At 37.3% G+C, this 55,690-nt stretch overlaps 5 protein-coding genes across 7 annotated transcripts; 3 read left to right on the forward strand and 2 right to left on the reverse strand.

Annotated features, from left to right (window-relative positions):
* Window positions 1-4,195: 4,195 nt before the first annotated feature.
* Window positions 4,196-7,489, reverse strand: LOC121775782. The gene is made up of 3 exons (XM_042172827.1): window positions 7,033-7,489; window positions 5,459-5,696; window positions 4,196-4,659 (listed from the first exon to the last, which is right to left on the reverse strand). Exons 1-3 carry the CDS (start codon window positions 7,288-7,290, stop codon window positions 4,508-4,510), a joined length of 648 nt encoding a protein of 215 aa, XP_042028761.1. The 5' UTR covers window positions 7,291-7,489; the 3' UTR covers window positions 4,196-4,507.
* A 3,528-nt stretch (window positions 7,490-11,017) lies between these two features.
* LOC121776669 lies at window positions 11,018-11,920 on the forward strand. Its single transcript, XM_042173852.1, has 2 exons — window positions 11,018-11,311; window positions 11,543-11,920. The coding sequence occupies exons 1-2, from the start codon at window positions 11,018-11,020 to the stop codon at window positions 11,918-11,920; spliced, it is 672 nt and encodes a 223-aa protein (XP_042029786.1).
* A 4,983-nt stretch (window positions 11,921-16,903) lies between these two features.
* Window positions 16,904-20,598, forward strand: LOC121777720 (cytochrome c oxidase assembly protein COX11, mitochondrial-like). Its single transcript, XM_042175065.1, has 8 exons — window positions 16,904-17,082; window positions 17,638-17,806; window positions 17,943-18,270; window positions 18,359-18,411; window positions 18,556-18,628; window positions 18,776-18,880; window positions 20,018-20,098; window positions 20,174-20,598. The coding sequence occupies exons 2-8, from the start codon at window positions 17,724-17,726 to the stop codon at window positions 20,276-20,278; spliced, it is 828 nt and encodes a 275-aa protein (XP_042030999.1). The 5' UTR covers window positions 16,904-17,082; window positions 17,638-17,723; the 3' UTR covers window positions 20,279-20,598.
* An 863-nt stretch (window positions 20,599-21,461) lies between these two features.
* LOC121777728 (transmembrane 9 superfamily member 3-like) lies at window positions 21,462-25,038 on the reverse strand. The gene is made up of 8 exons (XM_042175073.1): window positions 24,793-25,038; window positions 24,375-24,415; window positions 23,700-24,285; window positions 23,473-23,610; window positions 23,205-23,361; window positions 22,197-22,681; window positions 21,851-22,106; window positions 21,462-21,764 (listed from the first exon to the last, which is right to left on the reverse strand). Exons 1-7 carry the CDS (start codon window positions 24,942-24,944, stop codon window positions 21,887-21,889), a joined length of 1,779 nt encoding a protein of 592 aa, XP_042031007.1. The 5' UTR covers window positions 24,945-25,038; the 3' UTR covers window positions 21,462-21,764; window positions 21,851-21,886.
* Window positions 25,039-28,590: 3,552 nt separating this feature from the next.
* Window positions 28,591-32,853, forward strand: LOC121777301 (pre-mRNA splicing factor SR-like 1). Of its 3 annotated transcripts, none has more exons than XM_042174503.1 (5): window positions 28,591-28,687; window positions 29,515-29,821; window positions 29,939-30,019; window positions 31,547-31,618; window positions 31,733-32,853. In XM_042174503.1, exons 2-5 carry the CDS (start codon window positions 29,531-29,533, stop codon window positions 32,588-32,590), a joined length of 1,302 nt encoding a protein of 433 aa, XP_042030437.1. In that variant the 5' UTR covers window positions 28,591-28,687; window positions 29,515-29,530; the 3' UTR covers window positions 32,591-32,853. The 3 variants fall into 3 exon arrangements, with proteins under 3 accessions (XP_042030437.1, XP_042030436.1, XP_042030438.1); XM_042174502.1 differs by having other exon boundaries at window positions 28,608-28,779; XM_042174504.1 differs by having other exon boundaries at window positions 28,609-28,752.
* Window positions 32,854-55,690: the final 22,837 nt, after the last annotated feature.

Below are 55,690 nucleotides of genomic sequence, written 5' to 3' on the forward strand. Positions count from 1 at the left end.
TGATATTATTGAAAGTATGGCAGCAGATGAGTCGTCGTTGATGTGGGGGTGAAGCATTATTGAAATGTATTTTTTTAATTTGGTGAAATGTACTTTTCTTTTTTTATTAATGGAATATTTTTCCTTATTTGTGTCGACTATTTAATTCCGTAAATTTCTTACTTCCGGAAATTGTTTAATTTGTGAATTAGGGAACTCTGCCACTGTGCAGTGGGAATTCCTTATGACGTGGCAGTGCAGTGGGAATTCCTTATGACATGGCATGAGTTGTTTTTGGGAATTCCGCCGGGAATTCCGCACCACTGTGGATGCCCTTAAAGCTTTATATATTGAGGATCATAAAAGATAAATAAACAGATACTAGTATATTGAGAATAATAATACATTTGCGTAAAGTGTCTATAAATAAAAAGAGAGTAATTTTTATGAATGTGATAAAATAGTATAGTAACGAATTATACTCCTTTTGTCTAACGATACATTAAATGTCATGGAGTATTATTTTTTACTAGCTCTGAGTTTAAAGAAATTGTTTTAGAAATAATTTGAATATGTAAAATAAAGTGAATAAAAATAGTTAGTCGAATGTAAAATCTATTTATGTATATTGTTTTTATAATAAAATATTAGTGAAATGAGTTATTAGAATACGAAGTTTATTTATCAAAAATACGAAATACTCCATAAAAGGATAGAAGAAATGAAAATTGAGATATTTATTAGTGTACGAAAGGAGAGTAGTAATTTTTTTGGTACTAAAAAGCGGGAACAACCCGAAAATCTCAAAAAAACAAAAAATACCGATAATAGGAGACACCAAGTCTGTCATGCAGGAGCCAGATACTAAAGGCCAACGGAGAGGTATCTAGAACCCAGACTCCATGATGAAACCTTTACGTCTGTAGGCTGTATGTATAGTGTGATAAGTAGTCATCAACAAAGTTACCTTCTCGATGTACATAACATACCATAGTTAAATCTGAGCCCAAAAGCAAACCACAAATTCGCTTTATATTAATTGAGTGTTAATAGAGAGTTCAAACTGCAACTTTTTTTTTTAAGATATGAAAGGTAGAATATTAGTTGGTCGATGGAATAATGGGATCTTATATTTAGGGCAGAAAGTGTGAATGTAGTTAATGTTTGGTCACATTGAATAGTACAAATAAATGGTTTGTACCACAGCTGGCACAAAAGTGGTCTACCATAGCACATTCCTCGTAATTTCATTTAAATATTAATTAACACTTAACATTAAAACCCGACATGCTTAAACTTTTATACATCATCCTTTTTCTTTATGATCTTATAAACTTTATAATACTTTACTTTATTTAGGTTGTGCATTTTTCTATAAATGAGTTGCTTCAGCCTTGATGCTATACATCCCCGCAATTAAGCAATTAAAACTCTTTTTATAAATAGGAATATGGAGTTATGATATGTAACCCGATCATAGTTGTCACAGAAGATTATACGGGTGTGTCCTTCGATTTTATATTCCACTAATTTATTCAATTTACTTTTCTTTACATTGCTTAAAATTTGTGTCATAATCAAATAGGACTCTTATTAAGAGTTGGATGGAGTACATTTTTACATTTAGTTTCATGAATAAGTTACTAGAATAGGTACATGTAACCTATTTTTTGACCATTTGCAATAAAAGTGAAATGAATATTTCTATTAATGGACGAATGAAGTACTAATATTTATTATACAAAATAAGATTATTACTTTAATAATACATTATGATTTATATTTATAACAAGGATTAAAATTTCTAAAGCATATAGTATATTTTTAGAATTTGGCAAATTAACTAAAATAATCATTTTTTTATCAAATTATTCTGAAACTATGATATACTACTAAGTACATATTTATTTTTTAAAATTCTACTTTTGTTATAGGTATTAATTATGATGTATTAAGCAACAATAAATTTTTAATCTATAGAAAATATTTAATATAATACTAACACTAATATTAACGGGATGGTCATCTCATCCCATGTCACATGCCTTTAAATTCCCAAATTTGGACACTTTGTCCATTAAAATATACTCCTATTTCATATTTATCGTCATAAAGCACAACTTAGTTGCTTGAAGGAGAAGCGATTTACATACTCTCAATTTTAAGTTTGTAATTTCGAGACTAAGTTTCATATATTCTATTATGTGGATTGGAGCTTTTGCAATATACACATAATACTGAAAATTCGATAACTTTTTTTAAAACTTGTAGCGGCAAGCTCTTTCTCGACTTTTACTCATTCCAATAGTTATAAGACGCTTCTCCTTCACTTAATATATTAGATATTCTGAGTCATCCAAGTATAATGATAACTCATTATTAATCCTTTGATTCATTTATATCTTGTTTTGCCTCCTAAAATATCATTATTCCTTTCAAATTAAAATAATTATTGATATAAGATCGTTGAAGTCCAATTCCTAACTAAATTAAATACGGATACGTATGTAACTGGACGGTAGACATCTACCTAGACATACTAGTATTTATATTATTGTCTACAAACTATTGATGGGATCTGGTGTTGGTAGAAATGATGTTTTGGTGCACTAGAGAATTCTCGTAACACATCTATGCCATAAAACACATTTGACATTTTGTATTTCTTTTTCCTTTTTGGGGGAAAAAAGGGTGATGAAAATAATTTTAATCACATTTTAATTTTTCATCTAACTAAATTTGCGGCTAATTAGCACAAGTATTCCACAAATATGTTGATTTTCATTGAATAATGCACGAAATAGGAAGGTGGATAGAATTGACAACACAGCCTAAATGAAGACCACGAATCTCGAATTACCGACAAATCATAATAATGTTATTTTTATGACTTACCAAACTTCTTGTTTTGTATCGAGGTTTGACATGTCACATATTCCTTAATGAGATTAGTGTAATAAAAAAAACTTCTCTAAGTGATAAACCTATGGAGACTGTGGATTGAAATGGCTAAACGCAATAAAACAAACAAAACATAGATTAACTCTTACCATTACTCTAAAACCAAATGGGATAGAAATTATATGAATCAACATCTCAATTTAGCACAATTAAGCTAACGTAGAGATTCAATCTCCGTCATCGAACACAGAAACGGTGGTATTGTATTGAACAAAGTAATTGTTGGTGTTGATGATAATACTGGAATTACAAGAGATAAACAATATCGGGCGTAATACAACCCAAGAAAGAAGAACTAAAACTGAAAATTACAATGAAATCGAAACTGTAAACTGGAAATAAAACTTAGCCGAGTCGAGGAGGCCTCTTTCCGCAAGACGAGATACGTCCTGGTAGTGCTCTCAGTTTGGCGTGCCGTCCCCAAAGATAAAACGGCTACGTCTCTGGTGAAGCATCACCGCAATCAACAGAGCTCCAGCAAACTGGAAGAGGAGAGGGCAGAGCTTCGGGAAGAAAGACAATGCAGAGAGAGTATGATGCTTGTGAGTATGTTCGTATGTTGTTCTGTTGTACTAATGCAAGGAATGACTAGCCTATTTATAGGCTTGGTCCACTGCGGGAGTCAACTCAGCCTTGATGGTTGTCATCATGGCTCATCATGGCGGGGCAGTAACGGCCGGCCATTACGAGTTTGAAAGTTGGAGTGGTCGACTTTGAATCTAGACGATATACATGCCCTAGTTCAACCGTCACATGTGGACTTCGTGACTTGATCAAGACACTAATCAAGCCCTGCTGCCAAAAACAATAAGTCTGGGTCCAGGGACAAGTCCAAGTCCAAGGGCACGTGCACGGCTCGGCTCGGCGCGTGTGGGCTCTTTCACCCATCTTAGTCCACGATAATTACTAAGTGTAGTAAGTCACTTAATAAATACACATTTAAAGATGTGTCTCATCTCCTATGTGGGATAATTAACACTAGTTAATTACTCCCTACACTTTCAACTCATAGCTTTATCAGAAGCTACAATGTGACCAACTTTTATCCACTATTTCTCACTCACCGGGAATCGGATTTGAGAAAGTGAATATACTACGGTCATCTACGCGGAACGTAGATCAACGCTATATCATTTAATTTCCAAAAATTAAATGTCTCGTCACATTTATTATTGGTCAAACTTCGTTGACCGGACATCTTAAATTCAAGATTCCAACAGTAATTTCATTTGTCTCATCAAATCTCGCAACTTCATATCCACAAAATTCCATTTCATATCTCTAATGGGAGCGTGAGTTTGATCATAATATGGTACAAACTGCAAATCCTCTAAAAGGGAATATGAAATACCTCAAAAGAGAAATAGTACTAAGCTTTTAAAAAGATAAGACGTATAAAGAAGCTATGTACGGCAATCTACCAAGTTTCCTTAGATGCTAGCACGCTATACACAAGACAACCCGTCATCCTTATTGATACTTACATAATAGAGCAGCGCAACGTGGAGGTGGATAGAATAAAACTCACAGCATTTGGATATACACGCACATCATGATCCATGAGGCCTCAGTCCGATTTCATTGAGACCTGGCCACGTTTGTCGTGCCAAGCGGATGAGTAGGCTGAAACTGCCGACCCTGTGACGGAAATGGAATGTTTGGCCAGGCCTATGCTTTTCTGCGCTGCAATCCACAATGTACAAAAGAATCCAATCCAACCTGATTTTGACATCAGCGGTGAGCATTACACAAGATATACAAAGCAAGAAGAAAACTGCTGTCGAAGTTCAGAATGAGAAATCATGCTACATCTGCTACTAAGGTGATTATTTGGTATATCGGCGGGTATCAGAAACTCTATGAATTAAGACAACAATCCCAATCGTTTCCAGTTAGAGAAGATAATTTAGAAAAAATTTGTGAAATGATATTTTATCCTTCATTGAGATAATCAGTTAGCCACTTCCATTCTTTCAGTGAGTTTGTGACAATATTATGTGTAAAAGGTAGCTTCCCGAAGTCACATAGGAAGATTCATGCTCGTATTGAGGATCCTGACAATTTTCATTTAATACAACTGTCCTTAGTTGCTCTGACTATTTAGCTAGAGGTGCATTAGTTCCTACTACTTGTCTAGACTACCTTGAGAGTCTTTCATCGTAAAAACATTAAGAAACTAGAGCTCATGTTAAGTAGTATGCCATGGTATTGCTGTTTAACATTTGGAGCTAAATTTAAGGTATACTAATTTTAGTGTTCGCAAAAATGGTGACTAAAAATGGTCTAAGAAAAAAATTCCAATAAAACATAACCTTTCTGGTTGTTTAATTCTAATACCATATGAAATAGGGATGAACAAACTACTATTTAAACTAGTGAGGTGGCCTCTATCGTTTTAAAGTCTTGCTTCCTCAAACATTAAATTAATTCTAGATGCAACAGTGAATGATTAATCTCAGTCGTGTTCCAAAGAGCATCAAAGTCCAGAATCACTGCGTCATAAGAAAACAATGTTTACCTGCGGCAATAAGAACAGCAATGATACAAGAAATTGTTGCTGCAGAGATGACAAATATAGCTACGGATAATGCTCCAATATAAATGGCTGCAACACAGGCAAAGAAAATAGCCAAGAATCCTCCTGCTGCTGCTAATGACATCACAAGAGAAATGACAACAGCATTGACGGTTGCAGCAACAAAGAATAGCATGAAAACTAACAATCCCGCCAATGTTAGGAAAACAATTGTCCCTACCTGCAACAATTATAAGCATCATGAGAACATCATAAGAAAAGGCCAATCAAGAAACAAAATTACATGATTATTCCTAACATAAAATAATGAACTATAGGCCTTCTCTAGACCCACTTGCTTGATAAGGGTACAACTAATTGTTGCTTTGTCAAGACTTAGTTAAAATGAGCTGCTTAATCATATATAGAACTAGTTTCCATCAAGATTCTTCAAAATTTTTTCCAGAAAATCAGAATCTGTGGAAGACAGAACTCTGTAAAGCGAGACGTCAAAGATCCCAGACAATTATCTAAATACAAAACAAGTTACAAAGTTCTGTGCTATCCAATGCCAGGAGATGCATCTGATGACAGTTGAACGACAGGAGAAAACAGAATGTTAATAGTTTGTCTCCAAGAAAAGTATCGATGAGCAAAGTTCAGAGATCAGTTCTGAGAGAGATTATGGAAAAGCTAATAGCTTTACTATTAAACAAGATTGATTCTGAATAAGTAAGAAGAAATGTAACTTTAAATGCTTGTCACAACCACCATAATGATGTAGACTAGTGTCAAAAAAGTACTCCCTCCGTTCCACAGTAATAGAGGCATTTCATTTTGAGCACTCGTTTTGGAAAAATGATAATAAATGGTTAAAGTAGAGAAATAGTAAAGTAAGATAGAGATTATGGTAGATAATACTCTTCTCTACACTATTCTCTATCTTACTTTACTCTTGCTCTACTTTAACCATTTTTTCAAAAAGAGTGCTCAAAATGAAATGCCTATATTACTGTGGAACGGAGGGAGTACTACTTTAGTTACTTTATCTATTGACTATATCTGCTGTCTTATTTAACCATGGCACAAACACTCATGATATTTCTGGTGTAAGTAATTGATTTATACTAACTCAGATCTTATTAGAAAGGATAACCACATGCTACCGAAAGGGCTCACAATTTTTGGGATGCAAAGGCATCTTTAACAACATAGCAAGAAGCATTAACAATGTATTGCAGGTTTGAAACATGAACTTTTTTCCAATTTAAAGATAAAAACAACTAGTGATTTTCTCACTTCCAATGAGCTTAGACAAACCAACGAGGAAATTATGGCTTAACTTAAAGCCCTTTAATTACTGTAAAAGCCGTCGGCATTTAATGCTAATAGCGAATGGCGATAGTAAATTTAAACAACAAACTTTAAACATAAAATCAGATAGATCACGAATTGCAACAGTAATTTCTAAAACCAAAATAAATTCTCCCTAAAACATAAAATTATATCGGAAGAAATTTGAATTTCATTTCCAGCAGATCCAATCAAAAAGCAAGAGAATATATAAATGGACTCACGGATACAACGAGCAACGCGCGGAGAGGGCTTCCACGGCGAGTCCACTGCAGAACGCGAGCAGCAGTGTTCTTAGAAGCGTCGCGAAGAAGGGGAACATTCTCGGCGAGGGCGGTTTTGATCCTGTGGAGCAGAGGGGGGGAGGAATTAGGGCTGGGGAAGAAAATCGCAGCAATGAGGCGGTTGAGGAGGGTGAGGTCCTGCGGGTGGTCAGAATATTCGTCGCCGTTGGGCTGTTTGGGAGCAGTATCGTCCGCCATTGCTGAGTGAGAATAATTTTTGGGAGGTGATGTGGTGAGCAGTAATGGTGAATTGATCGGTGGCGTGAGTCGATTAGGCGATTAGCGTTGATTGAGTGAGGGAGGGAATGAGCGAGGTACAGAGAAGAGAGAGAAGTGGAGTCGATGAAGGTGACAGGAAGAGATGAGTGTTGGACGCGTGGAGAGAGGACCCTGCCATGTCAAGTGTCACATATTAAATTATTAATCATTCAAACTTTACTATCATTATTTGTTCATTTCAAGGGCATCCGTAGTGGTCCTGATGTTCCGGTGGACATCCCCGCGAATATCCCAAAAACACCTCTTGTCATGTCACACGGACTTCTCATTGTGGATGCCCCGTCATACGGACATCTCACTGTACAGTAGCAAACATCTCCAAGGACATCCTGACGGACTTCTCACATTAATAAAAATTCACAAATTAAACAATTTACAGATTTAAAAATTCGACGCAAATACGGAGATCTTACCACCATTTTATTAAAAAAAAGATACATAATTATAAAAAAAACATGCATAGTAATTAAAAAAAATTGCCGGCTCACTCCTCGGATTCCCCGCCGCCAGTATCCTCTTCGTCGTCGCCGCCGCCACCCCCTCGTCGTCAGGGACGGATCTAGGAATTCTCAGCAAGAGGGGCAAAAATATACATGGATAAATTTTAAAAATTAAAGAAGGGGCAATTAGTGGAAGATTAACACAAAAATCTCTATAATTAGTTATACATATATCTAAAGAATGGAATATGAGCAGGGGCATTTGCCCCATCTAGCTTAATGCTAGATCCGTCCCTGCTCGTCGTCACTCCCCGATATGTCTCCAAACCCCAAATCGCGCCACATACTGTTGATGAGGGGTTTAAGCGACCGCTTGTAATGGGGGTCGGTCGATTGGCATCATTCAATCATCACACGTAACAAGGTTTCATGTGTTGCGATGCGGGCGAAGGAGGGGTTCTTGGGATTGTTTTGGGTGGGCGCTGCCGATTGGGCCTCGGCGGATCCGCTAGTGCTTCCCCTCGCAGTCCGTGCCGCCGCCTTTTGCCCAACCGGGCGACGGCGGCGGTTCGACGATATTGGTGTCGGGAATTCTGCCTCGGGGGGGAGTTCGTGGGAACCAGCACTGCTACTGTACTCCCCGGAGGCACTGATCTTCGTCCGCTTCGGCCAGCCAGATTCAACGCCCGCAATGAACTTGGGCGAAAACTGCACCTCAAGACAGACCTCTCAATATTTGAATTCCCCTAACCCCTTTTCACTGTCGGGGAACTGCTGGTGCGCCAGAAGCTTCTCATCCTCGGAAGACATGCCGCTGGTTGCCGAGCGGAGGTTGTTTGTGTAAATGCCGGCAAATCGGCTGAGCTGCCTCCTCGGCCGCTCCCACTGTTTCCGACATTGCTCTCTGTTGTGAGGCTTCCCCCCTGGCGGTCTGAACTGGAGGTAGCTTTGGCTAATGTGCCACCACATCCTGTCGATGTGCTGGTTCGCCCCGACGTAGGGATCCTCCACTAGACTGATCCACGCCTTCGACAGCACAATGCACTCCCCCACCTCACCAGCGTACATCGGGACGGGCGAGGTTTGCCCCGTCCCCTGCCCCTCACTCTCCCTGTCCTCCCCCTCCTCCCTATCGCCGTTGGTGCGTCTGTGGGAGATTTCCGGATCGGAGATAGCCCCAACTCCTCCACCGAGAACGTGTTGATGCCAGTGAACTGAGTCTCGAGAGTAGTACTCGGGGGGTTGTCCGTCGACAGTAAATCCATATAGGGCCGGTAGACGTTGTCCACCGGTGATTGGGGGACCCCCTGCCTTCTCCCCCCGGCATTCCAGGCATCATTCCCGGCATTCCGGGCATCATCCCTGGCATTTGGGGCATTCCGGCACTCGCCCCGGGCATCTGGGACATTTGGGGCATCATACTATACCACTGCGGGTACATGTTGTAGTACCCGAGCATCATCCCCGCCGCCATTTGAGGTTGGGGCATCATCCCGGCATTTGGGGTATCGCGGCGGACACCAGCGTACTCCCACCGCCGGGAAAATAAAGCGACTGTGACTCGCTCGTAGCGGAGGAATCGCTATCGTGATGCTCCATTGTTCTTCGAAAGAAAAGTATTTTAGAGAGAGATACTCGTTAATACAAGTGGTGCGAATGAAATGAAGTGCAACGAGACGTATTTATAGAATTTTTTTAAAAAAAAATTAATGCAATAATCGAGACGTCTGTGCTGACTTCCGTGAGAGTCAACGCAATGGCGGACGTCAGCGGAAGGCGGCGGAACGGCGGTGTCCGCAGCGGATGTCCGTATCCGCGTCACATGCACACAATGGCGGACGTCCCGCGCGGACGTCTGGCACGCCGGTCTGACGTCTGCCGGAACGTCCGCCACTGCGGATGCTCTAAGCTCCTTAGAGCGTCCACGATATTCTTTCTGTATCAATTACTCTTTTTTTTTATCTTCATCAGCATTTTATTAGCGTAAATTAGTTATAAATTTATTATAACTATCAATTACTCATTTTTTTATTTATACAAACTAAAAACCTTTTTGTATTAGCGTAAATTAGTTATAAATTCATTATAATACATTTTGTATGAATTGTAATTATCCATTTTATCTTCATCAGCATTATAAAATCCATTTTTACTTCTAAAAATATTGTTATTTTACAAAGTTAGTCCAGGATAGTACACTTTCTTATCCCAATAAAATAAGCTAATTTTATCATTTTGGATTGTCTCCTAAAATTAGACAGTCAAATATTCCCTCTGTCCTTAAAAAATATGGACTTTGGGTTCGGCACATATTTAAATGAAAAATTGGTAAAGTAAAAGAGATGTAGAGAGAAAAGGTATTTAAAATATTATTAGTGGAAAATGGGCACACCTCATTAAAGAGAAAAGACTTTCCAAAATTAAAAAATGCATATTCTTGTGAGACGGACTAAAAAGGAAAGAGTGTACATTCTTGTAGGACGGAAGAAGTATGAAAAGTTTATAACCAATTCCACACTATTAATAAGAGCATCGACAGTGGGGCGGATGATAGTCCGCCCGATGCATCAGGCGTGCTATCGTCCGCCACTGTAGCTCCGCGGACGATGGCATTGGAACACACATCGTCCGCGGTATCGTCCGCCCATTGCGGGTCACACGGACGATACCGCTGACGATGCAATGCTTTTTCCTTTTTTAAAATTTCTTATCTATATATATCTCACATTTCTCATTCCATTTTCCACACTTTTCTCTCTCATCTCTCATCAATTCTCTTTTCCCCACACACCAATCTTTCTCTCACTAAAAATATGAGACTCGGCGACGACTGGAGTACCTCGGAGACCATTAATCGGGTCTTGACTCGGGCCTTATTCGATTGCGTTCATTAGGATGCGGCGGAATGCTTGACCTAAGTGGAGCGCGAGCGTGAAGCAGCGGAGCAGGTCCAAGCGAAGCAGATCCAGAGGCCGATTCGACGTAGGACGTTTGTCCGCCGCGAGCAGGACGTAGCTCACCAACGTTTGTTCGCAGACTATTTTGCGGAGGAACCACAGTGGGGCTCGACGGTTTTTCTTCGTCAATTTAGAATTGGGCGGGATCTTTTTCACCGCATTGTCCACATATTGGAGGCATGTGATCAATACTTCCAGTATCGGGAAGATGGCATCGGCAGACTCGCACTTACGCCGTTGCAAAAGTGCATGGTTGCGATCCGACAGTTGGCCTACGGCACCACAACGGACATGTTAGACGAGTACCTTCACGTCGAGGAGACAACTGGTCGCGAGTTCCTGAAGAAATTTTGTAGGGGAGTTATGGAGGCTTTCTACAACACATATTTGCGAAAGCCTACTACTGTCGATTGCCAGACCCTGATGAACATGCACGAGACGGTGCACGGCTTTCCTAGAATACTAGGGAGCATAAATTGTATGCACCGGGAGTGGAATAATTGTCCGACAGTGTGGAGAGGTCAATTTACTAGTGCATACAAGGTCAGCCATCCGACGATGATCCTCGAAGCCATCGCTAACCATCGGCTTTGGATCTGGCATGCTTACTTCGGTAAGGCGGGGTCGAACAACGACATTAACGTCCTGAACTCATCGTATCTCTTCACCGAGCAATGCAAGGGCAATGGCCCAACCATCGAATTCACTGCAAACTGCCGCAAGCATCATATGTGGTACTACTTGGTTGATGGCATATACCCTGTATTTTTGAAGACGATCAGCTGTACAATGGATAGTCGCCGAGCTTTATTTGCCCAACGGCAGGAGGCTGCGCGGAAGGATATGGAGCGGACATTTGGTGTGCTCCAAGCCTGTTGGGCAATAGTGAAAGGCCCGGCACGTTTCTGGTGCAAGGAAGACATCGCCGATGTCCTGTATGCGTGCATCATCTTGCATAACATGATAGTCGAACACGAAGGTGGAAGCGTCACCGATTGGGGCGATGATGAAGCGACTCCGCCCCACGTTCGAGGATTATTGATGGGCTACAATGAGGTTCTAGCGGCACAAGCCTCAATGTGCAACCAACAAGATCATGCTCGGCTCATGTCCGACATGGTTGAAGAAATTTGGGCACGTATCCGCAGCTGAAATTGTAGTTTTTTAAGTATTTTGTATTGTGCTCTTTCAACTTTCAATAAAATGAAGTGTTTTTAAAAATTTTGTTGTGTTACAATTTTATTATATATTCAAATACTAATACAAAGTAAAATAAATACAAAAGATAAATAAAATGCAATAAGGTGAAATATAGGGCAGGCTATAGGGCATCCCACTGCTGGTGGATGGGTAGGAGGATAAAATGCTGATGTGGCAGAGGATAGGGCGCCCCACCGTGGATGCTCTAATATGAATCCACAACCTACTACTTACACTATCTTTCCTTTCTCTTTCTTACTTTTTTTTCTCTCATTTATTTTACTAACTATAGAAGCCCATGTTATATATTACTATAATCTTATCTATTAATCTCAAACAAACAAAAACATTTCCAGTCATTCATTTTTTACGAAATCATCATAACTTGACTGTCAACACCAATTTAAGCTTCATATGACATGATTAGATTACTAATCCAAAATTTATTAGCCAATTTATCATCACTTAATTTTTTAACTAATTATTAGAAATAGAAATACTAACCCAATCTCGACTCGAAAACCATGGATAACGGGTAGTTCAGTACCTGGACCCGATTGAAACGGGTATGGGTGATTTTATTTTCTTTTTATTTGTATCATTAATTCTTATTTTCATTTTTTCCGCTTCAAAAATTCTACATTCATTTTGTCAGGCTGGATCCTCTGCAGTGGGGAGGAATCAGGGACGACGTCGTTTTTAGCGATTCTTAATTAACTAGATTTTTTCCTATGCATTTTCCTTCTTTACATTTAGTTCTGAAGTGTACTTGTCACAACCGCCTTTACTAAGGATAGTAAAGACGGAAAAATCGTGACTAGGGAAGGGACTAAGGAGCGGGGAAGAAGAAGGGGAAAACAATGAAAGACAACATCTTAAACAAAGCTTCAAAAGAAAAGTTTTAATCGATTAAACAATTAAGCAGCGGGTTAATATCTCAAGGTAATTAATGTCATAAAGTAGTGTGGAGCAAAACGAAAGACTTTATCAAGAACGATTCGAAACAAGGCAGCGGAATAAAGGTATCTAGAGAGTCATAGGGAGACGTCTATGTATGAAGACAAGACGCATCCGGAATTTCTTAAGGCTCAACTCAACATCCGCCGCAACATCACCGCTCAACCTGCACATAAAGAAAACATATGCAGGGCTGAGTACTTGACATACTTAGTGGACACACGCCAAAATATTTGATAAAAGTTATCATCCATACCATAGTGAACTCGAGTTTTAACATTTTAGAATAGAATATCATCGAGTAACACAAAACATTTTCGTAGACTGGCCAGTCAAAACAATCTCCTCACTTTCTCCACAATCAATCAATCACATCCTCTTACCATAGTGCGATGAAAGTGTGGCCACACTATTCGCCCACGAGACCGGCCGACTAGCAAGGACGGCTCCCGATCCCACCTGTGTACACAGCCTGATAGGGTTTGCGGCCCTACTCAGACCCGAATTCATTTCACACATAGCCCTATAGCCTAACGGAGCAAGCTCAAACGAACTAGGCATCGGGCAACAATCTCAACATCAAAACAATCATGGCATGACATAACACTTTAAACCACCCTTATATCTCCAATATCATAATTTTGAAACGTAAAAGAGTTTTAGTAAAGAAAGCCCACCTCAATTGCTTACAAACACGGTTCACAACTTTATTGAAATCCTTGCTCTTTGTACCCACGTACGCACAACAATCCTTACAACATCATAACCACATAATACAACACAATCAGTTTCTATCAACACATTACTCATACATGCCCTATCGTTCCTTTCATCATTTTCTCATATTGCCCATCCCAACGTTCACCATCATAAACGATACGAACCCTTTGGCACACATCAACGTGCAACGCATAATCACATCATAGGATAAGTTCTTACTCACACATGCATCATGTATTTCATTCAAAACTTGCCAACAAGACTATTTCAATCAAGACATGAATCTGGCAAAACAGCGCAGTCGTTTTGTAAAAATCATTAAAAATCCATCCGATATCATTTGAAGCTAAAATTTGGTCAATACACAGGAGACACATCAAGGTTCATCCAGTTAAAAATCCACACCAAAATAACATCTTTAGGTCGGTCAAAAACAAAAACGAAACTCACTAGACGAGAATACAAATTCTGACAGGACTGCGCAGTTCAATTGAAAAATTCGTTAAAAATTCATCTTTCGTCAAAAGAGGCTGAAATTTTGACACAACACAGAAGACACTTAAAATTTCACTTAGTTAAAAATTCGTACCAAAATAAGATCGTTTGATCAGTTAAAAACTCGTCGGAACCTACTGTCCGAACACAACAGTTTTCATGTTCAACATTCACAAACTAGGGTTTGTCTATCATTCATCCACACATACCTATTCATACTTTCAACACATATTCATGCTTCAAAAACGACAGCACGACCATGTTCTCCTATTTACACATAGCATTCACCAATGAATTACCCACAAACTCGCACACACATACATATTCATGCAAACATCCTTCCCAACCGATTAATTTTTTGATCTACGATTTCTACACTCACTATATGCATGAGGGGATCAAGAAACATGGATTCAATGGTAAGAAGGAGAAAGATGAATCAAAGTATACCTTTCTCTTGAAAAACAATATGTAGGAATGACGAATGATGCAATTCTTCGATGAATCTTGAATTTCCAACTCAACAATGATGCAAGAACAAGGAATTGGTGAAGGATTGGTGGAGAAGGAGAGGAAGAGAGAGACGTGTGGTATGGAGAGAAGAGGGAGGCAAAAATATGAGGGCTAGGGTTAGGGTTCTTTTAATTTATAGTCTAGGACACAATTAAATAAAGCAATTAAAATTGTGGAAGAATAAAATAGAGGTCAATGAATAAATCCCACTAATAAAAGGAAAATAGGAGTGTAGTATGTGGGGGAGTAATTTTCGAATATTGCTATTTAATTAGCATAGATATTTATTTGGTATTTACTTGGAGAGAAAGATACTCACAAAATAAGTAAAAAAGATATTGAGTATCTCATAAATAAGGTAATAAAATAATTCAAGCATCTCCAAGTGGGGAAATAAAAATGGGCGTGTATAATGAGAAAAATCAAGGAAAAATACTTAAATCCTCAAATCAAATAGGAATAGGATTTAAATTTGGTAATTTCTTGTAGGAAGAGACTCCCACAAAATAGGTAACAAATAAATTAATCTCACAAGTAATTGAAAGGCATATGGGCGAAAATTATGAGGTTGTAAGGAAAGAAAGAATCAAAACCTAATTAACATAGGATATGGAGAGAATTGGCAAGATGTGGTAAGATTTAATTGGACTTTAATTCAAGGAAAGAGATGAACAAGATACCAATTAAATCTACAAAAATAATTCCTTCTCCTAATTAATAGGAGATTTCGAAAATCTCAAGGGATGACCAACGGGTCGAAAATCATCTAGAATAACATAGGGATAATTTGGTTTGGATTTAATTTGGATAAATATCCCAAAACAATTAATTAAATCTAAGAAAGAAAATATTATTTCCAATAAATAGGAGGGCCGAAAATTTCAAATAAAATGACTATAATGATTATGCATTATCCCATTTAAGTTAATTCACACATTGGAAGCTTAATCACATTAACTCACATAACTCACAACAACTAATTTCACATAATTAATTCAAACACATAGAGACTCAATTTCCACAAAAGAAATTCTCATTCAACATCCACATTAATTAAAATAAAAACAAGCATCAAATAATAATAATAATAAAAATAAAAAGTCACAAAATTTCGGGGTGCTACAGTACTAATAAAAGACACCACATTCTTTTTTTTATGTGTTTCTTTTCTTCCTTTTTTATACTTCCATTTCTTTGATAATTAAATTTTTATTAATTTTTTTATTATATTTTTGTAACAAAGAAACAAAATTTATTTTAATAAAATCTGCATGATACTAGTATTTTTTAGTACACCAAAAAAACTAAAATAAACTGAATTTGGAATAAAAAATGAATTATGGAATTAGGACTAAAATTATAAGTATAACAGTGTTTAGTAAAAAATATAATTATTTCTTTGAGCAATTAATTATTTATGTATGTAAAACGTTATTATGTACATTATACACACCAGTCATGTACATTTTATGTATGTATAATGTACTTTATCCCAAGAAAGTTGAGACAAATTTTTTGGGCTCGGAGATTAAGAATTTATATTAAATAAATAGGAGAGATGAAAAAAGTAGGAAAGATAAGAGAGAGTAAAGTAAATGATTGAATAAAGTAAGAGTGATTAGATGTTTTGTCTTTTGTTAAAAAAAGAAATGACTCAACTTTATTGAGACGGACTAAAAAGGAATACGACTCAATTTTTTTGGGACATGGGAGTATATAATTCATATATTTGACATTATATGAGATAGTACATTATAGTAGTACATAAAATTTATACATGATTTGACGTTTTAACAAAAGATAGGGTTTTGATATGAATACATCCCTTGAAATATATATTTAAAAAATAAAGATTGGATTTGGTTATAAAACTTTGGAAAATAAATAAATTTGTTAAACCATAAAGTAGAAGTCCATATGTTTAGAATAGTGAATTTTTAACAATTATTTTGCTATGATTTTAATTTATTATTCAGATTAATATTTTTGATATATTAAAAGAAACTATTTAGCAAACTTGCATTTCTGTATTATAAACAAGTGATGTAAAATTGCTGATTAAAATTAAACACCGTAGACATATATAATCATGACAAAATACTACTAGTATTATGCAGGTATTATTAAAGTAGCTTTCATTTCCTTGTTACAAAAAATAAAATAAAATAACTAATCACAAATTTTATTATCAATGAAATAGAAATATAAAAAGGAAGAAAAGAAACACAAAATAATGCAGCGTCTCGCTAATTAAGTCCTCCATAGAACTAAAAGGATTAAAGCGCAGCAAGAAAGAATAAAAACGACGTCGTCCCTTTACACAGCACTGCCGAGGATCCAGTCCCCATTTTGCCACCAACTGCCTCTCACACCACCCACGCGCCGCCGTCACAGTCGGCCGAGCTTCCGTCAGACTTCTGGAAGCGGAGGTAAGGCCTAGTTCTATTACCTAAATCTGTATCTTTTAATTGCGTATCAGTATGATTTCATCTGCTTCATTTTGATTGATAAAGTGAGCCGTAAATTGTTGCTGAACCCGAAATTGGTAGGATCTCAAATTTTTTATCCGAATTTGAAATTTTACTGGAACTCTCCCTTTTTTGTCTTGTTTCTACTTGAATTGCTATTTTGACATCTTTTGAATGCCTGTTTATTTTCTTTCCAAAAACTTGAAAAAGGGGTCGTAATTATGGCATTGGGTTTACATGTAATAGCATCCTATGTTAAGTTGATTTTCATCATGTGCTGTCGATCTCTTCTTTAAATAGAATCAGGAACTCGTTGTGTTTCTACTGTTACTGGGGAAAACCCTGGGCCGAAATATCCGTAGTGGTTTGAAGTTTCCAAAACCTCAAAGAAGCTTGAATCTTGTTTTGAAAATTGGTTTATGAATTTTGGTTTTAGCTTTCTTTTGTTACGAAGGCTGTTTAAGTTTAGCCATGCATTTTTATAATGTTTACTTTACTTATCCTTTTCTGTGTTAGGTATTGTATATCGTGGATGCATTCTTGCAGATGCTGCTGAATGATTTTCTTCTGATATTATAGCGAACTGTCGGCACTTGCACAGCATGTCATTTTCTCGGCTTTGTAGAGGAACACATTTTTTGTCTTCCTCTAAGGTCTTTATTTGTCATGCTCCTTTCTTATCCAGGTAATTTATTGTGCTGAATTGTTGCTCGGAAAATTCAGAGCTTTTCTTCTGGTGATTATGCAATAAAAAGCTGTATACTTTATAGAAAAATTTATTGTAGAACTAATTGGTCTGTCATCAAAATTTTTCAATTAAGGCACCTTGATGCTGTGGGCTCAAGATACAGTTCTTATATTGGAGAAAGTAATTGCATTGTCTATCGGACACCGTTTGGATTCAATCGTCAGTGTTTTGTGTCGAAGCATGGATACAATTTGAGAACTTACAGTGCAAAAAAGTCCCATCCTATTAATGTTGGCCGGCAATATTCTACTCAGGCTTCTACAGAGAGGAAATCGAATAAGATGCTTTTTTACCTGACCGGATTGGTCTTTGCTATGGTAGGATGTAGTTATGCTGCGGTTCCTCTATATAGGAGATTTTGTCAAGCTACAGGTTATGGGGGCACTGTTCAGCGACGAGAGGTGGAGTTTTCTGATTTCATCAGTAGATCCACTTTTGTTTATACATTTCATTTGATTAACTAATGTGAAATCTATTGTTGTTTCTCAGAGTGTCGAAGAAAAGATTGCGCGACATACGCAGGATGGCACTGTCACATCCAGGTTTGGATTTAATAGATTAAAGATGTCAGTCTTTGTAGTATTGCTTTTTCAGGGGAAAAAACAAATTGTTGTTAGGGTAAAACAAGATAGTGTTAGTCATTTTTCAACTTGTTTTTTTAATGACCTCTAGTTTTTTGCTTACAGAGAGATTGTCGTGCAGTTCAATGCTGACGTGGCTGATGGAATGCCATGGAAGTTTGTCCCAACACAGAGAGAGGTGCTTATTAATATTAATGTTTTTTATGTTGCCATGGGGATGGATGTTTGCCAATTTCATATCTGCAGGATATGTGCATACAAATTTTGTGCAGATCTTGAATGTTTCTTACTCATTCATCTAAATTCTTCTCTTTCTAACTTACAGGTGAGGGTAAAACCAGGGGAGAGTGCCCTTGCATTTTATACCGCTGAAAATAGAAGTGCAACTCCAATAACTGGTGTATCCACATATAATGTTACTCCAATGAAGGTACATGTGTAGTTTTGAATTTCATGTTCTTTGGTTGCATCTCATGCTAGCAATTATAATCTTTACATTCTTACTTTTGCTTTTTCTTCCCCTGTAAACTATTAGAGAATGTTTGGGGTTTTTTTGTTTGATATACAGTACCGTCCTTTAAAGCACAGACTCAATTAACATATATTCTTGTGTTTTTCACTTTCTTAAACATAATACTGATTCACAGTTGCATCTTGTTACTGTATATAATGCCCTTTTTCTTCAAAGAGAGTAAGTTTGGTCTTGTAGATTCCTCAATGTCAAATTCTGTAATTATCTCTGCTATAGTATTGGCAGAGGTTGTATTTCTGATTAATAAAGACAGCATATTGGTGGTATATTAACTGAGACTTATGTTGAAGTTTGAGTGTGTACTCTGTCATATTACGATGAACTTGTCTTTTCCAAAAAAAACCTACAATTTCGAGAAATCTATTCATCCATTCCGATTTTTTCCTTCTCTCTTTATTCTTGTATGATCGAGATGTATTCATGGATTAATGAAAATGTGCAAAAGCTCTATATGACTCCGCCATTTTATAAGTCTCTTCCTTTTTGCTTATGGACACGCCACTCCCTTTGTTGACACCCACTGGTTCAAAACATAATTTGAAAGCCATATTCTTCTGTAGTGCAGAAAACTTTAAGATATTTCTGGTGAAGGAGCACATTATGTTTCAATGTTTCGGCTGTACGGAAAGGAATGAGTAAATGATTAAGAGAAATCTCAAGTATTTGTCTGGACAAATATGAAATGTGCCTTAAAATAAACTTTAAGGGTCATCTGTGAAGAGAGTAATATGTTTTCAAAAATATATATTGTCCCCATCGTGATGTCACATGAAATGATGCCACAAATGTTTATGTACTTAATATGTTTGGAACATTGTCATAATATTTTACTGGTTCTATTGGTTTTTGCTTCTTGTTTTTAATATGAATCTCACATCGGTTCCATGGTTTTGGCTTAGGTTAGGGCTCCCTAACTTATATGCTTATCAGTTTTTTTTTGTTTTTGAGGTGTTATGAAGGTTATCATTCATTACTTATTTCTTGGTTTTGTATTTTTTTGCCAAAACCAATGTTAACACCTCATGAAACTTCCAGGCTGCAGTTTACTTCAATAAAATACAGTGTTTCTGCTTTGAAGAGCAACGACTTCTCCCCGGGGAACAGATTGATATGCCTGTAAGTGGTGCCATATTATTTTCCTTTTGCCAGTGGTTGCAACCATACTAACATACATAACCATGAATCATCTAGGTGTTCTTTTACATAGACCCTGAGTTCGAAACGGATCCAAAGATGGATGGTATCAACAACTTGATTCTGTCCTACACATTTTTCAAGGTCTCCGAAGACAAGTAGTGCTGCTCGGTAGTTGCCGTTGTTGGGATCATAAGGTGATTCTCTCTTTGGGTCTTCAAAAGAGCTGCTTTATTACTGTAGGTCAATAACACAGAAAGGAACCCTCACTATATCTATCTAAAGCTCTTGCACTTATTTTTTAATTGAAGAAAAGGAAAAGTCCATTGAAGGATATCTGAAACACTTCCTTTTTCTTATTATGTAGACCAATATCAGTTTGTCACTTGGTGAAATAATGTGGTAACTGGTGGTCTGGCATGGATAAATTTTTTGTATACAATTACCAATATAAAAAAATTTGATTATTTTTTTGGATGATATGATCACAGCGTCACATTCTGACTATGTGAGATGTTAAATTCTTTTATTTTGTGAATTGGCATCATATCAACGACAATATTAGTATTTTTATCTAGTTTAATTCTAAATAGTAACAGGCCCTCAAAATCAGAGTGGCCGATTAAGGAAATGATATTTACATATTAAAATTTAAGTATTAGTACCATCTTCTATTGCTAGTTGATTCATAAGAATAATCATATCTTTAAAGTGATTCAAAATTCTTTCAATAGAAATTGTAAATGAATCAAACAAATTTATTAGAAATAGTGGCGCGATTATCTCCCTGTCATTGATGCAATATGTCATTAATCTATCTAGTCTTCTTATTTTATTCTGTGCATTAGATTTGACAATTTTCATTGCGAAATATACCCTAGAAGCATATCCCATTGATCTAAAAATTGGCAAGAATGCAGCATTAAGCTAAGTTAAAGCCAGCTTCAATTTAATCAAATTTCCTCAATCGCAATGCAAGAAAATACAGTACAGATTTGATCATCCGTTTTTCAACATGAAACGGATTTTAATCGAACTAAAGTTTGTAATTCCGAGTCTCCTGACTCCAAATGAAACTAAATTCCGATTTCAAATGAAACTAATTTTTAAATTTGAAAGCAACTTTCAAGGTTCAATCAAAATTAGGCTGGAAGGTAAATTACTGATGGAGACCGCAAGTCGGCAACAGCGAGAAAGGGATTACATTCGATAAAACGAATAGGAGTGAAGAAGAGTTCCGTTGCCTCAGCTCCAGGGAACGATTAAAGGAGATAGAAAAGTAAACATTTGCAACCCAGCAAAAGGGCTAAGGACTGGAGAGGTTCGGTCTAAACTCGCCAGCAAATAAACTGATCAAATCAACATAAATGTTAACATTTCATATTTTCCGGAGTCTCGTGATACAAAATTTTCAACAAAAAGTAAAATAAAAGTAGTACTTTAGGAAATAGTAAAAGCCCTATACTAGAGTTTGATATGAGTTTATTAGCCCTACTCAACAAACTACTTTCCGCTCATAAAATGTTTCCACAAGTAACCACCAAATGGTAACTCTATCTCTGGATGCAGCCACACTGCCTCGTGCCATAGTAGTAGCGCAACGTCAAGGATGATACGATACACCACCATTTTCCCACTCAAAATACTCCTGTGCAAGGATGACACATAATTAGACTCCAATATGTTTAATGGAGTGGAGTATTATGTAGATTTATCCATTTAAAGGGAACATACCTGCAGAACTTGGATGGTTTCCAGATAAAGGGAATATCATTCACACTTGATTGAACGATAAATGTGGCGCACAAAGAACAAAGAAGCACGGAAACCAACAGCTCCAAGCATTAGGAAGAAAGCATAGCAAATGCAGGCCATGTATCCAAAGAAAAATGAGGTCTGCATGAAGCCTGACATATCTGACCGTGCATAATAGTAATACAGGCAGTAGCCATAAATAAACAAGCCGGTAGATCCACCACAGAGAAAGGACCTGGTTGGTAGGAAACAAAATTCAGATTTAAGTGACAATTCAAGGCAAGTTCTTAAGAAAAGCACAATGCTCATAGCAATGCTAACATACCTCCACCACCATTCATGATCTTCAGCGGCAAGTTGGAAATATGTCAAGGCCACGGTGATAAATGCAGTGACAATCAGGAGGATGATAAAGACTATGAATAGAATACTGTAAATGGTGTAAATCCTGTGGCCCCAGACACTAGCAAATATGTAGTAAAGTTCGATATAGATGGCACTGAATGGCAGAAAACCAGCCATAGCCATCTGAGGCAAGCTTGCACGGTACCAAGGCAGAGGTGGAATTTCTCTGGGATATTTTGTAGTACGGACAGGAGCTTGAAACTCTGCCTTACTATTCTTTCCTGCAATCCCTCCCAAAACTAATAAAGGTGATGTCACAAGAGCCCATATCAAAAATATCACCACGATGGTACCAAAAGGAAGAGCTGCAGTAGCATGGTAAGCAATGGCCACCGTGTTGAGGAAGCAAAACGTGAGAAACAATGGACCACAGAAAAGGGCTCCAGTCAATAACAAATTCCGTACCTGTTAAAAACAAAAGGTACTAAAAGATAAGAAGTATGTTGGACAGCTACATGCAGTACACACAAGATAAATGTTATGAGTCACAAGGCTTATGTTGGAATTTTGGCATAGCTTATCTTATCTTATCACTACTATTAGCTTGATGAAACCAAAGGAGAAAATAAAAATGAGTTGATTCATTCAAAGTTCAGACTGAAGATCAAGGCAATGCAAGAACACTCAACAAATATTCACATGTGACCAATGATGAAATTTAATACTACCAAAGTTAGCTCAGTCCTCATTTGAGTTAAAGGGAAAATAATTGCAGTAAACCCGTGAGTATAACTCAGTATATTATAAAAGTATAAAGATAACAAGTGCAGTAATATCAGGTTTGCCACTTTGTTAATAAACAAGATTATCCACAAGTGAAGTTACATTAAGCTTATCAACAGAAAACAGAGCTGAACATATAGAACATCTATCTACATGGAATTAAATATGAAACTCGAGTAATGGTGCTTGGACTGAATTCACTTACCCAGTTTGTTCCCTCTAATTGGCAATAGAAGGAAGCTGCCGTATAGCCTGCAATGCCAGATGTAAGAGCATAGATGACCACAAGTGCAGTGAAAAGTGCTCCCCGGTTGTAGGGATAAAATACACCAACGAGAGCAAGTAAGAATATAAAGGTGGCCCTGGCAAAGAGAAAGTTCAGTTCAGTTAACTGCTTTCCAATATTTAGTCAATAAATCACAATTCTATAATCATAAAAATAACTTTAGAAAACTGAAGATTGACATTCTTACAGGGTAAAAAGCTGTGTGCCACTTCCTAGACAAGCAGCAAACAATGACTTGTACTTCGGGAACCTAAAAACATCACCATGGATGTATTTCCACCCAGTTTCTTCTTGGTCATCTGCTGCCTCCTCATCATGGGCATATCTTTTTTTAGCAAAATAAGAAAAATATTAGTAGAGATCATACAGAATTCATCTGCTCCTAATCATGAAGAATTTTAAAAAATGCCGTACTTAACAAAATCATTCTTGAGCACTCGCATCAAGATTGTAGCAAGAAATCCAGTCAGAAGGAGAACAGTCACACAAGAATTGATAATAGAAAACCAGTGGATCTCCAAATGGCGGGGAAGTGAAGAAGATTTAGAGTACTTATCCATCCTCTTCTCAAAAGGTACATGAGTTTCCTTCCATTTGGCTGAGTACATGAACTCAACATCCACTTCTTTGTCTTCAGTAAGATCCACAAGAGCATTAGGGTCGGTGCGTGCATTGATCTCAATCACGCGATCCTTGTTATAAAATATTTCAAAGTGGAGATGCTTAAATAGATAATATTTGTACTCGCTAGGATCTCCACTGCCTTCCTTGTCAACCTTTCCCAGGAAACCCCAAATGGGCAAGTCATCATAGTACATCTGAAAATAGTAGTCCTTTGCCACTGCTCTTCGAAACTCAGCAACATCTTTCTTTGAAAGCTTCTTCTTACAAATGACTTCAGCCTCCCGGTCAACCAAAAAGTCAAGCTTGTACGGAGCACTGACCAACCGATCTCCATTCAACACTTCACCGAGAGCTTCACTTTTGTCTTTCAACTCACCTGCACAGATATTAGCATGAGCAAGAGAAACAACCAACCAGCAAAAGTGAAAACAATAGGTAAGACATAAGAGTAATCAGAGTCGATACCGGTAGAGCAGAACGGGAGATCAAAGTAGCGATACGTTTCACTGTCAATAAGAACACATAACAGAACATGAGCATTACAAGATAGTGAAAAATAATGGTCTGCAACGCTAGTGCTGTTAGCTAACAAAATTCCTCCTCCAAATCACACAACAAACTAACTATTAATAGCAAAAAGCAAGAGATTGCATCACATAATCACAATCAGGAAGGCACATTGAGAGAATAAACGGTCAATATTGCTCAAGCAAAATCAAAGTCAAAACCCCACACCACACTCTTAACTCTGAAATTCCGTAAAACGCAAGGATCTGCAATCAGACCTGAATTAGCTAAACCTAGTGCCAATAAATCCTCGATCGTCCACGACAACGAGTATACGATCAAAATCCCCAAGCATTATACGATCGAGAACATATACCTGGGATTGTGAAATGGTCCGACTTTGTTGGCATAGAGCGGCACCGGATCTCCGACTTTGTATTTGTGATCGGAGGCATCGGACCAGATGGCGGGGAACGCAGCGCATAGCAATAGGAAAACGAGGACGTGGAAGGCTCCTCCCCTCGCCATTTTAGGGTTTTACACAAAATCAGTGAAGACCTAGAGAGAGTAATATAAACATGAGAGGTGAGGAGAGAAGAAGGGTCAGATCTCGATCTGAAGTAGGATGGATGAATGAAGCTCGGCCACGCGCGGTGAGGGGCGCGTGGGGTACTAACACGTTGACGTATTAACAGAATTAGGCAGAGGCGATTATGACTATGCAGTTGCCGTTTTAATGGGGAAACTGCTCTCCTTTTTAGGTTCAATTGGATTTATTTTATTGCAAAAAAACTTAATTTGGTAGCACTTAAGTTAACCTTGCAAATAACGTTTAATTTATTAGTTTGGTCAGAATATGGATCATTACTTTTTCTACACATTTTAATTTTTTACATGAGGGAAGGAAAAACAAAGAAAAATATAAGAAATCTCAATTTATTAGTTATGATTCCATTTTTGATTCTTTAATTAAGTAGAATGAGATTATGTGTGACGGTGATGCAACGGAATCTAAGTTCAAGTAGAATGTGGACTGTGGAGACTGGAAAATTTCCCAAATGAGGAATCCAAATTTGGAAATTGGGGGAAAATCAAATTAATTAAGAATGAAACTCAAACACTTATTTGATGAATCATGTTTATCTAAAACAAACAATTCTTTTTTAATAAGGACCTGTATGTGGATTCTCCTGAAAATTAGAATATTTGTAGTATAGCTGAATGCATCAATTCTAAATGAATTGCTGCATGACAAAAAATACTCAAAAAATCAAATATTCCTTATTTAACTGTGGTAGATTGCTGTACATATTTTTAAGTTGGAGGATTTGAATCATCCCTTGTGTAGTAAACGTTAATGCGACTAAAAAAATACTCCACTTAGTAAGTGAAATTTAGAAATTTAGTGTCTAATTTTAAATTCAGTGTTTAGTACTATAAAATATATTGCACAGTACTTAAATTTTGGATAGGGTTCGAGTAATTCAGTAATTCTATACTTAATCGTTTGAATTTTATGCTCAAAGTAGATATTTGTAAGCTTTTATGAATAGAGTTTCTTTCAATTTTATATTTGAACAAACGCATGTTTAGGCCTTTTTTTCTTGTCTATCTATTTGCATTGTACTAGCTTAAAATGATTTCATAATAAAAATATGTAAATTTTGAAAATCATCCTTGATATCATCAGAGAACGTGAGAGCTTCATTTCCCAACAATTAGTATTAGAATTTGATGAATGGGTGGTATTAAAAAAAAGGCCATGTCTTTTGATATCTACAATTAACTTCAATTTTATTTATTGTGTGAATTTAGAGTTTAATGAAAATTTTTCTTTACATTAGGAAATAAACGACAATGGTATGATACGATATTGAAGGATCCAACAGTTGAAATATATTTACTGAAGGACTAGGTCTCGGTAATTGTTAATTCTTAATCATTATTGACATAACACTGAGCATACGATATTGATTATACACTACTTTGATTTAGCAAATGGTGCATGTTTTTCGTAATTCAAGAATCTTGATATTTTGGGTAGTGGTGATCAATATCTAGCAGTGCTAGTATTGTTATTGTAATGATTGTGTGTTGGAATATTCTAGTTTGATAATATCATCAAGAGGGTGTTTTTATCGATATCCTCAGGAGGTGTTCAGAAAAAAAACTTTATTATTCAAAAACCCCGACTGTAATTATTCCACGAATAATAAATAAAGGTTTCGAACTAGACAATTATTGAAAAAAGAAATTAATTAAACAAAGCCAAATAACAGACTTAAATTAATTAATAGATATTTGTATCTTAAACACGAGAAATAACAAATTAAAGAGGAAAATTCGGATTACTTGTAATTTGGGATTGGATGAACAGTCAATATTATTTTACTGTAACGAATGAAAATAATACTAGTAATATAATAATTATTTCTTTTTAAAAAATATAGTACACCTTATGTTTCCTAAAAATAGAAATTCTTTCCATTTTGGTTCGTTTCCTAAAAATATAATTTTTTATTTTGTTTTAGGAAGCTTCTTTCTCTGTATGAGGTGAGACCCATTTTTCCACTAACACATTTTTTCTTTCTATCTCTATCTCACTTTATCAATTTTGTATTAAAATCCGTATTGTTTCAAAAGTTCCTATTTTAGGATAATGGACGAAGGGTATTTTAGTTTTATTCTTTATGTTAATGTAATCAGGTTTTAATCATTTAATGTCAGTTTTAATCTTTTAATATCATATTTTAATTGTATAATATTACGTTTTAATAATATAAATCAGACTTGAGTCGCCATCAAGTTGATCTGATAACAATCCACGCGATTTGGCACTAACTTCCTCTGTCCCAATTAACTTGAGTCAAAACTTTTGGGCACGAAGATTAAGAATTTGTGTTAAAAAGTAAGAAAGAAGAATGAAGTATGAAAGATAAAGAGAGAGTTAAATATGTTATGGAATAAAGTAAAAGTGATTGGATGTTCTATTTCTTTATCAAAAAAGGAAATGACTCAACTTAGTTGGGATATCCCAAAAAGAATACGACTTAGTTTAGGTAGGATATCCCAAAAAGGAAATGACTTAACTTAATCAGGTGCGGGCTAATCGGGTTTTGATTTTATCGGACTATAAATTTCAAACCCTAACCCTATAAATTTGGCGGGCTATTCTGGCCAACCCACGGGTTGTGGCTTTACTGACATCCTTAGGTGTTGGTAGGGATGTCAATCGGGTCGGGCCTTCGGGTTTCGGGCTAACTCTACTCGGTGTGCGGGTTAATCGGGTTGTGATTTCTTTTGGGTTATAAAAGTTCGGCCCTAGCCCTAAAAGTTAGGGTTTCGGGCTAGCCCAACGGGTTAATCGAGTTGCTATCGATAAGATTAACATTCGATCAATCCAATAAATAATGGTTAAAATTTAGTTATACTCATAAAATGTAAAACATTTAATTATAATAAATTTGAAATATATGCTTAAACTCAATCATAAACATGATCAAATACTAATATTTGAGATATTTCGTGAAATTTTAAAGTATGTTTTAGAAATTTAAATATTTTTTTAGTGAATTTGAAGTTTTTAATTTATTTATCAATTATTATATTAATAAAAGGTCATATAATTTTTATATTTAATATAAATTGAAAGTTATTTTTTAGTTATGTATATTATAAAATTAATTAATGAAGTGTCTAATTATGAGTAAAAAAATAGAATAATAGAAATTTTATCGGGTTTCAGAGCTAGTGTATCGGGTTTTCGGGTCTGGCTTTAATGAGTCGCAGGTTAATCGTGTGCAGGCTAATCGGTTTTGATTTTATCGTGTTAGAAATTTCCAACCCCAATCCTATAAATTTGACGGGCTATTCAGCTCAACCCACAAGTTGCGGACTATAATGATATCCTAGCTTCACCTCTATTTGATCACTCTGAAAAAAAAATTCATCTATTCATCAATAGTTCATTCTTATTTATTTATTTTTAACAATTTAGATTAGTTGAAATCAAATTTCATTAAATTATTATAAATTAATATATAAAATAAGATTTATATTTACTATTTATTTCCACCAATTGTTTTTTCATTCTTAAAAAGTATTTATTTTATTTTACGAAAATGTAAATTTCTGTCCCTATATATCGTATGGTTCAGTGCTTCGTTTGGCGGTCCAACGACAAGGTCTACATTTATATTTCAAAAGCCCCAAACTGACGTATTAGGTTAGGGTTCTCCTTTTTTACATCGGAATTCTTCCATTCATTCAAGGTCAGGAAAAAGGATCCTACTTTCAGTCTCTATTCCAATCATTTGAAACTACAAATTTTCAGTCGGTTTGTGATTCATTGCTTCCCCCAATCGTATGTGTTTTTGTCAATTCTGAGCGCTAATCGTCTATTTATTTTATTTTGAGATTATTTTTGAGCGAAAGCTGCTTTATGTGTTAGTTTGAGAAGCAAATTGAAATATAGTACTAGGTTTAAAATATAATTTTTCTGGTTAGGCGCATTCGTGATGGAACTTGGGTGTGCTGAATTCTACGAGCTTCGGATTTCATGTATTCTTCGATTGCTGTTGCTGTTATTGCGTTGTATAACAGGGTCTTTAATTGAGGATTTCTGGGAATGGGAATTTAAAGATCGGGGAGATGGTTTGTGGGAGAGTTGTGTAATAAGTGCAAATGATTATCTGTTTTAGAATTGATGGAGTGAACTTTGAGTTTTGATGGTATATGTGTCTTTGAAGTTGTTGGAAGAAATCTTCATGTTAGTAAGAAATATAGTGTTTGAGAAGAATGCTGTACAAGCTCTCAAAAGAAAACAATGCCTCAGAACAGGAAACTCAAACTTGTATTTTTAAAATTTAGAACAAACATCCTCTAACAGTGTATTGGTTGACTATAGTAGTATGATATTTTGCGGACAAGCTTTGTTAGGATTTGTTGCTAGAATCTGAACCAGATGTTTTTCTTCTTGTTTTTCATTTCAATTTCTTTTCCATGTGTCTATGTGAGTTTGGTTATGGTGATATTTGTTTGTCATTGATGCTCTTCATTGTAATTTATTGACATGATCTTTTAATCAATTCCATTGTAGGACTGGGCTATTCATAATGTCTGAGATAAAGTCAACTGGGAGACCATTTGACCAGTTATTGGAGAAAGTATTGTGCATGAACATACTCTCTTCTGATTATTTTCGAGACCTGTTGAAACTGAAAACTTATCATGAAGTCATTGATGAGATTTACGTAACTGTTACACACGTGGAGCCATGGATGACTGGCAACTGCCGAGGGCCTTCTACTGCATTCTGCCTTCTCTATAAATTCTTCCTCATGAAGCTCACTGTCAAACAAATGCACGGATTATTGACTCACCCAGATTCTCCTTATATTAGAGCAGTAAGAAAAATATTTCCTGGTAGATAGGACAAACAAGTCTTTCCTATTTGCTGTTATGAGTTGCTTACTAAATTTTGGTTTAGAATAATAAATGCTTGTTTGTGTATTCTTTTTCAGATAGGATTTCTCTATTTAAGGTATGTAGCAGATCCAAAGACTTTATGGGGTTGGTGTGAACCATACGTTAAAGATGATGAGGTATGACAAATATGCCTTGTCCGTTTAATCCTGTACACTTTTTTTGGTTGTAAACTGGTTTCTTGAAGTTGTTATTATGTAGTTTGAAATGTATATAATGTATTATACTTTCAATGAACATGCAGAACAGATGCTCTCTGTAATACTAAGTCTTAACTAGCTTAGACGTCAGCATAGTATTTGCTATATCTTTAAATATATTAGTCAACCAGGGATGCTGATATTTTTTTAATCGTTACTGCAATATTTGTCAAAACATCCTAATTTCTACTCTCAACACATTGTCATTATTTAGACAAACATTGCTAACACAAATTCACAATACTTTTCCCCAAACACTGGAAAAATTAATGAATACTTTCTCCTATAGTAATTTTGGATATTCCACGATTATTTGATCTTCTTTTCTATAACATTTTTTAGTAGCCATGCTATCTCTCACTGTCTGCAAGGGAATATATGATTGTTCTGCATGGGTTTTGTGTGGATTACCTCTTGCCTATATTATTTGGGAATTTCCTGTTCTGTATTTGATGCATGATGGCCAGGATGGAACAATTTTACAAAATTATTCAATGCGGCAAGCCTTGGGTGGCTGTGGGGATATAACTTTTCAAATCCCTAAACCCTTAAAGCCTTCGATCTTATCAAATCCTTGTTCCTACAATTAATGTTCAAATATGATCACATCTTCTCCCTTCAAATATGATAACTCCCACATACCTCCAAAGATAATGAACGTTCCAGCTCTTCTCCTCTTCTCAATTAATTATTCCTTCTTTGATTCATATTCTTCGTGAATATAGCAGGAAAAGTAGAACACAAATCTGTTAGTTCACCCCGTCGCCATGCACCCCAGATTTTTACCTAACTGCTCGCTGCGCCCCACGCTCCTAACAACACTGGGTGGGAATGAGAATAATACTAATTGGAAAAGGTTTTGTTATATTTTATGATAAGTAATTGATGTTTTATTATCCCGGTGTTTATGTTCTCTTTCCACTTAGTATCACATTCGGGATTTCTTATCCTGGAACATTTCTTAAACATATTCCCAAGTTCTATAGTGGGTTTTGTTAGAGAAGATGCGATGGTTGCTGGAAAACGAACAGAGGGAACAAAAAATAACTTGATATAAACTGACTTGAAGAACAAAGAGCAGAACAAGAACGGGATAATCATCAAAAGGTGGTGCCCATACGGTAACTACCGTCCTAAACTATTTTTCCTGGACACTTTGTCTTTCTATTGAGGAGCTATTTATAATAACAACTAACAGATTCCTAAGCCAACTCTAACTCCGAAGATAACATCTAGACTCCTTTAAACAATAACCAACTAAAGATCATATTCTAGATTGTTGATAATCTGCAGGGATCAGGGAATGATATCAAGAGAATGGACGATCTCTATCAGGCTTATTAGGAATTTTATTTTTTCAGTACTATACATTATTAATTTAATTTTTTCACCAAAACTTTTATCCATTGAATGTCACTGTGTTTTATGTTCATCTCTTAATTCCAGGAATTCTCTCCTGGTTGTAATGGCCGTATGACGACAATGGGTGCGTATGTGAGGGATTTGCTTCTTGGACAGGTTGTGCATTGTCTGTTCCTTTTTAAATTAGATTTTTGAGATTATTTCTTTTGTACCATACGATCATCAGCATCTTTGTCCTTGAGTCCTGAATTTTTTTTTTTCTGCATGCAGTACTACTTCGATACACTTCTTCCTCGTATTCCTGTCCTGGTGTTACGCAATATTGTTTCCAATCTTGAAAATATGAAGTTGCCGTCTAAACACTGTGGAGTTACTGGTGAGACCACTCGTGGAAGTGAAGAGACTGCAAGAAGACCACCTTCTGTCAAGGCTGCTCTTTCTGTCTCTTTCGGTCAACGTGCCCCTCATCGGACATTAACTAGAGATTCATCTCCAGTTCGGCGTACTGTTAATCATTCTTATGATCGCGGTAATGAATCAAGACGATCTCCCCTTCATTCTGGGAGCCAAAATGGTGATTTATCTGATCGGGATTATCCTGGAAGAGAGAGAGACAGGGGCAAGGACGGCAACAGTGATCAAGAAAGAACCAGGGATCGCTATAGAGACAGGGATGACGAAAGGAGAAGAGACCTGGACAAAGGTAAAGATAGAAGGTACGATGATTATGACAGAAGGTCCCGAGACTCCTATAGAAGGAGTTATGATAGGAGGGGGGGCCGTGAAGACTACAGGAGAGAAGGTAGTTATGATAGGAGGGGCCGTGAAGACTACAGGAGAGAAAGTAGTTCTCGCCATAGCCGAAGTAGGAGCAGGAGCAGAAGCAGGAGCCGGAGTCGAAGTCAGAGCACCCATGATTATGGTAAGCATAATGCAAGTAGTCACAATCCATTTAGCCATGAAAGTAAGGAAAAGAGATCAGCATCAAGTAATCTGGCCGAGCTTAAAGATCTGTACGGTGTATCGAGCAATCAAAAGGATGGCGTGGCTGAGACCTCAGAGGGTCGCCCTTACAGGCCCGGGGGTACTGAGGAGGTGATCAGACTAGGTGGTTCTTCATGGAGGTAAACTTGCACGCATCAACTCTCTCCCGTGAAGGAAATCACTTTCGATTTGATATTCATGGTTATGTTATTCACTGTATAAGCCGACGAGTGGCTGACTGAATCATCACCGGAAGTATGGCGGACACATAGTTGTAATTTATGGCGTAGTCGATAGCATCGGTGTTCAACCGATGAAGATATCGATGCATAATCAGGCACTGTGTAATGTATTTGTGGCATAATTAGCAATTGAAAAGGAGATATGAACTACTCATTTCTTGGTTAGTCTTTGTAAGTTGAGTTGGAAATTTATGTATCAAAATTAAAGGAAATCAAGTAACTATAAGCAAATTAATAGCTCCTATGTTAAATATCAAAATTATATCTCACGGTTAATATGTACTAGTATTATGTTAAGTTCATAAAATTAAATTCCACAATTTAATTCTAAATGGATATTCTTATGATAATTAGTTATAGCCAATTTCTTCAAATTAAAATAATATTACAACTAAATCTTAGATAAATAATCATAAATTAGTCAAGACAATCGAACGACGTCACTAATTGATGGATAATACAAATTATTTATAGGAAAAAACACTTTAAAAAAAACATAAATCATAAATTCTTTATTGCTAAAATCTGTAGCCCTAACCTGTTGTTGAAAAGGTAAACAATGCCATCAAAAATCATAAATTCAAATATTTTATCTTAATAATTAATCACAATAAACAAATTTGTAATATTATTTGTCAAGTTTAAAGTCCGTGGAAAAAACAAATTTTTAGAAATAAAAATGGTTTATACTTTCAAGGGGTGTGAGTCAGTTATTTTAATTTTTTTATTTTTATCAAATTACATAAAACAATTTATAATTCAATCTAGTCCATAGTAGTGAGTTTGGGTTGAACAGGGCCTCGAACTGATTGCCTCGGTGCTCGAACCGAACCTAGTTCAACCCATCTCATTTGACAACTTGTTTGGTATAACAGATAGATAAGACAAAACATGATAAGAATTCACATTTTAGATATAACAAATTGACTCTATGCAATTATAGATGTTTCATTTGTCTGGACCTGGCAATTGAGAAATTAATATATATATACTATATATATATAATGTTACGAAATTTATTTATCAAAAGTTTGATGGAAACAATAGGGAGAGCATGTGAGACTCGAAAATAAATGTGAAAAAAACAGAAACAAATATGCATTTGTAGAAAAGTAGCCATGTCAAAATAAGTAGACTTCTCTAGTGAAAAATGAATGGATTATGATGTGGGTTCCTCCTTGGTGGTGGCTGTTGCTGTGCATACCACCCTTGGTTCCCCATCGGATACTGGTACGGCCCATAAAACGCCATGCCAAAGAAGCTGCTCGTATTCTCAGCTGGCACCCGGTCAGCAATCGAGCGCCCTCGTGGATGGATCTTGCAGAAATAATCTCTACACACAATGGGAGTATGTGCATAATCGAACTTTTTCGACATTTTACATTGAAAATCAATTTATAAATATGAATTAACTTAAAATAATTTACATGATCATCATTCCATAACAATTGAGGAAAATATCAAAATATTAAACTAAATATCTACAAGTATAAGAAAAAAAATACTATTATTATAACTGAATATTGTATAATTATTTGGAATTAAGCTCGAAATTATGCAAATATTTGCTACAAATTTCCTATATTGTAACTGAATATTGTATAATTATATACTAATATAACTAATAACAAAACTAATTTTTAATATAATTTAATTAAATTTAAAATTCAGAGGTATTATGTATGTGTATAATTTATGTACATTTATCTTTATTCTTTTATAAAACATTTATGTACAAATACATAATTGTATGTGTTTGCATCACACAAGAAAAAAAATTGAGAAGAAAGAAATACCTTGCATTTTCCTAATTATTTTCGGGACACCATCGCGGCATTTGTCACAACAATTGATCTGGATAGATAGAACTTTGGTCTGCATCACACAATTAAAAAAATTTGAACTTCGAGTAAAATCAAGTAAATAAATTACGTGGTGAGGTAGGTAATTTTCCTGAATCAGTCAATTGTATAAATTACGAGTGAAATTGTCACGACCGCCCTTTAGGGTTAATAAATACGGACGATCGTGATTAAAAGGAATTAATAAACAGACGAAGGAAACTAGGGTTTCAATAAAGAGTTTGACCAACAATTAATATTTAATAAAAAAAGAGGCCAAGAGGTTGACATTATCCAAATAATTAGGTTCAAAGCTAAATGAATGATGAGAAAAAAAAACAATGTCTCAGCGGAAGCGTTCAAGAGAAAGAGTGACGTCATGTGTGGAGACACAACGACACTCGTAGTTCACAACTAACCAAACCATGCTTCAAAGTTTAAATTGCTCAACACCACCAATTGCTCGTCGCCGCTCAACCTGCACATAGAGAAAACACATGCAGGGCTGAGTACTATAAAATATACTCAGTGGGCTCTTGCCGAAAACATTTTCAATAAAAATATCATTTATCATGCCATACATAAGTAACCATCGGGGTTTAGCTTTAGAAAGGCCCGAGGCACTCAAAATCATTTCCCATTGTAAAAGTCAACTGATCAGTCATTTTCCCATAGACGTTTACCATATCTGCCAATACATGACTTGGAATGTGGCCACAAACCAAGCCACTAGACCGGCCAGCCCGTACGCTAGCACACGATCTACCATAGGTGTACACTAGTCCAAGTAGGGTTTGCGGCCCTACGAGGACCCGAATTCGATTTATATAACAATGGCGCATAGCCATATCGGATAGGCACGTTAAAACACAAATCACGGCATGATAAATACAGTTTCATTTCCATCGATAAAATAATTAGGACGTTGTCCTTATTTAAAAGAAAGCCCACCTCGACTGCTTAATTCTCAAGTACTTTCTTCCCCTTGGTATCACGATTCACTTGCAATGATTCACCTTTAACATTTAGATAATATATATCAACACACTTTTCAAATAAATAAATAAAAATGCATGCCTCCTAATTAAAGTTATTTATCTTTTTTTTTCGGTTTTTTGATTATTCGGCGGCCGCTTACGCCCCTAATTCATCGTTGGCTCCTCGTACTTTCCACCACGATGTCAAATAAATTCAAAAATTTATTTGAGCGCATAACTGAATTATCGCAACTATTTCTCTTTGTTAAGAAAATTATGTATATATTCCGTGCTTGAGATAAATTATCCATACTTCATAATTAATTCGAGATTTAATTAAATAATTTCGTCACGATTAATTATCGACCCAAAGATTTATTTAAAAGCCCCAAAGCTTAATTATTTCCCCACCTTATATCTCCAATTAAAACTTTAAAGCCCAAACAATTAAATGGAGCCCATACTTTTATAATTCAACCTTTTCAACTAATGTAGCCCAATTCCAAAAAAAACAAAAGGCCCATACTCCCACCATCCTCCAGTCCACTTCTCTCTCTCTCCCTCCCTCTCTTCTCTCTATCTCTCGACAAAAAAAAATGAAGAAGTTCCCCCAAAATTCTCCGTCCGTCTCCATCTCTAATATTACTGCACAACCATGGCAGCAACGCCGATGATTCCACAGCCGGGAGATGGAAGGCGCGGTTCCACCAGCCATGGCTGCTCCGCCAGAACCGCGGCTGCTGCTGCTGCTCGTCGCCGGGATCCGCCGCCGTCGCTGCCGGGAGACGCGACGCCGCTGTACAGAGCCGAGCTGCTGCCACCGTCGCGGCGCTGCTGTCTCTCCGTCAGGAAGAGGCTGCCGCCGCTGCTGTCTCTCCGTCAGGAAGAGGCTGCCGCTGACTCCGATTCGTCACCAGCATCCACCGCCGTCGCTCGGCTTCCGTCACCGACGAGTTCCAGCCATATCGGTCGGTGTCCATCTCTAACCGGGTCTCCGTCGATCCTCCGCCGTCACGACGAAATCAGGGGACCCTACCTTCGGGTAGTCACCACCTCGAAACGCCCCGAAACTAACCCGAACAGCCCCGCACAACCCCGAAACAGCCCCGACGTAAGTTTTTAATTTGATTTCATGAGTTAAAGTCTGATTCTTTAATTCAGTTTGCTTCGATTTATGCGATTTGAAGATTGATTTCAGATCGTGGTTATTGTTTTGATTGAGTGAAAAAAAAACATACTATGCAGTTCATGGGTTGAGGATTAGAGTGGGGAAGGAGATTATACCTTCAATCGACAGATTGTAAATGAAACAAGGACGAAACGAGGTAGGACCTTCTCTCTTAAATTTGGTTTTCTCGGTTTCTGCCGGAAGGAAAATCAAGTGAGTTGATCTCAAAACATGTAAAATAGAAGGAAAATTTATAGGATTACCTTGAGTAGAAGTTGAAAGAATGAAGCTGGTGTACTTGTTGCAGAGAATGAATAGGAGGAAAAAAGATTGTGCCGTGAATATTATAGAGGAAGGGGGTGGTTGATAGATATGAGAGAGATTTAGGGATGAGGGAGGAAACGGTTTTCATCGTGGATTGCTGGAAAAATTTCGAATTCTTCCTCTTTTTTTTTGAATTAAATTGAATTTGTTTAATATTTTATTTGCAGATCACGGAGGAGGAATATATATTTTCACGGAGGAGGATAAATCTGCGTAGAATCTTTAATTAAAATTTGAATTAAAGATATTATATTTTAATTAGTTTAGTTTAATTCACAGCCCATTGTATTTTATTTTAAATTGTGCAGTACACAATTTATTTATCACGGATTGGACTTTTATATTAATTATTTAATTTATCGGATCCAACACGGAAACCAGAATTGAGTCCAATAACTATTCCTCATGGAAAGGGAATTATTTAAATTCGCATTGTAATTTATTTTCACAATTTCTAACTCTCATGACAAATAATCAATTATTCAAAAACCTTTAATTTCACCCCACATTCAATTATTCATGCAGCCACGTCACATATCCAACAAAGTTGACCCAGTAAAAAAAAATCCAACAATTCTACTCGCTAATTAATTTGCGGACCTCGCAATATCAATAGCATTAATACATGTACTTTAGGGTTAACAAATTAGGTTTAGAAAAACGGGGCATTACATCCTACCAACCTTAACAGAAATTTCGTCCCGAAATTTGTTACCCTCAAGTAAAGAGTTCTGGGTATAATTCCATCATTTTATCCACATTCTCCCACTTGGCTTCTTCATGTCCATGATTTCTCTAAAGTACTTTTACACAAGCAACAGGTTTATTTCTCACACTTGAATCTTTCGGTCCAAAATAGATTGGGGTCTCTCTTCGTAGCTCAAATCTGGATTCAACGCGACTTCTTCAAAATGGATCACGTGTTTTGGGTCGAACACATATTTCCGTAACTGCGACACATAGAAAACGTTGTGCACATTTCCAAGGCTTGGTGGCAGCGCCAATCGATATGCGACGGGGCCCACTCCTTCAAGAATTTCGTAAGGCCCAATAAATCGCGGCTTCAATTTGCCCTTGACGCCAAATCGTGTTATCCCTTTTGACGGGGATACTTTCAGGAAAACTTTGTCGCCAGCTTGGAATTGTAAATCAGTTCGTCGGACATCCGCGTATGATTTTTGTCCGTCTTGAGCTTCTTTTATCCTTTCACGAATTTGCCGCACGATTCCCACCATCTCTTCAACTGCATCGGGTCCAAGTATTCTTTCTCGCCAACTTCGTCCTGGTAGAGCGGCGATGTTTATCGTTGCCTGAAAACTGTTGTTGTAGGCGAACTCGATCAGTGGTAGTGCTGCCTCCCAACTTCCTCCTCGGTAGAGTACCACGGTTCTCAACATATCCTCGAGAGTTTGGATCGTTCTTTCGGACTGCCCATCTATCTGCGGGTGAAACGCTGTGCTAAAATTCAATCGGGTTCCTAGCTCACGTTGTAGGCTGATCCAAAATCTTGAAGTGAACTTCGGGTCACGGTCAGACGTGATCGTCACTGGGACTCCATGCAGTCGCACTATTTCCCTTATATAAATTTGAGCTAGCTTGTTTGATCCATAGGTTATGGGAATCGGTATGAAGTGTGCACTCTTGGTGAGTCGGTCTATAATTACCCAAATGGCGGTGTTCCCTTTCGGAGTTCTTGGCAAACCCGTCACGAAATCCATGGCGATGTGCTCCCATTTCCACTCAGGAATCCCTAGTGGTTGTAACTTCCCATACGGTCGTTGATGTAGAGTCTTAACTTGCTGGCAGACTAAACATCTCTCGACAAATGACGCTATGTCCCTCTTCATACCATTCCACCAAAAGGACTTCTTCAGATCTTGATACATTTTCGTACTTCCTGGGTGGGCGGTGTAAAGAGTCTCATGTGCTTCACTCATAACCTCATTTTTGAGCTCCTCGTTATCCAGCATGCATAGTCTTCCTTCGAAAGTAAGGGCATTGTCACCTTCTTCACTAAAATTCCCAGATTCGCGAGTTCGCACTCCTACACCAATTTACTTCAATTTCGCATCCATCCGTTGTGCTTCAATATAATCCTCGACCTTAGATCAGGTTCAACAACTAAAGTGGCGATTCGTGCATCCATTGTTTCAGGTGTCCTTACCACTTCCAAACGCATCTTGCTGAACTCGCGAATCAGGCTTTCCTCTTTGGTGAGAAAAGCGGCCAGTTGGGAATGGTCCTTCCGGCTCAAAGCATCTGCCACTACTGATAAACACGGATTTTACATGTTTTTAAGGACTATATTTGACTTGTTTTAAATGTCAATCATGCAAATTATGTTCTTAAATTGCATATGTTATACATTTGGTATTTTTGACGTGTTTGTTGATAAATGATAGAAAAAGATAGAAAAATGTGAAAAAGGCCAAAGTGCAGCATCCTCTGTTCGAGCCCATTCTGCCAGCGATTTTGAAGTCCAATCAGTGCTTACTACATTCCATTCTCTTCGTCTTCGAAAGAGCTTCGCGTGGATATCTTGCATGTCTCAATCGGAGTTCTGTGGAGAAAGTTATGACAATTCTACAAACGTTGCGCAGTGCAGTCAAAGCTTACGGAAATTTGGGCGGAAATTCACGGAAGAAAAGAAATTATTATATTGTGAAACCAAATCTCTCTTATATCTTGTAGGGCACGAAATTTAGCAAAAATAAACCTTTTTCCAGCCTATAAATACCTCTGAACCTAATTCATAATCTTTATCTCAGAGCCTCCAATCCTTCTCACTCTCTACACTTCTTCCATTCCATCTTCCACACATAATTCATCCATCTTCCATTGGAGCGGAGCTCTGCAGATCCAGGCAAGAAAAGACTGAAGATTGAAGATTCAACCTTGGGTTTTATCAATTTCTTTCATGTCTTATACTTTTATTTTTGTTTTTACTACTTGTCTATGAGTAGTTAAACATCATTTGTAGATTTTTTGGTGAAAACTATTATGAATATGTTTTGATTTATTGAATTGAACCTTTTTCTAGCTCTTGTGATTGTTTTGCTTGTTCTTGTGCTTTTATTGTTCTTTTGTCTGGCCAACTTTAGAACTATGTCCGTTTAACTAGATTAATCGAGAGATAGCTAGTTTTACGTGGTAAAAGGAACGAGTACAACACATAGGTTTATCTGCACTTGAGAGAGGGGACCCTTTGTGAGGGCTTGAGTCTTAGGAACTTAAGGAGTTAGAATCTAATCTATTGGAATGAGACTTTGATAGTTAGACTCTAATCTACTGGATAAGTGCACTCGAGAGAGGGCTTATCTGAAAATCGCGACTTTCCTAATAATCCTGGAGACACATAAAGGTAAGGGTTCTGTGAGATTAATCATCAATAGGTCGTAGTAGTTGGATCCTAAAACTCTACTTTCTTTAGTCTGCTTTGTATTATTTTGTTTTTATATTTGTTTATATTTTTGTCTAGTTTATAAAACCAAAACCCAAAACTCCGTGTCTCTAGATAGTATATGACGCTTAGTATATGATAGCCAGTTGCAATCTTATTCCATGTGTTCGATATTCCGGTACTGACCTTTAGCTATACTAGTTCTACCCTGTAAACTTGCAGGTATTTTTAGTGCTAATAAATAGCGCATCAACTACATTTTCTTTGCCGGGGTGGTAATTGATGCCACAATTGTAGTCCTTCACCAACTCGAGCCATTTTCGTTGCCGCATACCAACTCGAGCCATTTTCGTTGCCGCATGTTCAAATCTTTCTACTCGAAGAAATACTTCAGGCTTTTGTGATCCGTAAAGATCTCACATCGAACTCCGTAGAGATGATGTCTCCAAATCTTTAAGGCGTGTACTACCGCTGCTAACTCCAAGTCGTGGGTTGGATAGTTCAACTCGTGTGGCCTCAATTGTCGTGACGCGTAAGTAATCACTTTGTTGTTTTGCATCAACACACATCCAAGTCCCACCTTCGAAGCGTCAGTGTATACCACATAGTTCACTCCAGGCTCCGGCACGGCCAGAATCGGTGCACTAGTTAGCTTCTCCTTCAAGAGTTGAAAACTTGCCTCACACTCCGGGGATTGACTTTTACTCCCTTTTTGAGTTGTTGGGTCATGGGTCTCGCTATCTTGGAGAATCCCTCTATAAACCTTCGGTAGTATCCTCCCAAACCTAGGAAACTCCGAATCTCGCTTGGTGTTGAAGGTGCTTTCCATTGTTGTACCGCCTCAACCTTGGCGGGATCCACTCGTATTCCTTCTGCCTACACTATGTGACCAAGGAAGTTCACTTCCTTAAGCCAAAACTCACACTTGCTGAATTTGGCATATAGTTTCTCACTCCTCAACGGCTCCAAAGTGATTCGCATGTGTTCCTCGTGTTCCTTCTCATTCTTCGAGTAGACGAGTACATCATCTATGAAGACCAAAACGAATTTATCCCACTATGGATGAAATACTCGATTCATCAAATCCATGAATACTGCAGGTGCATTGGTCAATCCAAACGACATTACCACCAACTCATAGTGACCATATCTTGTGCGAAAAGCGGTCTTCGGTATGTCTTCTCTTTGGACCCTCAATTGATGGTATCCGGACCTTAAGTCCATCTTTGAGATCACACCGGCTTCTCGGAGTTGATCGAATAGGTCATCTATCCTCGGCAGTGGATATTTGTTCTTGAGAGTCATCTTGTTCAACTCTCTATAATCGATACACATTCTCATCGATCCATCCTTCTTCTTCACGAAAAGCACAGGCGCGCCCCACGGTGAAACACTGGGTCTAATGAAACCCAAGTCCATAAGCTGTTGTAGTTGTATCTTGAGTTCTTCCAACTCTTTAGGCGCCATTCGATATGGGGCCTTAGACACCGGTGCCGACCCTAGCTCTAGGTCGATTGTGAACTCCAATTGTCGATCTGGCGGTGGGCCAGGTAAAGCTTCAGGAAAAACGTCTGCAAATTCTCGTACCACAACAATGTCCTCCAGCTTCCTTTCTTCCTTCTCATCTCCTTGTAGATAGACCAGATAGGCAGGATGCCATTTTCTTAACATCGTAGTGGCTTGGAGTGCGGAGATGATAGACGTTTTCCAGTTCATCGTGATTCCATGGTACACAATTGGTTCCTTACCAGGGGCTTGTAATGATATTTGTTTCTCCTTACAACGAATAGTAGTAGGATTCGCAGTTAACCAATCCATTCCCAATATTAAATCGATACTCCCCATTGCCATGACTCATAAGTTGTGCACGACTAGCTTAAGTTCCCCCATAAAAATTTCTACTTTCGAGCATGTTCGAGAAATCTCTATTACCTCTTTCACTGGTGAGGTCACCATCATCTTATGTTCCGATTCATTAACAGGCAAACTTAATGTGTCCACACATAGTTCTGATATGAAAGAATGCGATGCGCCCGTATCAAATAACACGACAATAGGTGTATCGAGAAGTTCGCCCATACCTGCCAAGTTCCCGTTCTCGTGACTCCCTTGTTCAGTCTTGGGTGGTTTAGAACTCAATGCATATGCTCTAGCCTGGGAGGGAAGTCTTGGACGGTGAGGTTGTTGTTGTTGAGGAGATTGATCACGATTCATCCTTAGTTGTGCCGGTGTTGCCCTCGACTGATGAAGGAATCCTTGATTGTTCTGCCTTGACCCCATCCCCACATTCTTGATCGGACACTCTCTAGAGAAGTGGTCATTTCCCCCACAGTTAAAGCACTTGGTAGTGTTCTGCATTCTACACTCTCGGAAATGGTACTTGGAGCACACATTGCATTGTGGTGGTTTGGGTGGGAAGTCACCCCTCTGGTTAGAGAAATTTTGTCTACCCCATACTTTGGTCAGTTTTGGGTGGGCTGGTACCTCTTGTTTTCATAGTGGGTCGTATTCCCATCTCACTTTCTCTTCTCTCGAGAATAATGTGGTGGAGGCAGTGCCAGTGTAGTGTTCTCCGTCACCCTCTCCTTGGGCATAGCTGCCTCAACATCTAGCGCGAGAGCCAATGCCTCCGCATATGTAAGCCTCCCACGACTGGCTAATGCCATTTGTATCTCATGCCTTAAGCCCGACGGAACTTCTCAGCCATCTTCTTATTGGTATCCCTTGTTTGAGATTGTAAGACTCGGTCGTCTTCGCCTTTTGATAACTTTTGGGATATACTTGTTGTATATCTACGTCTTAATGCCCCCCATGTCATTGTATCCACTTGCTCAGTGGTCATGGTCCTTTGCTTGTCCCACCAAAAGTCGGTCGAATCCGTGAATTGGTAGGTTACACAAATCAAACGCTCTCCCTTAGTCCACCTGAAGAATTTGAAGATGGTCTCCAATGCGCGTATCTAAGTCTCGGCCTTTGTTGGCTCTCCTACCCCATCGAAGATAGGAGGATTTTGCTTTAGCAAAACCTATTCAATATGCCATTCTGGCTTAAGTGGAGGAGGTGAAGGTGGTGGTGCTTGCACGCGTTTCTCCTTTCGATTGTTTCCCATTTGAATTGATTCAATTTCGCCACTTGCTGGACGATTTTCTCTCGTCTACGACCTTCGTTCGTATATCATAATCTATCTGGGTGCTCGTATTTTCATTCCATTACTATCGTACAACGATGATCTTATGCGACGACCTTAACCCTCCGACTCGCAGTTGTTATCCGTATATCCCTTGATCAACCACTTACATAAATTCCGAGCCGCAAAACGTGATCATTTGATGTACACGGCTTCTCTCAGCTTGCTACAACTAAGCATAGATGTATAAATATTCGACTACTCGTGTTATTAGGGTATCATTTTGTATGTGTCTCTTGAAACTTATTCCTCATATTGTGTTTGCAGAGATCGAGCCATTGTCTTCCTTGAGAGTCTTGTATCAAGAATTTAGAAATCTATTTAACAGTCTTACTTGGATCAGAACGAGTTTCAACATGAGGAGCACTATTGAAATTGCACTTGATTAGAATGGCTCCGAAAATGACTCAAGAGAAACAAGAATGAGTCACTACTTTCATTAAAAGGAAACAGTGATGCATCACTTGCAAATTGCATGTCAATCAAAGGTTTTAAATGCACGAAAAGAATACCATTGTCAAGGAGCTTCATAGAAAAAAGTTTATGAGAATCCAAGTAAGTACTGTCAATTAAATTCATTCATTCTAGCTACAAAGGTAGCACTCCGTCATTTCCCGAAGATAATAGATGTGTTCTCGAAAACTCTAGATTCGAAGTCAAGATTCTTGGTGTCGTTACAGCAATTGACTGTTCTTGAAGATCACACCTACATATTGTTTTTGGCACGCCATAGCGGTCATTCTCATTAAAACATGGTAATAACCCTCCCGGCCTTAACGTGTCATAAGTGTTGTCATATTTGTAACGCGTCGTCGCATTAACATGTTATGCACTATTGCATTCACTTTATTTGATTGAATGCACAAAATCTCGTCGTTGTAAGGATACATCACCTAACATTTCTTCTTGTCTTGATCTCGTTAGAAACTTCCTTTCGTTTTGTTCTTATCATCCAGGGAAGACAATAGGCAATTACAATAATCCGTCTAGTTCGAAGTACATGTTTTCGTTTATCCCATCACTTAGGAAAGTGATATTGTAGTTATCAGTTTACAACTGTGTTCGAGCACGTTCGGCCTAACATACTTCTTAGGCACTCTATGTTTTCCAGACATAGTTCATAGTCTCAGACTTATACATATATTCGATCATTGCTTAATTCAAGCTTCATATGGATTCTACATTTGCAACGAAGTTCAAAATTCCACATTTCACTTTCACAATGATTCTATACAATACCTCGTACTTCATCAATAATGAATTATCATCACATAAAACGTTATTTATATATTGCGCAGTCAAACATGTTTATCCATATAAACCATTTTGCTTCCCATAGCATTCCATCCAGTGTATATTAATATTTAAAATAGTAACTCAATCAATCCATTGTTCATGGAATCACATTTCATAAAAAATCATGCAATTCATGTCCATCACAATCACATAATTACAACTACACACGCGTCATACTTTGCGTTTCCTAGTTCCAAAATCATATAATTTCAACAAAATATGCATTAGAATTTTCGCCGTTCAAGTAATCAACATATATGTTCTTTAAATTGAATTTGCAATTCGAACATGTAATAACAAGTCTTCACCTTAGGCATGCGATTCATATTCACACTTCAATATCCATAACATTCAACACCTTCAATCACATACTCCCATAGTGTCTCACGTCTCGTATGACCACAACAATTTCGAAAAGCTATAGTATTTACTTTAAATTTCCAATAGGCCCAAAATTGCCATTTTCGTAAGGAACCATTTTTTCCATCGAATTTCAAAAATTTTGGGATTCCTTTAAAAGTCGCCAAAATATTCTTACCCCTTCTTTCGTGGTTGGGCGTGACGAGTTGTGGTGTTGAGCATTCGATGTTTAACACTTTAGTCAATTAATGCAAGGATAGATTTTGACTCCAAAAAAAACTCTTGGGTCCAGAGCGGAAAGAAACCTGGCTCTGATACCAAACTGTCACGACCGCCCTTTAGGGTTAATAAATACGGGCGATCGTGATTAAACGGAATTAATAAACAGACGAAGGAAACTGGGGTTTCAATAAAGAGTTTGACCAACAATTAATATTTAATAAAAAAAGAGGCCAAGAGGTTGACATTATCCAAATAATTAGGTTCAAAGCTAAATGAATGATGAGAAAAAAAAAACAATGTCTCAGCGGAAGCGTTCAAGAGAAAGAGTGACGTCATGTGTGGAGACACAACGACACTCGTAGTTCACAACTAACCAAACCATGCTTCAAAGTTTAAATTGCTCAACACCACCAATTGCTCGTCGCCGCTCAACCTGCACATAGAGAAAACACATGCAGGGCTGAGTACTATAAAATATACTCAGTGGGCTCTTGCCGAAAACATTTTCAATAAAAATATCATTTATCATGCCATACATAAGTAACCATCGGGGTTTAGCTTTAGAAAGGCCCGAGGCACTCAAAATCATTTCCCATTGTAAAAGTCAACTGATCAGTCATTTTCCCATAGACGTTTACCATATCTGCCAATACATGACTTGGAATGTGGCCACAAACCAAGCCACTAGACCGGCCAGCTCGTACGCTAGCACACGATCTACCATAGGTGTACACTAGTCCAAGTAGGGTTTGCGGCCCTACGAGGACCCGAATTCGATTTATATAACAATGGCGCATAGCCATATCGGATAGGCACGTTAAAACACAAATCACGGCATGATAAATACAGTTTCATTTCCATCGATAAAATAATTAGGACGTTGTCCTTATTTAAAAGAAAGCCCACCTCGACTGCTTAATTCTCAAGTACTTTCTTCCCCTTGGTATCACGATTCACTTGCAATGATTCACCTTTAACATTTAGATAATATATATCAACACACTTTTCAAATAAATAAATAAAAATGCATGCCTCCTAATTAAAGTTATTTATCTTTTTTTTCGGTTTTTTGATTATTCGGCGGCCGCTTACGCCCCTAATTCCTCCGTTGGCTCCTCGTACTTTCCACCACGATGTCAAATAAATTCCAAAAATTTATTTAAGCGCATAACTGAATTATCGCAACTATTTCTCTTTGTTAAGAAAATTATGTATATATTCCGCGCTTGAGATAAATTATCCATACTTCATAATTAATTCGGGATTTAATTAAATAATTTCGTCACGATTAATTATCGACCCAAAGATTTATTTAAAAGCCCCAAAGCTTAATTATTTCCCCACCTTATATCTCCAATTAAAACTTTAAAGCCCAAACAATTAAATGGAGCCCATACTTTTATAATTCAACCTTTTCAACTAATGTAGCCCAATTCCAAAAAAAAACAAAAGGCCCATACTCCCACCATCCTCCAGTCCACTTCTCTCTCTCTCCCTCCCTCTCTTCTCTCTATCTCTCGACAAAAAAAATGAAGAAGTTCCCCCAAAATTCTCCGTCCGTCTCCATCTCTAATATTACTGCACAACCATGGCAGCAACGCCGATGATTCCACAGCCGGGAGATGGAAGGCGCGGTTCCACCAGCCATGGCTGCTCCGCCTGAACCGCGGCTGCTGCTGCTGCTCGTCGCCGGGATCCGCCGCCGTCGCTGCCGGGAGACGCGACGCCGCTGTACAGAGCCGAGCTGCTGTCTCTCCGTCAGGAAGAGGCTGCCGCTGCTGCTGTCTCTCCGTCAGGAAGAGGCTGCCGCTGACTCCGATTCGTCACCAGCATCCACCGCCGTCGCTCGGCTTCCGTCACCGACGAGTTCCAGCCATATCGGTCGGTGTCCGTCTCTAATCTGGTCTCCGTCGATCCTCCGCTGTCACGACGAAATCAGGGGACCCTACCTTCGGGTAGTCACCACCTCGAAACGCCCCGAAACTAACCCGAACAGCCCCGCACAACCCCGAAACAGCCCCGACGTAAGTTTTTAATTTGATTTCATGAGTTAAAGTCTGATTCTTTAATTCAGTTTGCTTCGATTTATGCGATTTGAAGATTGATTTCAGATCGTGGTTATTGTTTTGATTGAGTGAAAAAAAAACATACTATGCAGTTCATGGGTTGAGGAATTAGAGTGGGGAAGGAGATTATACCTTCAATCGACAGATTGTAAATGAAACAAGGACGAAACGAGGTAGGACCTTCTCTCTTAAATTTGGTTTTCTCGGTTTCTGCCGGAAGGAAAATCAAGTGAGTTGATCTCAAAACATGTAAAATAGAAGGAAAATTTATAGGATTACCTTGAGTAGAAGTTGAAAGAATGAAGCTGGTGTTCTTGTTGCAGAGAATGAATAGGAGGAAAAAAAGATTGTGCCGTGAATATTATAGAGGAAGGGGGTGGTTGATAGATACGAGAGAGATTTAGGGATGAGGGAGGAAACGGTTTTCATCGTGGATTGCTGGAAAAATTTCGAATTCTTCCTCTTTTTTTTGAATTAAATTGAATTTGTTTAATATTTTATTTGCAGATCACGGAGGAGGAATATATATTTTCACGGAGGAGGATAAATCTGCGTAGAATCTTTAATTAAAATTTGAATTAAAGATATTATATTTTAATTAGTTTAGTTTAATTCACAGCCCATTGTATTTTATTTTAAATTGTGCAGTACACAATTTATTTATCACGGACTGGACTTTTATATTAATTATTTAATTTATCGGATCCAACACGGAAACCAGAATTGAGTCCAATAACTATTCCTCATGGAAAGGGAATTATTTAAATTCACATTGTAATTTATTTTCACAATTTCTAACTCTCATGACAAATAATCAATTATTCAAAAACCTTTAATTTCACCCCACATTCAATTATTCATGCAGCCACGTCACATATCCAACAAAGTTGACCCAGTCAAAAAAAATCCAACAATTCTACTCGCTAATTAATTTGCGGACCTCGCAATATCAATAGCATTAATACATGTACTTTAGGGTTAACAAATTATGTTTAGAAAAACGGGGCGTTACAGAAATACTATGATAAAATACTAGAAATACCCTCAATTCAAGTTTGAGCATCCAATTACTATAAAATACTACCAATTCAAGTCATAAAAAAAAAGCAATTTGTGTCCAGTTCCTTTTTACTAAAGTTTCTGATGAAGAATTTGTAAGTTTGGTTGAAAAACGTTGAGAATTACGGAACATGAATAGGAATACCTTAAAGTTGATTGGGAGAGAAATCAAACTTGTTCTTGCGATTTTTGTCGCCTTTGGAGAGGAAGAGCAATATTGTAGGGTTTACTCTGTGCCCAACTTGGGGGATTTGATTCTCACAGGTTAATTACCAAAATTATTGGAGTAATTTGCAGGAATTAAGGCAAGAATCAATTCACCAATTTGAAATGATTTGAGAGGCAACAACCCGGTGCTGGAATTGGACAACAAATCTCTTTTTCTTTTTCTTTTTCTTTTTCTCTTTTGTATTTGGGGTTAAATTTTCTTGTAAAAAGGAAATTTTCTTTTGTACCTCATTTTAATTTCTTAGGCCATGAGTATAACTTAAAAAGGAATTCTTTTTTTCTCTTCTTTGTAATACGTACCTTGGGATTATTTTAATTACTAAAATATAAATTAAATGCTTCTAGCTCGGTTAAGAAAAAAGGGTACTTAAAAACTTTCAAGAAAGAAAGTTTCATAAAACTAAGAACTATACATGACTGTTTCACTTGTTTTACTACAATTCAACATTACAATGCACGAAAAAGGCGGGTGTTACAAGTGTAAAGCTTCAAGCTTTTAAATATGTGGAGAATGAGAGAGGAGAGCAATTTGTTCACGCTTTATACAGATTTTTCTGGACCATTCTCTTTTCATATTACTCATTCCGTTCCCTTATAGCCGAGTCACTCCCGTTTGACACTCATTTTGAAAAAATCATATTTCCTTCGTCTCATAAAAATATGTGCACTTTCCATTTTCGTCCGTCCCACAAAAATATATGCATTCCATTTTTAAAAAGTTATCTCAATTTATTACCCTATACATCAACTTATTTATAACTTGTACCACCTTTAAACGCTTATAATGATAAGGGTCTCATTATCCATTAACACAACTTTAACTATCATTCACCTTGTTGTTTACTTTACCAGTTTTGTCTTAATTCACGTGTCATACCGATTACCTATATTTTTATAGAACGGAGAGAGTAATAAATAGCTAAAGTGGAGATAGTAAAGTAAGAGAGAGAATAATATAAAATGAAGGAATCTTAAATCTAATTCTTTTTTTTTTCTAATTGATTATTATAGCGACTTTTGGATGAGACTGATTTGTTCCTATAAATAAGCTATGGACCAAGACTCAACACATAAAAGATTGAGACAAAGTTGTAGGAATATTTATTCCTATATGTGACCTATGTAGATATTGGTTTAATAGTAAAGATCAAGTTCAAACATATCAGTTGGATTCTAATATGAAAGACGATACTGTGATGGATCGGTTTCGATTAAAGAATTAGAATCGGGTGTATTGATAACCCTCTTCTCTTGCCTTGCATAGATGATATAAATATGTGTATATAAATATGTGTAAAAGATTAAAAGCTGTAGGATAAATCTGATGTATTTATGAAAAGGTGCGAACGAACGGATACGACCCTTCTTGAAAGGTTGTCTATTGTCTATAAATACAATCAGATTTTACAGCTTTATACACACACAATTTACTACAGAATTCTATATACAGAAAAGTCATATTGATATTGAATTCTTCTTCATCAAAAGAATTCATAAAGGAAAGGCCAAAGAGACGAAAAGATCAACCGCAGCTTTTAGGGGAAACATCAACTCGTGGAATACAACCCTACATCAAATATAAGCTATGGATGGAGGTTGGTATATCATCTCTTTGATGTGTTATGTTTTATGGTTGAATTAATACGGATCTAGAATGTGATTTCGGTATAGAAATCGGTAAAGCATCAAAAGATGGCTAACAGTTGGTATCAGAGCCAACCTAGATTTGTTAATTCACCATATTAAGTGTTCAAAATTGAAATATGGATGTTTATGTTTCATTTTCATGTTATTTGGTTCCGCTGCGCATTGGGTGATTGTTTCATGGAATGTTGAAACATGAAAATCGAAGGGAGAAAAATTGAACAGACGATTCGCTCGACCGGGCGATTCGAAAAGGTGCATCGGTTTGAAAAACACCCGGTCGGGTGATTACAGTTATTAAAAACACCCGGCCGAGTGATGTTTCTGGAATGAAAATGACAACGCCCGGTCGGGCGTTTATGAGGTACAAAATCGCCCGACCAGGCGAACTTTCTGGAATTACCGTTGTCAAACACCCGGTCGGGTGTTTATAAGGTTCAAAATCAACCGACCGGGTGAACCCTTCTGGACTCACCGATGCAAACGCCCGGTCGGGCGTTTAGAGGGTACGAAATCGCCCGGCCGGGCGAACTTTCTGGAGAATTCCGTACATGTTATTTTTTAATCCTTTTAAGTTGCTTATTGATGTTATATGACATGTTAATCACCAAAGTGGTCTTGTTATATGATATTATGATTATGTAAAAGTATGTAAAGTTATTTATTTATTGATCATGATTAAAGGATGCTAAATGACATTAAAGTTGATTGGTCAATAACTTTATTATCTATATACTTGGAGATCACCCAAAGGTGGATCATTGTATATAAGTTAATAAAATGAAAAGGATTAATCTTGTCTACAGTATCACATGTAGTATGTATACCCAAATGCAACATGCTTATTTGATATGTATATGATATAATTAATCATTAAAGTTTATTCTAGCATCAATGAAAGTATGTGTGTTTAAGTATTGTCCAAAGGTTGCTTGAATACATGTTGTTTAAAGTTTATTACAGTTATCTGAATCGGTGTTTAAAGTTCAAAGCACTAATTGTAAGCATGTATAAATGTTGCAGCTTCGTCTAAAATATATGCATCTGCAAACTCTGTCGTAAAGTTCAATGGGCAGAACTATGGTGAATGATCAGAACAGATCCGGTTTTCACTGGGTGTTATGTCACTTGACCATGCCATACTTACGGAAGATGAGCCTGCAACCATTACGGAAGAAAGCTCCAAAAGGGACAAGTCTCGATATGAGACTTGGGAGCGCTCTAACAGGCTAAGTCTCAATCTTATGAGGATGGCGATGGCGGAAAGTTTTAAGCCATCTATGCCTAAGACAGATAGTGCAAGGGAATTCATAGAAAAGAAAAAGGAGTGTTCACAATCGGAATTGGCTGACAAGTCAATTGTAGGGAGCCTAATGAGTGAGCTCACTACAAGAAAGTTTGACTGGTCCCAACCTATTCACGATCATGTAACACACATGTCAAACTTGGCAGCAAGGCTCTCTACCTTGGGAATGGAGGTTCACGAACAGTTCTTGGTTCAATTCATCATAAACTATCTTCCTAATAAATTTGGCCAGTTCCAGGTGAATTATAACACCATAAAAGATAAATGGGACCTTAAAGAGCTAAATGCCATGTTAGTACAAGAGGAAGGGAGACTAAAGAAGATGGGTGGCCAAGTTGTGAATCTAATGGGTCATGGAGGAGCGAGCACCAGTAAGGCAAAGACAAGTAAAAATGACAAACGTAAAGATTCTTCTTTACCTAAAGGCCTCGAAAAGAAGATTCAGAAGGAAAGGAAGTGTTTCTTCTGTAGAGAAACGGGACACTTCAAGAAGGATTGTCCGAAAAGAAAGGCATGGTTTGATAAGAAAGGTAAACATAACAGTTTCGTTTGCTTTGAATCGAATCTTATTGAAGTGCCTAATAATACTTGGTGGTTAGATTCTGGTGCTACTACTCATGTGTCTCATATTGAACAGGGATTCAGTACGATCCAGCCTATAAAAGGAAGTGAACAATACTTGCTCATGGGAAACAGGATGAAGGTACAAATTAAAGGCGTTGGGACCTACAGACTGATCTTAGACACATGATGTCATATAGATCTTAAGGAATGTCTCTATGTACCAGATTGTGCTAGAAATCTTGTACTCCCTCCGTTCCATGTTAATAGAGTCATTTTTCTATTTTGGGAAGTTCCAAGTTAATTGAGTCATTTCTATTTTTAGCAAAAAGTAATTCTTCTTTTTACTTTATTCTCTCTTCATCTCTCTTACTTTACTCTCTCTTACTTTTTTCACCATTCATTTAACACACTATTCTTAAACTCCGTGCTGAAAAGAAATGCCTCTATTAACAAGGAACGGAGGGAGTATCTGTTAGTCGGTTGGATAGATTAGGTTTTAAAATTAAGTTTGTAAATAGTGTATTCACATTGTACAGAAATGATTACTTCTATGGAAGTGGTACTTTGTTTGATTCACTCTATAGTTTCAATCTTGATGCAAAGTTTTCTGAATCCTTGTTTAATATTGAAAGTAGAGGCATAAAACGTAGCATGTCAAGTGAATGTTCGGCTTACTTGTGGCATCAAAGACTAGATCACATATCCAAAGAAATGATAATGAGGTTGGTAAAGAATGAAATTCTTCCTCAATTGGATTTTAGTGATCTAGATATGTGTATAGATTGCATAAAGGGGAAGCAAACTAAAAACATAGTAAAGAAATCAACCACAAGGAGTTCTCAACTTCTTGAGTTAATTCATACTGATATATGTGGTCATTTTGATGCACCTTCGTGGGATGGTAGAAATTATTTTATCACCTTTATTGATGATTTCTCACGGTATGGTTATATATATCTATTGCGTGAAAATGCTAAATCGGTGAATGTCTTAAAAATATTCATAGATGAAGTGGAAAGGCAATTGGATAGAAAAGTTAAGGTTGTGAGATCAGATAGAGGTGGTGAATTCTACAAAAAGTTTAATGAATCTGGACAATGTCCAGGTCCATTTGCAAAGTACCTCAAAAGCAAGGGCACTTGTGCACAATATACAATGCCCGGTACTCCGCAACAGAATGCTGTAGCGGAAAGGCGGAATCGTACTCTTTTGGATATGGTTAGATGCATGTTGAGTGGATGTAATTTTCCCCTTTTGTTATGGATTTATGCATTAAAGACTGCAACGTATATGCTTAATCGGATTCATAGTAAGGCAGTTCCAAAGACACCTTTTGAACTTTGGACAGGTAGGAAACCAAGTTTAAGGCATTTACGTATTTGGGGTTGCCCCGCAGAAGTAAAGTTGTATAATCCACATGAAAAAAAGCTGGATTTAAAGACGGTCAGTGGTTTCTTCATTGGCTATCCAGATAAATCGAAGGGATATACATTATATTGTCCTAACCATAGTACGAGAATAGTTGAGACAAGAAATGCTAGGTTCATTGAAAACAATGAAACTAGTGGGAGTGATGAACCTCGAAAAGTGGACCTTAATGAAGTTCAAGAAAAGGTTGTTCATCCACCTTTTGTTGCACCTAAGATTGTTGTTCCTATGAACAACATGAAGTGCATAACCCACTGGTTGAGATTGAAGATGAACCAGTCATAATTCAAGAACAGAATAATGAACCAATAGAACCTTTAAGGCGATCAGTAAGGGAACGTCGATCGGCCATATCAGATGACTATGTGGTATACTCTGTTGAAAGTGAATGTGACTTGAGCATTGATAAGGACCCGATCTCATTCCAACAAGCCATGGAAAGTGACAATTCTGAAAATTGGTTAAATGCAGTAAATGATGAGATGAAATCGATGAGCGATAACGATGTTTGGGACTTAGTAGAATTGCCTACAGGTTTTAAAGCCATTGGTTGTAAATGGATCTTTAAAACAAATCGTGATTCGAAAGGTGACATTGAAAGGTATAAGGCTCGCCTTGTCACCAAAGGTTTCACTCAAAAGGATGGCGTTGACTACAAAGAAACCTTCTCTCCAGTTTCAAAGAAGGATTCTTTAAGAATTGTGTTGGCTTTGGTGGCTCATTATGATTTAGGGCTTCACCAAATGGATGTAAAGACGGCCTTCCTAAATGGAGTACTTGAAGAAGAGGTATACATGAAACAACCCGAATGATTTATGATGGAATGACAAGAAGAGTTAGTATGTAAGTTGAGAAAGTCAATATATGGACTCAAACAAGTTTTAGACAATGGTATATAAAGTTTAATGATATCATTGTTTCATATGGTTTTGTAGAGATCATCGTTGATAAATGTATCTATATTAAAATCAGTGGGAGCAAGTTTATTGCATTGGTCCTATATGTTGATGACATTTTGCTAGCCGCAAATGACATGAGTTTACTACATGATGTAAAGAAGTATCTCTCTTTGAACTTCGAAATGAAGGATATGGGTGAGACATCTTATGTGATCGGAATAGAAATATTCCGGGATAGATCACAAGGATTGTTAAGTTTGTCTCGGAAAGGCTATATCAATAAAGTCTTAGAGAGATATAGAATGGATAAATGCTCAGCAGGAATTACTCCAATTCAGAAGGGAGACAAGTTTAGTAAAATGCAATGTCCGAAAAATGAATTGGAGCGTAAGGAAATGGAAAAGATTCCCAATGCATCAGTGGTTGGGAGTTTGAACTATGTTCAAACATGTACTCGACCAGATATCACCTTCGCGGTTGGTATGTTGGGTCGTTATCAAAGTAATCCCGGTATGGACCACTGGAAGGCTGCAAAGAAGGTTCTCAGGTACTTGCAAGGCACCAAAGAACACATGCTTACCTACAGGAGATCCTATCACCTTGAGGTGGTTGGATATTCAGATTCAGATTATGCCGTATGCGTTGATACTAGAAAATCAACGTTTGACTACTTGTTCCTTTTAGCCGAATGAGCAATATCATGGAAAAGTGAAAAGCAGTCTGTCATTGCTACTTCTACTATGGAGGCGGAATTTGTGGCGTACTTTGAAGCCACAGTTCACGGATTGTGGCTGCGGAACTTTGTTTCGGGACTTGGAATTGTCGACACCATAGCCAAGCCGCTGAAAATTTATTGTGATAATTCTGCAGCTGTCTTCTTCTCAAAGAATGATAAGTACTCGAAGGGTGCTAAGCACATGGAGTTGAAATACTTATCAGTTAAAGAAGAAGTGCATAAACAAAGGGTGTATTTTGAGCACATAAGGACGGATATGATGGTAGCGGATCCGTTAACTAAAGGACTACCACCCAA

Source organism: Salvia splendens, chromosome 18 (genome assembly GCF_004379255.2).
Source record: "Salvia splendens isolate huo1 chromosome 18, SspV2, whole genome shotgun sequence".
Classification (NCBI taxonomy): Eukaryota; Viridiplantae; Streptophyta; class Magnoliopsida; order Lamiales; family Lamiaceae; genus Salvia; species Salvia splendens.

Bases quoted from the DNA above. Each gene is read 5' to 3' on its own strand.
- LOC121775782 (XM_042172827.1), bottom strand. From the start codon at position 7,290: ATGGCGGACGATACTGCTCCCAAACAGCCCAACGGCGACGAATATTCT. The intron at 5,697-7,032 runs GTGAGTCCATTT...TAATTGTTGCAG, and splicing joins GCGCGTTGCTCGTTGTATCC to GTAGGGACAATTGTTTTCCT. The intron at 4,660-5,458 runs GTAAACATTGTT...TGTCAAAATCAG, and splicing joins TGCTGTTCTTATTGCCGCAG to GTTGGATTGGATTCTTTTGT.
- LOC121776669 (XM_042173852.1), top strand. From the start codon at position 11,018: ATGGTTGCGATCCGACAGTTGGCCTACGGCACCACAACGGACATGTTA. The intron at 11,312-11,542 runs GTCAGCCATCCG...GTATTTTTGAAG, and splicing joins AATTTACTAGTGCATACAAG to ACGATCAGCTGTACAATGGA.
- LOC121777720 (XM_042175065.1), top strand. From the start codon at position 17,724: ATGTCATTTTCTCGGCTTTGTAGAGGAACACATTTTTTGTCTTCCTCT. The intron at 18,271-18,358 runs GTGGAGTTTTCT...GTTGTTTCTCAG, and splicing joins GCACTGTTCAGCGACGAGAG to AGTGTCGAAGAAAAGATTGC. The intron at 20,099-20,173 runs GTAAGTGGTGCC...TGAATCATCTAG, and splicing joins GGGAACAGATTGATATGCCT to GTGTTCTTTTACATAGACCC.
- LOC121777728 (XM_042175073.1), bottom strand. From the start codon at position 24,944: ATGGCGAGGGGAGGAGCCTTCCACGTCCTCGTTTTCCTATTGCTATGC. The intron at 24,286-24,374 runs GTATCGACTCTG...ATATCTGTGCAG, and splicing joins TCTCCCGTTCTGCTCTACCG to GTGAGTTGAAAGACAAAAGT. The intron at 23,611-23,699 runs GTACGGCATTTT...TGCTAAAAAAAG, and splicing joins CTCAAGAATGATTTTGTTAA to ATATGCCCATGATGAGGAGG.
- LOC121777301 (XM_042174503.1), top strand. From the start codon at position 29,531: ATGTCTGAGATAAAGTCAACTGGGAGACCATTTGACCAGTTATTGGAG. The intron at 30,020-31,546 runs GTATGACAAATA...TCTTAATTCCAG, and splicing joins CATACGTTAAAGATGATGAG to GAATTCTCTCCTGGTTGTAA. The intron at 31,619-31,732 runs GTTGTGCATTGT...TTCTGCATGCAG, and splicing joins GGGATTTGCTTCTTGGACAG to TACTACTTCGATACACTTCT.